This window comes from Tripterygium wilfordii, chromosome 20 (genome assembly GCF_013401445.1).
Source record: "Tripterygium wilfordii isolate XIE 37 chromosome 20, ASM1340144v1, whole genome shotgun sequence".
In the NCBI taxonomy this organism is placed as follows: Eukaryota; Viridiplantae; Streptophyta; class Magnoliopsida; order Celastrales; family Celastraceae; genus Tripterygium; species Tripterygium wilfordii.
This window is the reverse complement of record NC_052251.1, coordinates 1,957,617-2,029,705: the sequence shown is the minus strand read 5'-3', so window position 1 is coordinate 2,029,705 and position 72,089 is coordinate 1,957,617. Positions and strand designations below refer to the sequence as shown.

The following is a 72,089-nucleotide window of genomic DNA, read 5'->3' as shown; positions in this document are numbered from 1 at the left end:
AATAAAGAAAAGAGCACACTGAAAAATTTCTCATTCGCAGAGACAACTTGCACAAACCTCTCCAAATTCATCATAGAACAAAATAACAAATTGGTGAAACCAAGATATCATAAGCAAATAGCATTTCTCATAGGAAGAGACAAATAGCATAGTATAAATTTTTCTTATCATTTGTAAAGACTAACCATTTCGAAGCCAAAAAAAAGAGAGGCTTTGGTAAAAAAGCTGTTAAACACTTAGACCTGGTTGAAATGAACTGAATCAAAAATTTGATGTTATATATGTTCATAATCTATACAAATTCGTTAAAAAAAAAAAACAAAATCATACCATTTCCGAACAAGAAAAGAAGGCTTTTTTTGGCAAATGGATAAAACCCTGCCTGGAAAAAATGATCCTGATTACATATGGTAACACCGATTGAAGTCAAACAAATAAAATAAAAATTCTTCAGGGGAAAAAAACTCTTATCTGAAGCCATTTTCCCTTTACTCTCAGAAGAGAATAGATATAACTCAAATCATTAATCAGACACAAAAAACTTGAGAATCAGCAGAAACCCATCTTAGAGAAAAAGCAGAATCAAAAGCCCCCAATTGGAGAATTGATGTGCAGAATACCAGTTTACTAAGACAAATAAAAAACATACCAATAAAAAGGCATATAGATAATCTCATCTTTAATGCAGCTAACTCAGAATTAATCCAACTATCAAGAATGAAATTAAAGAAACCAAGTGTGAAAGAACCAAGTAAATCTTGTAACTCAATGCACCATCTTGCAGATCCAGGATTACACGAGTCAGAGGAGTTGGTTTGATAGGAAGAAACTACTAAACCAAAATCGCGCAACATATTTGATTATTAGATCAGAAACATTCAACTGATAACATATAGATGATATGATCTTAAGTGCAGGTAACCCATTCTAAGTTATTGGTCTTAGTACCAAACTAAAATTAGAGAAATTAAGTTAAAAAGCCTGCAGGACCACAAGATCAAAGTGGCACCATCTATATTCGATGAGGGACAGATTGAGGATTTTTAATTTGCATTTAGGATGGCAGAAATAAAGTTTGTAACAGCACTGGATTGTTTGCTTCAGAGGTGGTTTCTCAGAAGCAAATCAGTAAACATAACTGCAGAAAATCTAACTATATTAAAAAAATAGCAGATAAGTAATAATTCATCATTAATAGCTATTCTGGCATAAGTATTTGTCTTAGTAATCAAGACAATCAGAGAAATCAAGTATGAAAGAACCTGCTAGATCCCTTTATCACTACATCCTGCAGGACAATAAGAACACCAAAGAAGCACCATTTACATGTAATAAAAACAAAAAGGTTTTTTAAACTTGCATTTTAAGGATGGCAGAAAAAGAGTTCCTAATTGCACTACAGAAGAACCAAAGAAGCACATCCGATAATCAATGAAAATACCACAATGAGCAGTAAAAGCGATCAAAAACGGTTTTGTATTGCAAGGATGGCAGTAATTAGTCAATAGCTGCTTCTTTTTTTATAGTGTTGATTCAATATCATTTGTAGGTGGATTTCGTGAAATTGGTCTTCGTGCTCTATTGTAAGAATAGAAGCATGAAAAGTATATTTTATATATAGCAGTTCAACAGGATTAACACAAGGAATAGATAGAATAAAAAAGATAAATGAACGAACCAGAGAAGAGAAAAGAAATGAAAGAAGGTTGGGGCAATAGCTACCTTGTGCAACAACAAAAATTTGTTATCATGACTACTCACAGACGTTGGGCAATAGCTACCTTGTGCAATAAAATAAGATGACTACTCACAGCAGTTGTTTATTAGTTTTCAAAAGGTTCCTAACACTACAGAAGAACCAAAGAAGCACATCCGATAATCAATGAAAATACCACAATGAGCAGTAAAAGCAATCAAAAAAGGTTTTCTTAACGTTGTATTGCAAGGATGGCAGTAATTAGTCAATAGCTGCTTCTTTTTTTATAGTGTTGATTCAACATGATTTGTAGGTGGATTTCGTGAAATTGGTCTTCGTCGCTCTATTGTAAGAAAAGAAGCATGAAAAGTATATTTAATATCTAGCAGTTCAACAGGATTAACACAAGGAATAGATAGAATAAAAACATAAATGAAAGAACCAAAGAAGAGAAAAGAAATGAAAGAAGGTTGGGGCAGTAGCTACCTTGTGCAGCAACAAAAATTTGTTATGATGACTACTCACAGGGGTTGGGCAACAGCTACCTTGTGCAATAAAATAAGATGACTACTCACAGCAGTTGTTTATTAGATTTCAAAAGATATTTGCTTCACTGATATGATTTCGAACAAGAATTCTGACAGTTGTATTATAGGAAAATTCAAAAAAAATTCAACTGGATTAACATAACAATATGGAGACAGAATAAAAGACATAAAATGCAACAGGACAAATGAAAGAACTAGAAGGGAGTCGAGGAGGTACCTGTGCAAAAAAATTCAACTGGATTAACATACCAATATGGAGACAATAAGAGTCATAAATGCAACAGGAAAAAGCTTTACAATTCCATTTAAGCTGTACACAACCAACACACATACACAACCATTTAAGAAGAATTAGTTGAAAAAATCAATATATATACATAGAGAAAGAGAGTATTGACTTTACGAATCTGAAGAGGAATGCAGACCAGCACTTGTCCAGGGGATAGAGATTCTCCATTTTCTTCTGTCACCAGCTATTTGTAGTATGGTTGTATAGGTAGTTTAACTCATATTTTTTATGTGGTATTTATGCTTGTGGATTGTTATTGGTCGTTGAATCATTAGAATCCATATAGTTGATGCTACAATTGAATTTTTTTTTTGGATAAATCTACAATTGAATTTGGTTGATGTTGGGTGTTTTCTTGAGCTTCGTTGCTATTGGGTTGTCAATGAATTTTCAGTTGCGTTATAACTTTTAACTGACGTTTCTTGTGGTGTTGGCCAAAGTGTTAAGTTTGTTTCAAGGTTTTACTGTGTTTTTCATTATGTTTCGATGTGTCGCTATTATAATTTGTATGATTCCAGGTATAATTGCATCAAAATAGCCTTCATTGCTTGTATTGTAGGACAACAAGAAGTAAGATTGCATATATATATGTACCTTGCAAAGAAAAAACGAATGAATGAATAGAGGGAAAAAAAATTGAATGAATGAACGAGAAGAAGAGAGGGGAAAAAGGCAGGGGCAGTATGTACCTTGTGCCGTACAACATTTATGATGATGCACCTTTTTGTATATTAGTGCTTCACCGCCATAATTTCGGACAAGAATTCAGGTTACGTCATAGAAGACAAGGAAAATGCTTTGTCCCCCAATTTCATACCCCCATTTTAAACCCAGGCATGCTGTGTTCATTATCTATCGGTATCACATATCACATGGATTGGGTGTTAAAATGGGGGACGATATTGGGGGGGGGGGGGGGGGGGCCCGCTTCAATATCTATGAAAATTATCCATATAAAGTTCAACTGGATTGAAGTACCGATATGGATAGAAGAAAGGGAATGAATACAATAGAAGAACAGGAAAAACGAAAAAGGAGTCGCGAAATACGTACCTCAACAGCTTTTATCAGTCTTGCAAATAATATAATTGCTTCATTTTTCTAATTTCGGACAAGAAATATGACATATGAGACAATTCTCTATATAATAATGTAACTCGGATTAGCTCTTGCAGCTGTACAAACAAAAAGAAAATGGATAAAATTAATTAGAAAAAAGCCAAAGAAAGAGTGAGGGAAATATGTGTTCTCAGATTGTTTGTGCTTAGTACCAAAACTTTTGTATAATAATCTCTGTTTTTTAATTCAATGCTTTGAAAACAAAGGAGAGAAGAGTAAAAGAGATGTACCTGGTGCCATCAGAGTTATTATATGTTGATTACCAGAGGTTTAGCATATTAGTTTTAATTTTTAAAAAATCATGAAAGCTTCGTTATTACCACTGCTAGCATTGAATTTAGTGATCCCATGAAGAACAGAATCCACAATTTTATTTACAACATACAAGAAAATAAATATGTAAATACAAGTACCGAGGCTTTTCTACTACATATTCTCTCACAAGGTTAATTCTAATAATTCAAGTGAATTGGAATACCAAAATGAATGCAGTAGAAGAGAACAACAACACGAGTTAGGAAATATGTACCTGGCAGAGTGGTAGCACAGCGTGTATTAGTTTTGTAGAGAACCTATTTGCTTCATTACCCTTATTTCATTCAGACAAGAGAACTATGACATGTACACTAGGGGAAATTCTCAATATAACGATTCAACTTTGGTAAGCTCCAAACTGAAAAATGGATAAATAAGGTTTTTTTTTTGGAATGAATTTGTAAAAGAGAACGAGAAGTGTAGTATCGAAACTTGTTCCCGTACTCTGCCTCCAGTTCCATGGTACTGACACACACAAAATCATTTAAGAAGAATTAGTTGACAAAATCAATATATAGGCATAGAGAAAGAGAGTACTACTGACTTTACCGATCCCAAGAGGAATGCAGACCAGCACTTGTCCAGGGAAGAGAAATTCTCCATTTTCTTCTGTTACCAGCTCTTTGTAACTAGCATGGTTGTATAGGTAGTTCAACTCATAATTTTTTATGTGGTATATATGCCTGTGGATTCTTATTGGTTATTGGTTGTTGAAACATTTGAATCCAGAACAGTTGATGTTACAATTGAATTTGCTTAATGTTGGCAGCTTTATTGACCTTTGTTGCCGTTGAGTTGTCAATGAATTTTCAGTTGCGCTATAACTTTTATTTGATGTTTCTTGCAATGTTGTACATTGTGTTAAGTAAGTTTATAGGTTTCGTTATGTTTCGATGTGTCGCTATTATAATTTGATGTTTCTTGCGGTGTTGTCCAATGTGTTAAGTAAGTTTCTAAGTTTCGTTATGTTTCAATGTGTCGCTATTATAATTTGTATGATTCCAGGTATGGTTGCATCAAATTGGCCTTCATTGCTTGTATTGTAGGACAAGAAGTAGTAAGATATGCATATTATTCTATATGTACCTTGCATAGAAAAAAAAACGAATGAATTAATGAATGAAAAGAGGGATAAAATGGATGAATGAATAAGAAGAAGAGAAAGGGAAGAAAAAAGAAGAAGGTAGGGACAATATTTACCTTGTGCAGTACAAATTATGATGGCACCGAAAACTTTTTGTATATTTGTGCTTCACCGCCAAAATTTCGAACAAGAAGTCAGGTTACCTAATAGGAGACAAGGAAAATGCTTCATCCCCCAATTTCTTACCCCCATTTAAACCTCATATAGCTGGATAAAAGAAAAAAAAAATATGAATGAATTAGAAAAGAGTAAAGGAAAGAGAGAGAAAAATATGCACCTAGTGCACTCAGATTGTTTGTGCTTACCCCCATTTAAACCTCATCTAGCTGGATAAAAGAAAAAAAAATGAATGAATTAGAAAAGAGCAAAGGAAAGAGTGAGAAAAATATGTACCCAGACACCGGTGCACTCAGACTGTTTGTGCTTAGTACCAAAGGTTTTGTATAATAGTCCTTTTTTTTTTATTCAGTGCTCCAAAAAAAAGGGCAGGAGCAAAAGAAATACGTACCTGGTACTGTTACGGATGTCAGCTCAATCCGAAGGAAATCATGCGGAAGCTTTACAGAATTATTGTGAAGCTATGCGACTAGAAATTGATCCGTATGATCGAAGTTATATACTCTATAACATAGGACTTATTCACACAAGTAACGGAGAACATACGAAAGCAGAGTAGTTATGCTGATTACCAGAGGTTTAGCATATTAGTTTTCTTTTTCATATAGCTTCTTTATTACCACTTCTAACATTGAATTTGATGATCCCATGAAGAACTGAAGCCACAATCTTATTTCCAACATACAAGAAAGTAAAAGATTTAAATCCAGAGAATTATTTTATAAACTTCATCTTAAATCGTAACATTGCAGAGATACTCTGACATTTTGTTGCAACTACACAGATGAGAATACTCTGGCATTGCTTATAAGTCTCACGACCAACAAGTTTTATCTTATACTCTATGAACCAATTAAAGAAAGTCTTCATGTGGCATGAAACCAATAAAATCAATTTAATAATGACATATTCTCCCTTTACCAATGAAAAATTGTTAGAAGAGCAACTTTCGCAAGATCATCATACAAGTTTCAATCAATTCGGATAACTAAATGCAACTGATCCATAAAAGCAGGAAAAAAAGAGCAAACAATAGACAGAAAAGCAAAGTCAATTAACAAGAAGGGTTAGAATATTTTCATACTTCATCAAATTGGGAAAATGAGGTAGTTGAGGTGGCAGGAGTATGGATCATGTGACTGGCTTGCCGCTATGATCTGAAGAAGTGTATCTCTTAGAAACTGCAACCAAAATCCATACTCAAGTCCTACTTGAATATTAGTTTCGCAATATAACAATTTGCTCATTGCAATAATCTGTCTATTAAGGACAAGAGAAAAGGAAAGGAATGCGAGTAAGTGGAACAGATAGCATAAAAAGAAATAAATGAACGAACAAAGAAGGGAAAAGAAATGAAAAAAAAGATGAGGGAAATAGGTACCTTGTGCAAGAAGATATGTTATAAAGACTACTACCAACAACAGTTGTATATTAGAAAATTCAAAAAAATTCAACGGATTAACATACCAAAATGGATAGAATAAAAAGACATAAATGCAACATGACAAGTGAAAGAACTAGAAGGGAGTCGAGAAATATGTACGTGTGCACTTAATGAAGTCATATTTTCTATATAGAATACAACCGCAGCGGCGCCGCGTGTATAGTAGTTTTGCAAAGAATCATGACGTGGGTGCGATATCGGAAGATTCTCTGTATAGTAATTCAAAATTTCAAAGTAGATTAGCTCCTGGTATCCCTAGGTGCGAAAAGAAAATGGATAACAGAGAAAAAAAAATAATGAACCAGAAAATGAGCAAAGGAAAGAGCTGAGAGCTATAAATACCTGGTGATGTCAGAACTTCAATGCTGATACCACAACTTATATTTATTAGTTTTGCATATAACATCTATTTGATGAAGTGCTATGAATACAAAAGGGAAATAAAAACTAAAGGCAATATGTACCTTGTGCAGTCACATAAAAAAATCATAAGATAGAATATCTAATGAGGGAAAAGATAAGATGCTTTTAGCTCTAGCTACAACTAAAACAAACTCATGAGCATAAAATAGATAGGCAAAACATTACAGTCACCAGCAGAATCTTAAAACGGATTATGGAAAGTATGGATATGGCCAAAATTTATTAAAACATTATAATAATCCAACAGTTCATTACATGTAACATATAGTAATGTTCTAGCCAGTCGCCAGAGGCTGAGAAATTCTTTCTTTACTGACAAACAATCTCTAAAAAAACTTTTGCAGCTATGTAAAACAATTTATATGCAATAATCTTGTTATTCTACAACAGGTTCAAAGATCTCAACGCAAGACACCTCATTGATATTCCCCACAGTTCAGTTAAAACATTTCCCTCTAAACAGAATTTTTTACCAGTACATCTTTATAAGCGAACTATCAAATATATAGAGAATCAAAGTCATAACAAGAAAGACTTTGGCTTCATCAAAGAATAACGAGTTAAAGCATATCGTATAATTCAATTTGAAAAAATGAGTGAGACCAATCAGATCAAAATGCCCAAAGATGATGAGCGAAATCAAGAGCATCTGAGTTTGAAGATTTTCGTTGATGAGTGAAATCATGATCAAAGTTCGAAAATTTCCATACCATATCAAATTGGAATATGTGGGTAGTTGAGGTAGCAGGAAGAGGATCCCGAGCACGTGAGTGTGCAAAGAATTAACTCAAGTCCCACATGAATATTGGATTTGCAATATCTCAAGTTGCGCATTGCCACCAATGAACCAAACCTGAAGTCTTGTGATTTCATCTCATACGAAACAATATTGGCTGTATAGGTTAGTTTAGAAGCAAACCAATGAACCAAAACTGCATTACCGAATTTTCAGAAACACTAACCTCATCTTTAATGTGCAGCTAATGAGAAGTATTGGTCTTAGTACCGAGAAAATGTGAGGAGCCAAGTGCGAAAGAACTTGCTGAATGAAACCAGGTACAGAAAACTTCCCTAATTCCTTAGCACACCAACCACATCCTGCTGGAGAAGGATTAACCAAAGAGCTGCCAATAATGAAGTGTCAAGCCATTTAAATTAGAATATGATTAGCTGTAAATATAGATATGCATGTATAGCTCTTTCCTATTTTGTCAAGCCAATTAATTAGCATATAATCAACTGTAAATATGTATATCTTTCCTAATTAGATAGCTTAAATTAGACCAGCTAGCATTCCAATTCTTATATAATGAGAAGTGCTCTAATGAGGAAGACAGATTTCACATCTCCATTTTCTGATTTTGGCATCAAGGACGCCATGATGAGGAGAAGTCCAGCAAATCAGAAGGCTTGAATTTTGCACTGCAATGATAGCAGACAGAGATTTCGTAATCGCATTACATTAACATAGGTAAAACCTAAAGCTAAGCATACCAACCTTCTGCATTAGCAGACCTCCTATAATAGATAAAAGGGGCAAGATGAGGAGTAGTGATGCTATAGCACCAATGACTAAAGAAGGTTTTCTAGTCAACATTTGCATCATACGAGACAAAAGAGATCAAAATAAATCTCTTCATTTCTGACTGAGCAGAAAAAGGATTGTATGCAGCATACTGATAAATGATAATAGGTTACCATACTGATGGTCTGAGTCCCCTCCTCTTTTTGCCATAACTTCCGACATAAGGGAAGAATGGCTAAAGGAATTCCATGTAGATGTAGAAGAAAAAAATGCCATCACTTAAGGTGCTGGCTAATTTGAATGTTGTCCCCCCGATAAAATACTGACCTTTTGAAGAACTGTTGTACATCTTCTAGTGGTAAATAAAGTTGATAAATATCAGAATGATGACTTAGAATTGAGGTCCCTTCTGACCATTACTCAAATCATTCAAGAGCTTTCAGAACTCAGTGCTAACTGATTCCAAAAAGAATACTGATGAGGCCAATGATACAAGAACATTTATTGTTGGTCCTCGTCGAAGGAATAAAGAGTTACAAATATCCAAAGGTAAAAAATCGGTTCAAATTAAATAGACGAATTGTATAAGTAGAAGTTCTTCTTAGAACAATGAGTTCAAACCAAAACATCAACTTCAAATAGCAGATGAGAAATAGGAAAACAGCCTCGAGGCACTTGAAAATAAAGAAAAGAGCTCACTGAAAAATTTCTCATCCGCAGAGACAACTTGCACAAACCTCTCCAAATTCATCATAGAACAAAATAACAAATTAGTGAAACCAAGATATCACTTGCAAATAGCATTTCTCATAGGAAGAGACAAATAGCATAAGTATAAATTATTCTTATCATTTGTAAAGACTAACCATTTCGAAGCCAAAAAAAAGAGAGGCTTTGGTAAAAAAGATGTTAAACACTTAGACCTGGTTGAAATGAACTGAATCAAAAATTTGATATTATATATGTTCATAATCTATACAAATTCGTTAAAAAAAAAAACAAAATCATACCATTTCCGAACAAGAAAAGAAGGCCTTTTTATGACAAATGGATAAAACCCTGCCTGGAAAAAATGATCCTGATTACATATGGTAACACCGATTGAAGTCAAATAAATAAAATAAAAATTCTTCAGGGGAAAAAAACTCTTATCTGAAGCCATTTTCCCTTTACTCTCAGAAGAGAATAGATATAACTCAAATCATTAATCAGACACAAAAAACTTGAGAATCAGCAGAAACCCATCTTAGAGAAAAAGCAGAATCAAAAGCCCCCAATTGGACAATTGATGTGCAGAATACCAGTTTACTAAGACAAATAAAAAACATACCAATAAAAAGGCAAATAGATAATCTCATCTTTAATGCAGCTAACTCAGAATTAATCCAACTATCAAGAATGAAATTAAAGAAACCAAGTGTGAAAGAACCAAGTAAATCTTGTAACTCAATGCACCATCTTGCAGATCCAGGATTACACGAGTCAGAGGAGTTGGTTTGATAGGAAGAAACTACTAAACCAAAATCGCGCAACATATTTGATTATTAGATCAGAAACATTCAACTGATAACATATAGATGATATGATCTTAAGTGCAGCTAACCCATTCTAAGTTATTGGTCTTAGTACCAAACGAAAATTAGAGAAATTAAGTTAAAAAGCCTGCAGGACCACAAGACCAAAGTGGCACCATCTATATTCGATGAGGGACAGATTGAGGATTTTTAATTTGCATTTAGGATGGCAGAAATAAAGTTTGTAACAGCACTGGATTGTTTGCTTCAGAGGTGGTTTCTCAGAAGCAAATCAGTAAACATAACTGCAGAAAATCTAACTATATTAAAAAAATAGCAGATAAGTAATAATTCATCATTAATAGCTATTCTGGCATAAGTATTTGTCTTAGTAATCAAGACAATCAGAGAAATCAAGTATGAAAGAACCTGCTAGATCCCTTTATCACTACATCCTGCAGGACAATAAGAACACCAAAGAAGCACCATTTACATGTAATAACAACAAAAAGGTTTTTTAAACTTGCATTTTAAGGATGGCAGAAAAAGAGTTCCTAATTGCACTACAGAAGAACCAAAGAAGCACATCCGACAATCAATGAAAATACCACAATGAGCAGTAAAAGCGATCAAAAAAGGTTTTGTATTGCAAGGATGGCAGTAATTAGTCAATAGCTGCTTCTTTTTTTATAGTGTTGATTCAATATCATTTGTAGGTGGATTTTGTGAAATTGGTCTTCGTGCTCTATTGTAAGAAAAGAAGCATGAAAAGTATATTTTATATATAGCAGTTCAACAGGATTAACACAAGGAATAGATAGAATAAAAAAGATAAATGAACGAACCAAAGAAGAGAAAAGAAATGAAAGAAGGTTGGGGCAATATCTACCTTGTGCAACAACAAAAATTTGTTATGATGACCACTCACAGAGGTTGGGCAATAGCTACCTTGTGCAATAAAATAAGATGACTACTCACAGCAGTGTTTATTAGTTTTCAAAAGGTTCCTAACACTACAGAAGAATGAAAATACCACACTGAGCAGTAAAAGCAATCAAAAAAGGTTTTCTTAACGTTGTATTGCAAGGATGGCAGTAATTAGTCAATAGCTGCTTCTTTTTTTATAGTGTTGATTCAATATGATTTGTAGGTGGATTTCGTGAAATTGGTCTTCACCGCTCTATTGTAAGAAAAGAAGCATGAAAAGTATATTTAATATCTAGCAGTTCAACAGGATTAACACAAGGAATAGATAGAATAAAAAGATAAATGAACAAACCAAAGAAGAGAAAAGAAATGAAAGAAGGTTGAGGCAATAGCTACCTTGTGCAACAACAAAAATTTGTTATGATGACTACTCACAGGGGTTGGGCAACAGCTACCTTGTGCAATAAAATAAGATGACTACTCACAGCAGTTGTTTATTAGATTTCAAAAGATCTTTGCTTCACTGCTATGATTTCGAACAAGAATTCTGACAGTTATATTATAGGAAAATTCAAAAAAAAATCAACTGGAATAACATACCAATATGGAGACAGAATAAAAGACATAAATGCAACAGGACAAATGAAAGAACTAGAAGGGAGTCAAGGATGTACCTGTGCAAAAAAATTCAACTGGATTAACATACCAATATGAAGACAATAAGAGTCATAAATGCAACAGGACAAATGAAAGAACTAGAAGGGAGTCGAGGATGTGACTGTGCACTTGATGAAGTCATATTTGCTATGTAAAATACTACTGCAGCTTGTATTTTAATTCTGCAAAGAATCATGACATTTGTGTCCGCTATGGGACAATTGTCACAAAATTCCATGCATGGTAATTCAAAATTTGAAATTAGATTAGCTCCTGAAATCCCTAGCTGCAAAAAGAAAATGGATAAAACAGCAAAAAGAGAGAAGAATGAATCAGAAAATGAGCGAAGGAAAGAGTGAGGGCTGTAAGTACCTGGTGATGTCAGAACTTCAATGCTGATACCACAACTTATTTTTATTAGTTTTGCATATAACATCTATTTGATTAAGTGCTACTAATACAAAGGGGGAAGCAGTTCAACAGGATTAACACAAGGAATAGATAGAATAAAAAGATAAATGAACAAACCAAAGAAGAGAAAAGAAATGAAAGAAGGTTGAGGCAATAGCTACCTTGTGCAACAACAAAAATTTGTTATGATGACTACTCACAGGGGTTGGGCAACAGCTACCTTGTGCAATAAAATAAGATGACTACTCACAGCAGTTGTTTATTAGATTTCAAAAGATCTTTGCTTCACTGCTATGATTTCGAACAAGAATTCTGACAGTTATATTATAGGAAAATTCAAAAAAAAATCAACTGGAATAACATACCAATATGGAGACAGAATAAAAGACATAAATGCAACAGGACAAATGAAAGAACTAGAAGGGAGTCAAGGATGTACCTGTGCAAAAAAATTCAACTGGATTAACATACCAATATGAAGACAATAAGAGTCATAAATGCAACAGGACAAATGAAAGAACTAGAAGGGAGTCGAGGATGTGACTGTGCACTTGATGAAGTCATATTTGCTATGTAAAATACTACTGCAGCTTGTATTTTAATTCTGCAAAGAATCATGACATTTGTGTCCGCTATGGGACAATTGTCACAAAATTCCATGCATGGTACAATATGTACCTTGTGCAGTCACACAAAAAAATCATGATAGGGTATCTGATGTTTATCTCTAGCGACAACTACACCAAACTCATGAGCATAAAATAGATATGCAAAAAATTATAGTCAACTGCGGAGGTCTTAAAACGGATTATAGAAAGTATGGATATGGCAAAAATTCAATAAAAAAATTATAATAATCCAACAGTTCATTACATGTAACATATGGTAATGCACTTACCAGTGGGGCCATAGAGGCCGAGAAATTCTGCCTTTGCCGACAAACAATCTCTAAAAAACTTTTGCAGCTATTTATGTTATTCTACAACACTAGGTCCAAAGATCTCAACACAAGACACCTCATTAATATTCCCCACGGTTCAGTTAAAAAATTTCCATCTAAACACAATTTTCAACCATACACCTTTATAAGTGAACTATAAAATATATAGTAACAAGAAAGACTTTGGCTTCATCACAGACTAACGAAATAAAGCATATCATATGATTCAATTTGAAAAAATGAGTGAGACCAATCAAATCAAAATGGCCAAATATGATGAGCGAAATCAAGAGCATCTGAGTTTGAAGATTTTCATTGATGAGCGAATCATGATCAAAGTTCGAAAATTCTCATACCGTATCAAATTGGAATATATAGGTAGTTGAGATAGCAGGACGAGAATCCAGAGCATGTGAGTGTGCCACCATTAATGGAAAAAAGGTTATCTTACGATGCAAGAAGAATCAAAACCTCAAGTCCCACATGAATATTGGTTTTGCAATCTCTATAGTTACGCTTACGCATAGCCACCGATGAACCTTAGCTGCAGAAGTTAGAGTTTAGCAGTAAACCAATGAACCAAAACTGCATGATCCAATTTTCAGAAACACTAACCTCGACTTCAAATGCGCAGCCAATGAGAAGTATTGGGTCTAAGTACCAAGAAAATGTGAGGAACCAGGTGCCAAAGAGCTTGCCGAATGAAACCAGATATTAAAAGGTTGACAAATCCCTTAGCGAGCCAACCACATCCTGCTGGAAAAGGATTAACCAAAGAACTGCCAATCAAGTGTCAAGCCAGTTATTTAGGATATGATTAGCTGTAAATGTAGATATGCATGTATAGTTCTTTCCTATAATTAATCGGCATATAATCAACTGTAAATATTTATATCTTCCTAATTCGATAGCTTAAGTTAGGCCAGCTAGTATTCCTATCATCCTATGGACCTCCTGTAATCAAGCATTTGTAGAACCTATAATCAAGCATTTGTAGACCTTATATAATGCAAAGTGCTCTAATGAGCAAGAGAAATTTCACATCTCAATTTTCTGATTTTGGCATCAATGACACCATGATGACGAGCAGTCCAGAAAATCAGAAAGGCTTGAACTTTGCATTGCAATGATAGCAGACGGAGAGTTCGTAATCACATTAGATTAATGTATGTAAAATCTGAAGTTAAGTGCACTCTGCCAACCTTCTTCATTAGCAAACTCCCATAATAGATAAAAGAGAAAGATGAGACACAAAAGGGAGAAAAATAAACATCTCTTCATTTCTGAGTGACGGCAAAAAAAAAAGGATTGTATGCAGCATACTGATGAATGATAATAGCTTACCATACTGATGGTCTCAGTTTTCTGCTGTTTGTGACGTAACTTCCAACTAAGGGAAGGATGGCTAAAGGAATTCCAAGTAAACGTAGATTAAAAAAAAAATGGCATCTCTTAGAATGCTGGTTAATTTCAATTTGTCCCCCTGGAATAAGTCTAATATGAAATACTCCCCTTTTGAAGAACTGTTGTGCATCTTCTCGTAGCAGATAAGATTGATAAACATCAGAATGATGACTTAGAATTGAGGGGTCCCTTCTGACCACTACTACAACCATTCAAGAGCTTCAGAACTCACAGCTAACTGATTCCAAAAAGAACAATCATGATATCAATGATACAAAGTTGAACATTTATCGTTTGTCCAGATAGATCGTTGAAGGAGTAAAGAGTCATAAATCTTCAAATTAAATAGACAAATTACACAAGCAGAAGTTCCTTTTAGAACAATTAGTTCAACCAAAACATCAACTTCAAATAGTATCTGAGAAATAGGAAAACAGCCTCTAGGCACTTGAAAATTTTTCAAGAAAAAAGCTGGCTGAAACATTTCTTGTTCGCAGAGATGACTTGAACATCTGATTCATCAAAGAGCACAAGAACATGGTTATAATACAGCGACATAAAAGGAAATTATAGAAAATGCAGTGGTCTTTATTCTAAAAAACTTAAAGAAAACAGCAAGTATAATTTCCAGATCTGAGATAGAAAGACACCATAAGAGGGACCAAAGAATTGGCTCCATCAAATTTATAAACCTGTTTGATCATCATCATGATATCAGAGATATTACAAATCTGATTAAAATCTGTACTAAGACACCATTATCAGTTCCAACTTCCAAGAAAGGGAAATGGTTAGCAAAAAAGAAAAGGCTCACAACCTTGAAACTATCATCTAATCTCAATCACAAAATTAAATAGAGAAACAAAATTAAATTAAAACGTTAGATCCAATTGTACAGATTTGAATAAAAACTTTACCGTTACAAGTAAACTGTCATTCACCCTCCTGGCTCTTTTAGAGACCCACTTTCTTGTTCCTTACAACTCCAATATCCTCTCTAATCAAATAATCGAGGACTGACACGTAAATAGAGAAGGAGAGAGCATGACTAGAAAATGGTCATAAAATTAAATCAAAAAAATAGATCCAACGGTACATATTTGTATAAAAAACTAGACTATTGCAAGTGAGTGAACCGACAACATTCACCCTTCTGACTCTTTTAGTGACACACTTTCTTGTTGTTGCTTATGACTCCGATCTCTGCTCTCTAAAAGTGCACACAGTCTCACATGCAACATAAGAAGGCAAAAATTGATGAATATGGAGATTGTGAAAACCTAATATTCCGTACAAGCAATTCTACTTATAGAACTTTCACTTCAACTGTTGGAATGGAACATATTGACTGGCTCATCAATTGAAGTGTCAAAATCTATTCATAGGAAATTAAAAAGAAAGACGTGGGTGTAAGACCTCTGATATAAAGGCCACACGATTTGGTATCTCAAGTATGCAAGAACCTGCTGATTCCCTTGATCCCAGCATACTGCAGGACCAGGAGAACACCAAAGAAACACAATTTTCACTTAATCTCATAGTCCAGAAAACAAAAAAACTATTTTTTAACCTTGCATTGGATGGAAGGATGCAGAAAATGAGTTCCTAATTGCACTAAATGCTACAGGGAGAACCAAAGAAGCACCGTCAATATTCAATCAAGACCATAATAATGACTAATGAGCAAGAAATAAAGCAAATCAAAAAAGTTTTTCTCAACATGGCATTGCAAGAATGGCAGCAGTTACTCAAGCGCTCTTTTTTTAGTACTGATTCACTACTCAAGCGCTCTTTTTTTAGTACTGATTCACTATGACTTATGGGTGGATTCCATCAAATTGGGCAAGGAAAAGAAGTACAACAAGTATATTCTAAATGTAGTTCAACTGCATTAACATAAGGAATGATAGAAGAAAAAGAAAATTAAATGAATGAACCAGAAGAAGAGAAAGAAAGGAAAGAAAGGTAGGGGCAAATAGGTACCTTGAGCAGCAAACAGCAAGTATACTTTCCAGGACTTACATAGAGACAAACAATTAGAGAGAAGCAACAAAAAAACAGAAACACAAAGAGTTGGCTCCATCAAATTTATCAACCTGTTTGGTTGTCATGGTGATAGAGAGAAATCATTAGAGAGAAGCAACAAAAACCAGAAACACAAAGAGTTGGCTCCATCAAATTTATCAACATGTTTGGTTGTCACGGTGATAGAGAGAAAAACCATTAGAGAGAATCAACAAAAAACAAAAAATAGAAACACAAATTGTTGGCTCCATCAAAATTTATAAACCTGTTTGGTTGTCACTGTGAGGGAAGACATATGAAAAATCTTATTATAATCTATACGAAGATGAGCTAATTAATTATAAGACACTATTCTCAGTTCCAATTACAGTTTCCAGGCTAATCATTCAGAGAAGTTAAAAAAAATTTTAAAAAAAAAGTTCATAACCTTGAAGTTATCATCTAATCTCAAGCACAACTCATCAAGATCTAGCATATGTAGCTCCAAACCCCAATTAAAGCTAAGCAAAAATATGAAAGAAAATTGGTGGTTAGTAAACGCCAGTAAGTTAGTATTCGCAGAAAATAATTCACACACAAACACAAAGGAAGACTTGGAGAAAGAAAGCACTTACAGAGCAAGCCAACATTGTAGAACCCATCAATGCCCCCAAAAAGGGAGAAAACCCTATTGTATAAATCCAGCATTTCTCATAGGAAGAGACAAATTGCATAAGTATAAATTATTCTTATCATTTGTAAACACTAACCATTTCGAAGCCAAAATAAAAGAGAGAGGCTTTGGTAAAAAAGCTAAAAACACTTAAACCTGGTTGAAATGAACTGAATCAAGAAATTGATATTATATATGTTCATAATCTATACACATTCGTTCAAAAAAAAAACAAAATCATACCATTTCCCAACAAGAAAAGAAGGCCATTTTATGACTAATGGATAAACCCTGCCTTGAAAAAATGAGTATCACAATTTAATTCTTAAGAGAAAGACCATATTCACTCAAGGAAAAAAAAAAGTAAAAGAGAATCAATGTAAAGAATGAAATCTGCAACTGGAGAATCAATGTACAAAAACCTAATTTAGAACACAAACAGAAAGATAGACATAGCAATTCAAAAGGTAAGAAAAGGAACAAAAAATTGTAAGGGATTAAATCAAGCCGGAAACATGATCTTGATTACAAATGGTAATCCCGATTGAAGTCAAATAAATAAAATTTAAATTCTTAAGGGGGAAAAAAGCTCTTATCTGAAGCCATTTTTTCCCTTTACTCTCAGAAGAAAATAGATATAACTCAAATCATTAATCAGACACAAATAACTTGAGAATCAGCAGAAACCCATCTTAGAGAGAAAGCAGAATCAAAAGCCCCAATTGGAGAATTGATGTGCGGAATACCAGTTTACTAAGACAAATAAAAAACATACCAATAAAAAGGCATATAGATAATCTCATCTTTAATGCAGCTAACTCAAAATTAATCAACCTATCAAGAAGGAAATTAAAGAAACCAAGTATAAAAGAACCAAGTAAATCTCGTAACTCAACGCACCATCTTGCAAGTCCAGGATTACACAAGTCAGAGGAGTTGGTTTGATAGGATGAAACTACTGAACAAAAATCGCCCAACATAATTGATTATTAGATCTGAAATATTCAACTGATAACATATAGATGATATGATCTTAAGTGCTGGTAACTCATTCTAAGTTCTTGGTCTTAGTACCAAACAAAAATGAGAGAAATTAAGATAAAAAGCCTGGAGGACCACAAGACCAAAGAGGCAACATCTATATTCAATGAAGGACAGCTTGAGGATTTTTAATTTGCATTTAGGATGGCAGAAATAAAGTTTGTAACAGCACTGGATTGTTTGCTTCAGAGGTGGTTTCTCAGAAGCAAATCAATAAAACATAACTGCAGAAAATCTAACTATATTAAAAAATAGCAGATAAGTATAATTCATCAATAATAGCTATTCTGGTATAAGTATTTGACATAGTAATCAAGACAGTCAGAGAAATCAAGTATGAAAGAACCTGCAAGATCCCTTTATCACCACATCCTGCAGGACAATAAGAACCGAAGAAGCACATCCGATAATCAATGAAAATACCACAATGAGCAGTAAAGCAATCAAAAAAGGTTTTCTTAACGTTGTATTGCAAGGATGGCAGTAATTAGTCAAGAGCTGCTTCTTTTTTTATAGTGTTGATTCACTATGATTTGTGGGTGGATTTCGTGAAATTGGTCTTCATTGCTCTATTGTGAGAAAAGAAGCATGAAAAGTATATTTTATATATAGCAGTTCAACAGGATTAACACAGGGAATAGATAGAATAAAAAAGATACATGAACGAACCAAAGAAGAGAAAAGAAATGAAAGAAGGTTGGGGCAACAGATACCTTGTGCAACAACAAAAATTTGTTATGATGACTACTCACAGAGGTTGGGCAATGGCTACCTTGTGCAATATAAATAAGATGACTACTCACAGCAGTTGTTTATTAGTTTTCAAAAGATATTTGCTTCACTGCTATGATTTCGAACAAGAATTCTGACAGGTATATTATAGGAAAATTCAAAAAAATTCAACTGGATTAACATACCAATATGGAGAGAGAAAAAAAGACATAATGCAACAGTACAAATGAAAGAACTAGAAGGGTGTCGAGGATGTACCTGTACAAAAAAATTCAACTGGATTAACATACCAAAATGGAGACAATAAGAGTCATAAATGCAACAGGACAAACGCAACAACTAGAAGGGAGTCGAGGATGTACCTGTGCACTTGATGAAGTCATATTTGCTATGTAGAATACTACTTCAGCTTGTATTTTAATTCTGCAAAGAATCATGACATGTGTGTCCGCTATGGGACAATTGTCACAAAATTCCATGTACGGTAATTCAAATTTTGAAATTAGATTAGCTGCTGATATCCCTAGCTGCAAAAAGAAAATGGATAAACAGCAAAAAGAGAAAAGAATGAATCAGAAAATGAGCAAAGGAAAGAGTGAGGGCAGTACCTGGTGATGTCAGAACTTCAATGCTGATACGACAACTTATTTTTATTAGTTTTGCATATAACATCTATTTGATTAAGTGCTACGAATACAAAGGGGGGAAAAGTACTAAAGGCAATATGTACCTTGTGCAGTCACACAAAAAAAATCATGATAGGGTATGATGAGGAAAATGATAAGTTTCTTTTATCTCTAGCAACAACTATAACAAACTCATGAGCATAAAATAGATATGCAAAAAATTATAGTCAACTGCAGAGGTCTTCAAAGGGATTATAGAAAGTATGGATATGGCAAAATTTCAATAAAAAAATTATAATAATCCAACAGTTCATTACATGTAACATATAGTGATGCACTTGCCAGTGGGGCCATAGAGGCTGAGAAATTCTTCCTTTACCGACAAACAATCTCTAAAAAACTTTCGCAGCTATTTATGTAATATTCCCCAAAGTTCAGGTATTACCTCTGATATAAAGGCCACACAATTTGGTATCTCTAGTATGCAAGAACCTGCTGATTCCCTTGATCCCAGCATACTGCAGGACCAGGAGAACACCAAAGAAGCACAATTTGCTCTTAATCAAGAGACAATGAGTTGTCCAGTAAACAAAAAAACTATTTTTTAACCTTGCATTGGACGGAAGGATGCAGAAAAAGAGTTCCTAATTGCACTAATTGCTACAGGGAGAACCAAAGAAGCACCGTCAATATTCAATTAGGACCATAATAATGACTAATGAGCAAGAAATAAAGCAAATCAAAAAAGTTTTTCTCAACTTGGTATTGCAAGAATGGCGGTAGTTAGTCAAAGGCTCTTTTTTTTAGTACTGATTCAATATGACTTATGGGTGGATTCCATCAAATTGGGCAAGGACAAGAAGTACAATAAGTATATTCTAAATGTAGTTCAACTGGATCAACATAAGGAATGGTAGAAGAAACAAAAATTAAATGAATGAACCAGAAGAAGAGAAAGAAAGAAAGGAAAGAAAGGTAGGGGCAAATAGGTACCTTGAGCAGCAAACAGCAAGTATACTTTCCAGATTTTACATAGAGACAAACAATTAGAGAGAAGCAACAAAAAACAGAAACACAAAGAGTTGGCTCCATCAAATTTATCTACCTGTTTGGTTGTCAGGTGATAGAGAGAAATCATTAGAGAGAAGCAACAAAAACCAGAAACACAAAGAGTTGGCTCCATCAATTATCAACATGTTTGGTCGTCACGGTGATAGAGAGAAAAACCATTAGAGAGAAGCAACAAAAAACAAAAAATAGAAACACAAATTATTGGCTCCATCAAAATTTATAAACCTGTTTGGTTGTCACGGTGAGAGAAGACATATGACAAATCTGATTATAATCTATACGAAGATGAGCTAATTAATTATATGACACTATTCTCAGTTCCAATTACAGTTTCCATGCTAATCATTCAGAGGAGTTAAAAAAAAAATTTTTAAAAAGTTCATAACCTTGAAGTTATCATCTAATCTCAAGCACAACTCATATCAAGATCTAGCATATGTAGCTCCAAACCCCAATTAAAGCTAAGCAAAAATATGAAAGAAAATTGGTGGTTAGTAAACGCCAGTAAGTTAGTATTCGCAGAAAATAATTCACACACAAACACAAAGGAAGACTCGGAGAAAGAAAGCACTTACAGAGCAAGTCAACATTGTAGAACCCATCAACGCCCCCAAAAAGGGAGAAAACCCTAATGTATAAATCCAGCATTTCTCATAGGAAGAGACAAATTGCATAAGTATAAATTATTCTTATCATTTATAAAGACTAACCATTTCGAAGCCAAATAAAAATAGAGAGGCTTTGGTAAAAAAGCTGTTAAACACTTAAACCTGGTTGAAATTAACTGAATCAAGAAATTGATATTATATATGTTCATAATCTATACACATTCGTTCAAAAAAAACAAAATCATACCATTTCCCAACAAGAAAAGAAGGCCTTTTTATGACTAATGGATAAACCCTACCTTGAAAAATGAGTATCACAATTTAATTCTTAAGAGAAAGACCATATTCACTCAAGAAGAAAAAAAAGTAGAAGAGAATCAATGTAAAGAATGAAATCTGCAACTGGAGAATCAATGTACAAAAACCTAATTTAAAACACAAACAGAAAGATAGACATACCAATTCAAAAGGTAAGAAAAGGAACAAAAAATTGTAAGGGATTAAATCAAGCCGGAAACATGATCTTGATTACAAATGGTAATCCCGATTGAAGTCAAATAAATAAAATTTAAATTCGTAAGGGGGAACAAAGCTCTTATCTGAAGCCATTTTTTCCCTTTACTCTCAGAAGAAAATAGATATAACTCAAATCATTAATCAGACACAAATAACTTGAGAATCAGCAGAAACCCATCTTAGAGAGTGTTGAGTATCCCACATCGGTTGGAAAGAGGGCTGGTGTGTGGTTTAAATGAGGGTTTCCTCCTACCTCCTAAAAGGCCTTTTAAGGGGTTGGACAAGGGGCCCAATATGTTAACATGGTATCGGAGCCAGTCCAACGCGATGGGCTTTCACGTGGTGGGCTTCTCGGAGTTGGACCAACCCACACGTGAGGGGGGATGTTGAGTATCCCACATCGGTTGGAAAGAGGGCTGGTGTGTGGTTTAAATGAGGGTTTCCTCCTACCTCCTAATAGGCCTTTTAAGGGGTTGGACAAGGGGCCCAATATGTTAACAGAGAGAAAGCAGAATCAAAAGCCCCAATTGGAGAATTGATGTGCGGAATACCAGTTTACTAAGACAAATAAAAAACATACCAATAAAAAGGCAAATAGATAATCTCATCTTTAATGCAGCTAACTCAGAATTAATCCAACTATCAAGAAGGAAATTAAAGAAACCAAGTAAAAAAACCAAGTAAATCTCGTAACTCAATGCACCATCTTGCAGGTCCAGGATTAAACGAGTCAGAGGAATTGGTTTGATAGGATGAAACTACTGAACAAAAATCACCCAACATATTTGATTTTTAGATCTGAAACATTCAACTGATAACATATAGATGATATGATCTTAAGTGCAGCCACCCATTCTAAGTTCTTGGTCTTAGTACCAAACAAAAATGAGAGAAATTAAGTTAAAAAGCCTGGAGGACCACAAGACCAAAGAGGCAACATCTATATTCAATGAAGGACAGCTTGGGGATTTTTAATTTGCATTTAGGATGGCAGAAATAAAGCTTGTAACAGCACTGGATTGTTTGCTTCAGAGGTGGTTTCTCAGAAGCAAATCAATAAAACATGACTGCAGAAAATCTAACTATATTAAAAAATAGCAGATAAGTATAATTCATCATTAATAGCTATTCTGGTATAAGTATTTGACATAGCAATCAAGACAATCAGAGAAATCAAGTATGAAAGAACCTGCAAGATCCCTTTATCACCACATCCTGCAGGACAATAAGAACCGAAGAAGCACATCCGATAATCAATGAAAATACCACAATGAGCAGTAAAGCAATCAAAAAGGGTTTTCTTAACGTTGTATTGCAAGGATGGCAGTAATTAGTCAAGAGCTGCGTCTTTTTTTATAGTGTTGATTCACTATGATTTGTGGGTGGATTTCGTGAAATTGGTCTTCATTGCTCTATTGTAAGAAAAGAAGCATGAAAAGTAAGAAAAGAAGCATGAAAAGTATATTTTATATATAGCAGTTCAACAGGATTAACACAAGAAATAGATAGAATAAAAAAGATAAATGAACGAACCAAAGAAGAGAAAAGAAATGAAAGAAGGTTGGGGCAACAGATACCTTGTGCAACAACAAAAATTTGTTATGATGACTACTCACAGAGGTTGGGCAATGGCTACCTTGTGCAATATAAATAAGATGACTACCCACAGCAGTTGTTTATTAGTTTTCAAAAGATATTTGCTTGACTGCTATGATTTTGAACAAGAATTCTGACAGGTATATTATAGGAAAATTCAAAAAAATTCAACTGGATTAACATAACAATATGGAGAGAGAGAAAAGACATAAATGCAACAGGACAAATGAAAGAACTAGAAGGGAGTCAAGGATGTACCTGTGCAAAAAAATTCAACTGGATTAACATACCAATATGGAGACAATAAGAGTCATAAATGCAACAGGACAAATGAAAGAATTCGAAGGGAGTCGAGGATGTACCTGTGCACTTGATGAAGTCATATTTGCTATGTAGAATACTACTGCAGCTTGTATTTTAATTCTGCAAAGAATCATGACATGTGTGTCCACTATGGGACAATTGTCACAAAATTCCATGTACGGTAATTCAAAATTTGAAATTAGATTAGCTCCTGATATCCCTAGCTGCAAAAAGAAAATGGATAAACAGCAAAAAGAGAAAAGAATGAATCAGAAAATGAGCAAAGGAAAGAGTGAGGGCAGTACCTGGTGATGTCAGAACTTCAATGCTGATACGACAACTTACTTTTATTAGTTTTGCATATAACATCTATTTGATTAAGTGCTACGAATACAAAGGGGGGAAAAGTACTAAAGGCAATATGTACCTTGTGCAGTCACACAAAAAAAATCATGATAGGGTATCTGATGAGGAAAATGATAAGTTTCTTTTATCTCGAGCAACAACTATAACAAACTCATGAGCATAAAATAGATATGCAAAAAATTATAGTCAACTGCAGAGGTCTTCAAAGGGATTATAGAAAGTATGGATATGGCAAAATTTCAATAAAAAAATTATAATAATCCAACAGTTCATTACATGTAACATATAGTGATGCACTTGCCAGTGGGGCCGTAGAGGCTGAGAAATTCTTCCTTTACCGACAAACAATCTCTAAAAAGCTTTTGCAGCTATTTACGTAATATTCCCCAAGGTTCAGTTAAAAAATTTCCATCTAAACACAATTTTCAACCATACACCTTTATAAGTGAACTATAAAATATATAGTAACAAGAAAGACTTTGGCTTCATCGCAGAATAACGAGATAAAGCATGTCATATGATTCAATTTGAAAAAATAAGTGAGACCAATCAAATCAAAATGGCCAAATATGATGAGCGAAATCAAGAGCATCTGAGTTTGAAGATTTTCATTGATGAGCGAATCATGATCAAAGTTCGAAAATTCTCATACCATATCAAATTGGAATATATAGGTAGTTGAGATAGGAGGAGGAGAATCCAGAGCATGTGAGTGTCCACCATGAATGGAAAAAAAGGTTGTCTTACGATGCAAAAGGTCCCCCATGAATATTGGTTTTGCAATCTCTCTAGTTACGCTTACGCATAGCCACTGATGAACCAAACCTGAAGTCTTGTGATGAATCTCATTCAAAACAATATTGGCTGCAGAAGTTAGTTTAGCAGTAAACCAATGAACCAAAACTGCATGATCCAATTTTCAGAAACACTAACCTCGACTTCAAATGCGCAGCCAATGAGAAGTATTGGGTCTTAGTACCGAGAAAATGTGAGGAGGAACCAGGTGCCAAAGAACTTGCCGAATGAAACCAGATATCAAAAAGTTGCCAAATCCCTTAGCGAGCCAACCACATCCTGCTGGAAAAGGATTAACCAAAGAACTGCCAATCAAGTGTCAAGCCAGTTATTTAGGATATGATTAGCTGTAAATGTAGATATGCATGTATAATTCTTTCCTATAATTAATTGGCATATAATCAACTGTAAATATTTATATCTTACTAATTCGATAGCTTAAATTAGGCCAGCTAGTATTCCTATCATCCTATGGACCTCCTGTAATCAAGCATTTGTAGAACCTATTAATCAAGCATTTGTAGACCTTATATAATGCGAAGTGCTCTAATGAGCAAGAGAAATTTCACATCTCAATTTTCTGATTTTAGCATCAATGACACCATGATGACGAACAGTCCAGAAAATCAGAAAATAGCAGACGGAGAGTTCGTAATCACATTAGATTAATGTAGGTAAAATCTAAAGTTAAGCGCAATCTGCCAACCTTCTTCATTAGCAGACTCCCATGATAGATAAAAGAGAGATGAGACTCAAAAGGGAGAAAAATAAACATCTCTTCATTTCTGAGTGACAGCAGAAAAAAGGATTGTATGCAGCATACTGATGAATGATAATAGCTTACCATACTAATGGTCGCAGTTTTCTCCTCTTTGTGACATAACTTCCAACTAAGGGAAGGATGGCTAAAGGAATTCCAAGTAAATGTAGATTAAAAAAAAAATGGCATCACTTAGAATGCTGGTTAATTTGAATTTGTCCCCCTGGAATAAGTCTAATATGAAATACTCACCTTTTGAAGAACTGTTGTGCATCTTCTAGTAGCAGATAAGATTGATAAACTTCAGAATGATGACTTAGAATTAAGGGGTCCCTTCTGACCACTACTAAAACCATTCAAGAGCTTTCAGAACTCACAACTTACTGATTCCAAAAAGAACAATCATGATATCAATGATACAAAGTTGAACATTTACTGTTGGTCCAGATAGATTGTTGAAGGAGTAAAGAGTCATAAATCTTCAAATTAAATAGACAAATTGCATAAGCAGTTGTTCTTTTTAGAACAATTAGTTCAAACCAAAACATCAACTTCAAATAGTATATGAGAAATAGGAAAACAGCCTCTAGGCGCTTGAAAATTTTTCAAGAAAACTGGCTGAAACATTTGTCGTTCGCAGAGACGACTTGAACATCTGATCCATCAAAGAGCACAGGAACATGGTTATAATACAGCGACATAAAAGGAAATTATAGAAAATGCAGTGGTCTTTATTCTAAAAAAATTAAAGTAAACAGCAAGTATAATTTCCAGATCTGAGATAGAAAGACACCATAAGAGGGAAGCAAAAAAAAAAAAAACAGAGGCCCAAAGAATTGGCTCCATCAAATTTATAAACCTGTTTGATCATCATCATGATATCAGGGATATTACAAATCTGATTATAATCTGTACAAAGACACTATTATCAGTTCCAAGAAAGGGGAATGGTTAGCAAAAAAGAAAAGGCTCACAACCTTGAAACTATCATCTAATCTCAATCACAAAATTAAATAGAGAAACAAAAATAAATTAAAACTTTAGATCCAATTGTACAGATTTGAATAAAAACTTTACCATTGCAAGTAAACTGTCATTCACCCTCCCGGCTCTTTTAGAGACCCACTTTCTTGTTCCTTACAACTCCAATATCCTCTCTAATCAAATAATCGAGGACTGACACCTAATAGAGAGGGAGAGAGCATGACTAGAAAATGGTCACAAAATTAAATCAAAAAAATGGATCCAACGGTACATATTTGTATAAAAAACTAGACTATTGCAAGTGAGTGAACCGGCAACGTTCACCCTTCTGACTCTTTTAGTGACACACTTTCTTGTTGTTGCTTATGACTCCGATCTCTGCTCTCTAAAAGTGCACACACAGTCTCACATGCAACATAAGAAGGCAAAAATTGATGAATATAGAGATTGTGAAAAACTACTATTCCGTACAAGCAATTCTACTTATAGAACTGTCACTTCAACTGTTGGAATGGAACATATTGACTGGCTCATCAATTGAAGTGTCAAAATCTATTCATAGGAAATTAAAAAGAAAGACTTAGGTATTACCTCTGATATAAAGGCCACACGATTTGGTATCTCAAGTATGCAAGAACCTGCTGATTCCCTTGATCCCAGCATACTGCAGGACCAGGAGAACACCAAAGAAGCACAATTTGCACTTAATCAAGAGACAATGAGTTGTCCAGTAAACAAAAAAACTATTTTTTAACCTTGCATTGGACGGAAGGATGCAGAAAAAGAGTTCCTAATTGCACGGATTGCTACAGGGAGAACCAAAGAAGCACCGTCAATATTCAATTAGGACCATAATAATGACTAATGAGCAAGAAATAAAGCAAATCAAAAAAGTTTTTCTCAACTTGGTATTGCAAGAATGGCGGTAGTTAGTCAAGGGTTCTTTTTTTTAGTACTAATTCACTATGACTTATGGGTGGATTCCATCAAATTGGGCAAGGACAAGAAGTACAATAAGTATATTCTAAATGTAGTTCAACTGGATTAACATAAGGAATGATAGAAGAGAAAAAAAATTAAATGAATGAACCAGAAGAAGAGAAAGAAAGGAAAGAAAGGTAGGGGCAAATAGGTACCTTGAGCAGCAAACAGCAAGTATACTTTCCAGAACTTACATAGAGACAAACAATTAGAGAGAAGCAACAAAAAACAGAAACACAAAGAGTTGGCTCCGTCAAATTTATCAACCTGTTTGGTTGTCACGCTGATAGAGAGAAATCATTAGAGAGAAGCAACAAAAACCAGAAACACAAAGAGTTGGCTCCATCAAATTTATCAACATGTTTGGTTGTCACGGTGATAGAGAGAAAAACCATTAGAGAGAAGCAACAAAAAACAAAAAATAGAAACACAAATTGTTGGCTCCATCAAAATTTATAAACCTGTTTGGTTGTCACGGTGAGAGAAGACATATGACAAATCTGATTATAATCTATACGAAGATGAGCTAATTAATTATATGACACTATTCACAGTTCCAATTACAGTTTCCATGCTAATCATTCAGAGAAGTTAAAAAAAATGTTAAAAAAAAGTTCATAACCTTGAAGTTATCATCTAATCTCAAGCACAACTCATATCAAGATCTAGCATATGTAGCTCCAAACCCCAATTAAAGCTAAGCAAAGAAATGAAAGAAAATTGGTGGTTAGTAAACGCCAGTGAGTTAGTATTCGCAAGAAAATAATTCACACACAAACACAAAGGAAGACTCGGAGAAAGAAAGCACTTACAGAGCAAGCCAACATTTTAGAACCCATCAACGCCCCCAAAAAGGGAGAAAACCCTATTGTATAAATCCAGTTTTCGAATTGGAACCGTAAACCAACACCCAATACGCTAAAAACCCAAAATAAAACCAGAAATGATGGAACCCAGTACTGATTTTTTGACAGTTCATGATTTGTTGCAGGTTGAAGCAAATGAAGTAGAAGAAGAAGAAAAAAGAATTGGAGATCAAGGAAGAGAGAGAGGCGAATGAAATTAGACATCTCATTCACTTAAGCCACAACGGCACAATTTGTAGAACATATATGGGACTCTTTAACACTTACAACGGTCAAGAGAGACCAAGAAATGCAAAGGAAATTTATTCCAATTCGTAGAACTGAACATATATAGAACTCTTTTAACACTTACAACGGTCAAGAGAGAGACCAAGAAGAAATAAAAGCAAAGGAAATTTGAATAATAATACATGTAAAATAAGGCCAGAGATATGGGCCCAAATAGCTTAAAACAAGACAAATGAGCCCAATAATAAACAAAAGACCAGCCCACCATCGTAGATTTTTGTCTTCTGACATTCGAAACTCAATTCAGAGAAGAGGAATTAGGTGAAGCAACCATGAAAACTGAAGAACGAAGAACACCTGGAACATCCCACTCCCCATTCTATCAATTACCATTCGTCAGAATTTCTTTAAGAGAGCGAAAAATTATGAGAGCTAGTGTGGGAGAGAAACAAAATGGATGATGTGAAAAATCAAAAAATTAACCGTTGGGTTTTGATTGCGACAAATTTAACGGGTATTAAATGAAATCTTCCCAAATCACGAACGGGTATTAGATGATATCTTTCGAAATCATGAGTAGAATTAGAATTAGTGATTCAAAAGATAGAAGAAAAAAAAAGTGGGAAAACTTTAGTCACACCCCACTTTTTACTAAAGACACCGACACCCCAATTTGAGTTGACCATCCCTTATAAAACTCAATTGAAGGGGTGTCTTTAGTAAAAAGTGGGGTGTGACTAAAGTTTTCCTAAAAAGTGACCGTTGCCTTAATTCCAGCCCAGTCCGTCAACGAGTTGGGTCACATGATACACGTCACACGTGAAGGGCTTTACAAAACATCTGTGAAAGACACGTCAACGCACGGGTCAGTCATCGACTATATATGCGAAGCTTTGCTGGCACAAAAGTGGGGAAAAGGACCACAACTTAGAAAAGACACTCGCACCATTCACCCCATTTGTCTCATTTATTTAGCTTCACGCCCTCTCTGCAAGTCTCTGTCGCCATTACCATTACATTACATCCACCGCAATTACATGCAGGCTATGGGAATTGAATATGGGTTGGTGAGGATTTGAGATGAGTAGATATTGGTCATAAATGTTAACAACCTCTCCATAAACACAATCAAGATGCATATATCGTCATAAATTTGATTCTCCTATTTCGGCTGCTTTCACAGGCTTAGAGAAGAATTGAGAAACATTTCCACTTGTGTTTTATACTGTGATTTTGATAGGGATGATTTTCAGACTTTTAATCATATATATATATATACACACTTAGAATTTAACTAAGATAACTATTATTGTTAAGATGAAATGAATTGAGTGAAATAAAAGTGTTCTATAAGTTAAAATCCGACACCTCTTAATTATAGAGTGCCATTTTAAAGATAAAATCATATAGGCCTTAAAATTCAAAGCGGACAAAACCTCTAGAAGTTGTTTGAGTTAGATTTTCTTACACGGTATACTCAACTACGAGTCTACGATATCGGGTTCACTTACTTTTTCGATTTGGATCCCCTTACGAGCCCCTGGAATGTACTTATGGATGGACTATCCAAATTAAAATATTACAAGGACCCATGACATCTGATCAAAAGTATAGCCTACTTCACCGAATCATGAATCGAGCCAGAAACTATTAATAAGCTATCGCACACACCAATACATTAAATAGATTATTAGCAGTCCCATATATCTTAAATGGTCTATGGAAACAAATCCCCTGCCGGGTTCACATCTGACTCACTGTGACTGGACAGAGAAGACGAGCTGGAGATTTACCATCTACATTTCTGCAAAGCATTTACTGGAGATGGACTGCAATTAATGCATAAGGATTCTGGTAGACACTAAAAGATTTAAATGGATGACCAACTGAAATCTGTAATTACTTAATCGAAGGGTTTGAATGGGACAGGTCATGTTAGTGAATATGAAAGATCAACCATTCAATTTAATATACTTTGCTAGTGTTTGGTACCACATTTTATGATTTCAAAGCAGATTTGTGGAGGACATCTTGCCTCCAACCAGCAACAATAGGCTGGCACTCGAAACAATTGGGGGTCCTTGATAAACAAGTCTGCTCTGCCACTTCCCACATGAAATTGGAGATTGTCCCATTCCGTAATAAATAAAAGTGGACCGTAATTAGGAGTTGGGAGGAGCTATAATTCTTTTAGCTAGAGTTGGTTACAATTCTCTCTCAAAATCATGTTAAGTCATGGTCTTTTTAAAATTTAATATTAGGATTTAGGAAATCAACTGGGTGATTGTCTAGTTGGTGAATCTCTCTAAATCAAACTGTATGGATTCAAGAGGTCTTAAGTTTGATTCCCACTGGAAGTAATATTTTTGTGGCCATGTGCTCGGTTTTGGCCCAACTTATCTTGTCGTCAGGTGAAAAATTCATATCGCTTGTCCAAAGAACAAGCTTGAGTTTAAGTTCATTTCAAATGTTCAAAGAACAAACTTGTACTGGGTTGCTCTGGGTTACCAAAATGGTTTAAGATTTATGCTTTTTTTTTTCAAAATTTATCATATTCTAATATTATGAACATCAAAATACTCAATAACGCAGGTAGGAGTGAATTATGACGAAGTTTAGCTAAACGAATTGTAGCATCAACCATAATTAGTTTAATAATTTAGAAACCCTCAGGTGTAGTGAACTTGAGTTGAGCTGCCGGTGTGAACATTAAAAGCTTTTCCTAACTAAAATACCATGCAGTACTAACCCCTCTGTCAAAAACTTGACCAGTCCCACATCTATCCTCTGGTTCACGGCCATGATTACAAGACGACGATGAAGCAGCAGCCTAGACAATGAAAGACAACGAAAATAGATTACACTACAAAACACACACGCATATAGGCAGCTATCCTTCTATGTGGTAAAACCCTCAACACAACCAAAATTTGCTCACAAGGGCAAGCCAAGAATGAAGCTCTGAAACAAGCATGAAGTCTCCTTCGTCCTCCTCCAGATCTCCTTCTTCACTCCATCTCTCATCCTCTCTCTTCACCCCGGTAAGTACCACCCACCTTGTTTGTTTCCCGAGGAAAAAAATATATGGGTTCTTCATTTTTTATTTTTCTGTTCTCTTTTGGGCTGTAGATTCAGGAATGTGAAGGAGAGGAAGACGAGCTTAGTGAAACGAAATCGCAATCCAGACCAAGTACTTGTTGTATCGAAAAATCTCCGAGTCTAGGGCACAATATTCCAACACCGTTTCATGAAAAGGAAGGAAAATCCAAGAAAAGACACGAAGAAGAAGATGGGTCGGTCTCCTGCAACAAATGCCGGCCACACTCACGAGAGAAGATTTCAGTGGTTCCGTTGGATAACAACGGCATAAACAAACACTCATTCCCAATCGTTAGTCCCAACACAATTTTCAAGTCCATATTCTCGTCTCTGACAAGAAAAAGCCCCAAATCGACTGATTCAAGGGAAGAGCAATGGAAGATTGCGGTGGCAGAGCTTTCACATAAGCTGATTCAAGCAACAAGAAAGAGAGACGAGGCGGTTCTCGAAGCTTCCAGATTAAAATACTCCGTGACTGAATTAGAGAAGAAATTGAACAAACTTGAAGTCTATTGCTACAGTTTGAAGTCCGGACTCGATGAATGTACTGGAACTTCACCGCATCAGGTTCGGATGGTTAAGGATATTTATCAACGCCGTGTGATTGGTGATAAAGCAATAGAACAGTTTCTGGTCTCTGTCTCCGACGCTAGGTCCTGTGTTCGCTTGTTAAGTCGGTCGCTAACCTTGCAAGCGAGGCATGTAGGAACCAAAGTTTATGAAAAACTATCTGTTCTTCTACAACCTTATGGAATCAAGATTTCTATCTCCAAGAATCCCAGGAGTGTTCTGTTCTATCTAGAGGCTCTGTTGAACAAATGTTTCTTTGAAGAGTTCGAGTCAATCGGGTACCAAAAGAACTCAACAAATCAAATTCTGAACCCAATGGACCGATGTGAAGCGAATTACAATTCGTTCAATGGGTTGAAACGGTTGACATGGGAGGAGGTGTTGAGCAAGGGAACAAGACATTTCGGTGAGGAATTTAGCAGGTTTTGTGACAGGAAAATGAGTGAGATAGTGGCAATGTTGGAGTGGAACAGGGCGTGGCCAGAGCCATTGTTGCAGGCCTTCTTTGGTGCCTCAAAAAGTGTGTGGTTGGTGCACCTTTTGGCTAACTCAGTGCACCCAAGCTTGCCAATCTTTAGGGTGGATAAAGGTATCAGCTTTGATTCGGGTTACATGGAGGACATGGGTGGAGACCGAGCAAGGAAGTTGGTTCCGACTGCGGTTCGAATCATGGTTGCACCTGGGTTCTATGTCTATGGCAATGTGGTCAAGTGCAAGGTGCTTTGCAGGTACCGTAACAACATAAACGATAATGATATTAGCAACAGTAATGATCAGGGTTTGACCCCATCACCTTAATTAAATAGGGTTTAATTCTTTTAAAAAAAGCTATAAGATTTGGATAAAGCCTGTATTTTTAACACTTTGTGCTTTGACTATTATGCGCTATGGTGTTCATTAAGTATTGTGATGGAAAAGCTAAGGAATGTTGGGATTGATGGGTTTTCATGGAAGATAAATAATTGGAATTATCTTGTTTGTTTTGTATTGTTCTTCATCTTTATCTTTTTCTGTCATTGGTATCCTTGGAGATTGGGCTTTTGTGGGCCGAAAGTTGTCCCATATTTGCTCCAGAAAACGCAAAGAAGGGCGAAACAGAAGGCACACGTGAGATGGCTTTCACTGTGACTCATATGTGGATTTTCTACATCTATGGTGATAAATAACCCTGTATTGTTTTTTTTGTCCATGCTCCAAAAACAGAGCTGCAATGTCTCCCTTTCTTTTCTTTTCTTTTCCTTTTTATTTTGTTTTGTTTGGTTTTAGTTGTTTGGTTTCAGGTGGAGAAAGTTCTAAATAATTTGAAGCCTGAACTCCAAATAATTTGATGTTCGCATATCAATGGTTTAGTTCTTCTACCAACCATATTTTGATACATAATACAATCGAGTTTGAGTTTTTGTTTTTACTGACGTTTTCTTAAAAATTGATTACATAAATAACATGGTTTTTTAATTACAATTTGACATAATGCGCTACTAGTAATAACTCAAATCGTAAGTGAGTCGTTGGTTTAACGACAATCACATTACATATAAATGATCACCCACCATTATGTCGTGGGATCAAATCCTATCCCCTCCCCAAATCCTTGTTTCAAAAAAAAGAGTAATAACTCAAATCATAAGATACATACTAATTTGTGCTACTGTGAATAACAAGCAATATTTGCAATTGAATTGAATTGTGCTACTACCAGTAGTGCAGATATTTGCAATTAAATTGAATTGTGCTACTACCAGTAGCGCAAACCTATCTGTATGTTGCGGGATATTTGTAATTGAATTGAATTGTGCTACTATCAGAAGCACAAACCTATATTTGCAATTGAATTGAATTGTGCTACTAACGCAAATAAACCTTGAACGTAATTTGCACTACAAGCAATAATGCATATAGTATTTAAGGCATATTTGCACTATTTCTAATAGCACATTGTGTCAATTTAGTAATAAAAAAAACATATTGTTAGCCTAATAATTTTTTTTTTAAAATGTTAGTAGGCAACAAAACTCAACACAATCCATGATTTGTAGTTTTCGAAGTTCAAATGGACAAGGAAACTGACAAAGGAGTCAGCAGTTGAGAAAATTCGTGCCACAAATAGTTTAGTGAATGAGAAATTTCGTTCTTCTGTTTTTTGCCATGCTCATTCACCAATGTGTCCCGTTGAAGACAATACCAGTTATTCCTATTTTAGTTGAATATTCCAAATAGTCACCTTCCAACTCTTGGCAAATCCTTGCCTGTGTGGTCAATTCACACTCTCAAATGCGGTCCCGGCTTCTCTGAATCTTTGCCATGTCGACCTTTATCAACAGCTCTGAAATGTAAGTTTTGGCGTTGAGTTTGGTATGATCTGTGCTTGTATTTCTGCCCAATGCTCATGCTTATGTTATCCAAATTGAAGCCTAGTGGGATCTGCATTCATCTTCTCCATAAAAAGAGGTCCAAACATGCAGTACCCAATAGAAATGGGTTTCTGGCCCACATAGCATAGAGATGCTTTGTATCTCCATAAAAAGAGCCTTTATGACTATAAAAGGCATTAATAATTGTCAACGAAGAAGTGAAATTTTAGAGCTTTTTTTTAAAAAAATAATAATAACGAAGTCCGTGAAAACAAAAAAAAAAAGGGTTAACATGGAGAGATTTATTTGTCTACACATATCGCCCATCCTCCGAGACAGCATGCCTCATGGGTGGCAAAACTCTATCTAATCCAGATGATCGAATTTATTCAACTCATATTAATTCAAGTTTGAAAATAAGTTATATGTTCGAAATTCGATCCAGACACAAAATTTTTGTATGATTTAAAATCGAGTATGAGTCCAAGCATATAAATTTTGTTTGGTTTACTTATTCGAACCCTAACCTAGATTACGTTATTGTTTGATTTACTTGTCTAAATATAAACCAATCGTGGTTTGGTTTGATCAATTAAATATGTCCGAAATCCAATCCGATTTAAGGTCTGAACATGTAAATATTTCGTAAACACTTGATGTTATCCGATCCGAAACCGATTATGTGCCACCCCTACTTGCCATCATTGTTCATCCAAACAAATTAAAAATTGCACCAACCTTGGCTTATATCTAGACACCACTAATTTGAACTTTTCGTTATCATAATTCAAATTCAGTCATACCAACTTAGGGCCAGTTTTGTTGGGATTTTCAGTTTTTTTTTTATAAAAAATATTGCTGTTTTTCAAAATGTGACCATAATAAACCAAGTGACATTTGTGCTGCGATCCTCTGCCGAATCAAATCGGAACAGAAATATAATTCCAATTTAAAAAATAACAAAAAGTATTCAAGGAAAGGAACGAACGAACGAAAGTGCATAATAGTAACTATACCATACCAGGGCAGACGCGGTCGACGATGACCAAGAGAGGCCCAATCTCCCAAGACTCCGGTCCTCGCTTAAATTTCTTTTTTCTTCTTTTTTTTTTCACTCGAAATTTGATTTTTTCCGGCCAATCATAGTCAACACGTAGAAAACACAAATTCTTCTTCTTATTATTATTATTTCTATAAACCAATTCATCATCTTCATAATCAAGTAATTTGATTGCCCCTTCCAAAGTTCCAATAGAGGAAAGAATTGCCTCTCTCTCTCCGGCACCGGTTCGTCTTTTTGATCTTCTCTTTTTCTTCCTTTACTTTCCTCTTCAGGCGGTTCTCTTCTGTGATCGGTCTCGTATACTCGTATTTGGATCCGTCGATCTGATATCTTGTAGAGGGATTATTCGCCAAGATTCACCATGTCCTCTGATTCTGACTCGTCGTCGTACGGTGGCGACTACAAGAATTTCAGGCAAATCAGCCGTGAAAGTGAGTCGATTCTTTCTCTCTATCCGTCTTTTTTTTTTCGCTGGAAATTAATTACGATTTTCTGTTGTGTTTTTGTTTCGCGTTTCAATTTTCAAACCCGCGACTCGTATTATATTTTATTTCAGTCAGTCGGAACTTTATAACTAAAGCTTTCAAATGTACTTGTGTGAAGTTGTGCGTTAGTTTTGGAGACTAGAGATGAAGTGATTGTTTGTCCTGAAGATCAGGAAATTGTGTAATGCCGGATAGTATTTGAAGAAAACTGAGGTCATCTCAATGTGCAAGAAACTGATTACTAATTTTTATCAGTCCATTCAGGGCGCTTTCAATGTGGCTTTTCTTTTGCTGAAGTAGAGCTGGTTGTTCGAGTGTTCTATTAAGGCCATCATTGCATGGGGTGGTCAATCATGATAAATTTATACACTCTTTTTTTTTCCTCATTGATGGCTATTTACTTGGAATGCCTTACGAATTTTTGTAAATTAGGTTCTAATAGTGTCAACTTCAACTAGTACGAGTGATATAATGATTTTGAGAATTTGACGAAGCTGGTGGCTCTCTGTGAATATTATGGTACCCTACCGATGAGCTTTGTTGGGAATTAAGGAAAACATGAAAATGCAGTTGTTGAATTAATGTTTATTGTACCACCGAATTTTCTCTCTTTCCCATTTATCTTTTTAGGTGATTTGACCAGTGACTGTGATTTTCCTGTTTGGGTTAGAGAAGCCATGAATAAGTAGATTGATCACAAGATGATAAATATATGCTTTGAGTATCTTGGTATAACTGTATTAGCCAATTGTTTGCCATTAGTGAGTAACAACCATATATAGCTACAAACTACCGATGTACCATTCGAAAGATGCAGACTGCTGCCATAAAATTATCTACATGTTGACATATGCTCACGTTGTGGACTTAACCAATCGTTATTCGTTAGTTTTGTCATGAAGTTATGAGTTATGCCATTGGTGAAGATGTATAGGCAGTTGCTGAAAAGACTAGACTAATTCCATCAAGTCTTGGCTTTAGACCTGTTTTTACCTTGAAGATATTTTTGTTTTGGCATACGCTTAACAGCGAATCTATTCATTTCTTTTATATTTGTTTTGGGGAAGTGATTAAATACATCTACCTTTGTCATGCAGCCTGTGAAATGGGAACTTCCCTTACATAGTTGATTAATTTGATCCTAAATCAGTGGAGTTCCCATCTTCAGTATTACATGAAGTTTTTGTTGAATCTAGAAATGTGGCCTGTCCTTGGTAATCTTTGGTTGTTTTGGGAGTCACTTAAAAGTGTAGTCTATAGTTCATTTTGTCTGATATTTTATGGAGTTGTTGGAGATGTGGTCTATATTGCCTAGGGAATAGGGATATTGTGCGGTTCTCTTTCTCTCATATCCAGAACATTCTGACTACTGAATGGGGTTCTATATGTTGAACTATTACATGTTGGAAAAGGAAGAGGATAGAAACATGAAGAATTGATCTGTAGTGATTGATTTTACTGTTGGTCTGTCTGCAAAGTTCAAAGTCTCAAACACTTTGACAAATTGTTGCTCTTTGCAGACGAGAACTGTTGGGTGTATTCTTGGAGAACCATAGGTGGTGATTGCTTGTATTGGTAGAACGCCAGGATAATGATTTTGGTCTTATGGTTATAAGAAATCTTATGCATTGATGATGTTTATGACGGTTTGTTGTAGCGTACTAGACTATCCTCATTGGTATACTAGGATCTGAATGTGTGGATGGGGTTTGGACTGAACATGAAGATGTTTCTGCAGCTGTTAACTTCTCTGCCATTTTTTTTCCGGTTACTTGAGTAGTTTTGGTGTTCCAACACAAATTCATTGTTTAACATGTGAGGTGTGGTTGCTTTAGTGGTCTCCACTTTCTGATATGTGTGTTATATACTTGCTGTAAAATATAGAGTAATTCTGCTGTTCTCTTCCATTTTTTTGTTTTCCAGTTAGTTGCTGTTCTCTTCCATTGTTGTTCTCTCCTTTTAGAGAGTAGCTGCTTGCCTATCTCTCTCCCTCTATTTTTTTTTAATGGTTTGGCATAGGTTTGGTGTTGTATAAGATGATAATCAGTTTTTTCCTTGTCCTAGCTGAAAAATGGACATTGTTTAAAATCATCATTTATTGCTTTTTAGAGCAGTGTAAAATTATGAACTTCGGGGAATAAAAACCCAGAAATTCATGCTGGAATTTTTACCTTGAAATTGAATCATTATCATTCTCTGGTGTTATGTCAAGCACCCGTTTAAAAAAATTTGCGGCCAAAAAAAACCTGTGTCCATTCACCGGCTTTCATGCTTTAACCTTTTTGTATGAGCAAACATTTTGGGACATCTAAAAATTGCTTTCTGGACCAAATAACATGAGAAGATATGATGATTGTAATGATGCAGAGTTGCAGACCTGGATCGTGGTCAAAGATATCAAAAATTCAAGAAATTAAATTAACTAGATGTAAGAATGTACTTAGTTCAGTTGTGTCCTCTATCACTGCCTGGTGAAGTTCAGATGGTTTTTGGTTATCTAGCAATACATCTTTCCTTTTTCCTTGTTTTCCCAGTTCCCCACAAGAAAAAAAGAAGAAGAAATAATGGTGGAGGTGTTTTCTTATCCATTTATTACTCATTTATATCTTAGGGGCATGTAAAATTATGATGTTATCTTATATTGGTTAATTATTACTCTTTCTTTGTTTTATGTAATAAAAAGCTAGGCATGGCCAGCCATGTTCTTTATCAGTTTCTGTCTAATTGGTCTGATTTATTTTTCTATGTAATATGGATGGAACTTCAGGATTATTGCACGAAATGCTTCGATCTGCCAAAACCGGAGACTCAAAGTCAACCTGGAAGGTATTTAGTGGCAGTTGTTGAAGCTCAATTGCTTTTTAAATTTGCTATTTTTCTTGAATTTATGATTAAAATTATTTATATAAACTTGGAATTGGAAACAAGAAAGATAGGGTTTTGAATAAATAAGAATCATATTCAGTTTGTCCTGGATGCATAGTAATTTTTGCCAGAAAAAAGAAGTAAATTTCTGGAAATTATGCCTGAAATTCCTTGGCGTAATGATTGCACCTTACAATCTCAAGCTTATTATTCTGATGAAGTTTACTTACTTATTCATTCATAATGCACTAGGTTTTGTTTGTATCTCTTGATATCTTATTTATTCCCATCCTTCAAAGTTTTTCCTGTGATTTTAATCCTGTATGTATTGATTTGCACATCAGAAATGAACAAGGTTGAAAGGATTGACCTAGCATAATGACTAGCAAAGATTAACAATTAAACAAGTAATTAATTGGACAACTTCTAAAAATCAAAATTTCAAAGTACACTGTCCAAAATACTTTTATCTTTTTGAAAATTAGGAAAAGTTAAAAGAAAGTGTGAGAAACAATAAATTTAACTTAAATAAATATAGTACTACCGCTATTGAATGGTCCCCATAAGTTCTGACTAAGAGAAGTTAATTTTAGACCATGAAACATATTCTATGCACTAAGAGGAAAAAGTTGGAACCTTATCATTTTTAGGTTATGATGCTTAAAAAATTCTTGACTTATGAATTTCTTACTGATTTGGAAATTTTGAACATTTGTTATAACTTATACCTAATTGACTACTCATATATTCCTTTTGGAAGAACACAAAATAAGACTTATTCACTTAAATATTGTTGTAAATGAATTTGTAACTGGCTTGTTTATATATAGAAGTCTCAGTTTGCTCCCTGTGTAGTGCATAATAAAGCTAGTATATACTTTTAATTATGTTATTTGTAATTTTCCATTTAGGTATAATATCTGTTAATGCTTCGCTTGGTTACTTTAGTTATTTTGATATTGTCTCTAATTTTGCGGGTCTTTGAATTTCTTACGCATAGGTACTCATCATGGACAAACTCACTGTTAAGATAATGTCTTACTCGTGCAAGATGGCTGACATCACGCAGGAAGGAGTTTCATGTAAGAATTAAATTTACATTTTATGGAACTTAGGGTATTTTTTTTTCCTTTCTAAAATCAGTTTTCAGGAATAGTTTTCGAGGGTGATATTTACAAATAGTTTTGAGCGAAAGAAAAATAGATATTTGTTTTTGTTGTCTAAGAATAATTGAGGTTTTTTTCTGTGTTTCCTACAAAGAAAAATATACAAAATATACAAAAAGTGTTTCTTTTTCTTTGTATTTTGGGTTTCTGAACATGTGGCCTTGTGGTAGACGTTCAAGGGTGCAATTTAGATGCCACATGTTCAATTCTTGGTAACAGCCTTCCGACATATTATGTGTGGGTAAGGCTGCGTACATCCTGTCTGTCCCTGAGACCCTTGTGCACGGTAGTTGTTTAACCTTTAAATTTTTGGTTTTCTGAAAGCAACAAAAAAGTTTTTAGGGGAAAATTTATTAGTACTTATAACCAAACATGTTTTAGGAGGTAATTGATTAGTACTTATAACCAAACATGTTTTTATGTTTTCTTGTTTCCACAATACTAAAATTAAGTCTATAAAACACATGCAAAACTTACCCTGAGGGCTTGTTTGGAGGCTTTGTTGTAATTTTCCTGGTGCTTTTGGGAACATAATTTATACATTTTTTCCCTGTGATTAAACTTTTTTGTCGCTTTCTTGCTTATTTTCTAGAGCATGTTGTTGCAATGGCATTTGGTTTCCTTGAAAATAGGCTGTTTTAAGAACAACTTTGTGTTTCCAGTACCATATAACTGTTCATTAAATTTTAGATAAGTAGGTTTGAGTATTTGAGAATTTTCCGTTTTGGAGTTTACCCATGATGTGCCTTATTAGCAGAATAGAGTTTGCAGGCATGAGATTGGTGGTGAGTTTGATGGTCGCCATTATATATCATCATTCACAGAAACAGATTTTAAATGGCCACAGATTTAGTTGGTGTATGAAATTCTTTGACAGTTTACTTGTGTGAGTATTGGATTCCCAAAGTGGTGTTCAAATGGCTTTGATTTTGAGTTGTCCATTTGGTCCTTGTGGCGTCTTGTTATAAAGCAATTGTGCCTTTTTGTTGCCTTGCCATGGAAAGTTGGTGCTGTTGGTCTATTTCTGTATAATGATAGTTGTACCCTGGGTTCTGCTTGTAAGACAATTGTCCTGTATTTGAGAATGTCATAAAATACCGAGGTATATTGCTCGGCGGTCTTGTCTAACTCTGCTTTAGTGGTAATGAGGCAGTTATAGGTGAGCATCATTGAGGGTGTAGGTGTACATTTAAGCAAATATTTATTTCAGTCAGCAAAGTAAGTCCTAGTCTAGGACTCTAGATGAAGACAAATCTTTATTACTGTAAAGAACAATTTTTGTAGTTGTCAACTACGTGAACTTGTATCTATTTTTAGCGTCACCAGTTCTGTGGTATCATCACTATCAATATCACCATGGTCGCCATGTATCCATCAAGTGCGATGCAGGGATCATATCCATTTTTAAAGTTTAAAGTTAGAGAGTGATTTTTAAAAATTAGGGAAAACATTAAGAAACAGAGTTGCCTCCAGCCAAATTTAGGTATAACCTATATCAAATAAAAGATTTTGGTGTTTGGGACTTCAAAAACCAAATGTTCTTTATAGGTGAAAATTTTGTTCTGTATGCCTTTTGAATACCAAAATGGAGAAAGAATCGTCTATTGTGTGTGGTGTTTTAGAAAAAACTCAAAAAATTTCATTCCAATTCTTGTTCCTATACATAAACTTCCTGATGGGAAATTTGTTTGGGTTATTACTTATTAGCAGTCTGGGTTTTGGTTTTGTTGATGTGACAATGGAAAAGCTTTGGTATAGCATATTTAGTTTTAAATTTGACTTTTTGGTTCTGTATTTTTATTTTATTTTATTTTGTTTGGGTTATTACTTATTTAGCAGTCTGGGTTTTGGTTTTGTTGATGTGACAATGGAAAAGCTTTGGTATAGCATATTTTAGTTTTAAATTTGACTTTTTGGTTCTGTATCTTTATTTATTTATTTATTATTCTGCAGTGGTAGAAGATATATACAGACGAAGGCAGCCATTGCCCTCTATGGATGCTATATACTTCATTCAACCATCGAAAGAGAAGTACTATATTTCCTTATTTTGACTCTTATTTTACTAGTGCTTCTAAGTACAGAATATAAGAGAGAGAGAGAACTATCTTTTGTTTTCTTTCGCAGTGTTTTCATTTTAATGTTAGTTTTATACATTGCTTGTTTTATTTTAATAATGAGTTTTTTTTTGCAGTGTTATCATGTTCATGTCGGACATGGCTGGAAAGTCACATTTATATAAGAAGTACGTGATAGATTCTTTAAACTTTAGTTGTTACCTCCTAGTGGTTCTGATTTATTTAATCATTGGTTGTGTGAAGGGCATTTGTTTTCTTTAGTTCACCGATTTCAAGGGAGTTGGTTGCTCATATCAGGAAGGATGCAAGTGTTTTACCTCGGATAGGTGCATTGAGAGAGGTTACAGATTTTTCTTCTTCTTTCTTTTATCTTGTTTAGAACAAAATTGCTTTTTTCTACAAGTTGTTTTCTATCTCCATGATTTGCGAGAATTTTTTTAATTGGTAATAATTTTTTTCTTCTTTGGCTCTGCAGATGAATTTAGAGTATTTTGCTATAGACAGCCAGGTATTTGATTCTGCTTAGCTAGTTCTTTGTTGCATACATATTACTTATGATCGGAGTTCATAAAATTTATTTTGAGATCTGTGATTAATCATGTTATAATTAATTTTTTTACACAAGTAATTTATACTTGGGAAATTCGTACGCAAAAGTAGGGTGAGCATTATGTATTCAGTGCAGAAGCGAATGAACCACATTCTTTTTGGTCCTAATCTAAGAGTACCGAGCCGAAATGAAATCAATGTAAAGAACCGAGCCACACCAAACCGAAACATTTTGGTTCCGTTTTCAATTTGTGCCATATCATGCGCAGTATTTCCAAATTTTCTTACCTTTTTGTTGTGGGCCTACAACTTTAATGCTTAGTGTTGGTGAGTTAGTGACTTGGTGATGGGCTAGGCTCTAAAATAGTTATGAGCCTAGCTAGGCTCTAAAATAGTTATGAGCCTATGTATTATTCTATGAAAAATTGCTAGCTCATATTATAATTATTAAAGCTATATATATACGTATTATTTATTTAAATTTATACATAAAAAAGAAACCAAACTGTATACGGAATTTTTTTTTATTTAAAAACCATACCAAACCAAAAATATATAAAGACTGAACCATATTAAATAGGTTCAGTTCGGTTTTTTGGTTCCTGTTCAATTTTGCTCACCCCTACCTCTTACCCTGGCATCCTAATTGTTCTGATGTTTTCATTCCATTTTCCTATATTTTAATGTTTCCCCTATCATCTACTGCTTTTATTTTTGATGTATCATTGTTTTCATTGTTTCTGTCAACTTTGATTTCCTCCATACAGGGTTTTGTTACTGATAATGATAGGGCTTTAGAAGAGCTTTTTGGGGATGAGGAGAATCCTCGGAAAGGCGCTGCATGCTTGAATGTGATGGCTACACGCATTGCTACAGTTTTTGCTTCATTAAGGGTATACCATTTTTTTGACAATTAATTTAATATATTTTATAATATCTGAGGAATTTCTATCTTTTAACTTTTAGGAATTTCCTTCTGTTCGCTACCGGGCTGCCAAGTCTCTTGATCCTACCACGATGACAACTTTCCGTGATCTGATTCCTACTAAGCTTGCTGCTGGAGTTTGGAACTGTTTGATGCAATATAAGAAAATTCCTGATTTCCCTCAGACAGAAACATGTGATCTGCTCATCCTTGACAGATCCGTTGATCAGGTCTGGGAAATAAAAATGTTGGCTATAAATGTTTGATATGTTTACCGCACAACTTGTTGTTTCTCATGTTTGTGATCGGCCTGCTTGTTTTGCATTTCTAGATTGCTCCAATTATTCATGAGTGGACATATGATGCCATGTGTCGTGATTTACTGAACATGGAAGGAAATAAATATGTGCATGAGGTAAGGACAACTAGTGGAAGTTTTTTTTGTGCTCTACTGTTGAATTATTTCCGTTCTAAATATGTTAGAGGAATTGTGGTCTTTAGGTTCCTGGTAAAGCAGGTGGACCCCCTGAGAAAAAAGAAGTTCTTTTGGAGGAACATGATCCAATTTGGCTTGAGCTTCGACATGCTCATATAGCATATGTATGTTTGCTGTCCGCTCTTAAATACGTCGTCAAACACATGCATACATTTTGTTATATATGTTATGGACAAAGTGTCTGCTATTTAATCCATGGCTACCTCATCAGGCTAGTGAACGATTGCATGAGAAGATGACCACCTTCATTACGAAGAACAAAGCTGCCCAAATACAGCATGGCCCAAGGTTTGAATTTGTGCTTCTTGTCATGGAACATTAGAAGATATCAACGCTGTAGTTTTTAATAATGAATGATTATCATATGCTCTAATTGATGGAAATCTTTTAAAGCTGATTATATGACTTAAATTAGTTATTTCCTAAACCCTAAATCCTAAATTTTACTTGGAAAACCTTCGACCCTAATTACAGGTAAAATTTAGTGTTTAGGATTTAGCAATACCAAGTTTAAATCATTGATCAGAGTCAAGAGTTCATGGTTTGGGTTTTTGCTTTTAAATTTTAGGGTTAATGGTCTATGGCATAGGTCTGGGGTTTAAGGTAGGATTTAGGGCAGTACCCAAGTTCGATGCCCCACTCCCACTTACCTACCAAAAAAAAGGTTTGAGGTAGGATTTAGGGTTTTTAGTGAGAGATTTTGGGTTTTGGGACGAGGGTTCAGGGTTTACTGTTTACCCTATGCGCTTGAGCCTAAACCCTAAATTCTACCCTAGCTCATAGGTTTACAATCAAAACCCTGAACTATGGGCCCTTATCCCTAATTCCTAGATCCTAAATCTTTACTCTAGGCCCTAAACACTACATTGTACTTGTAAAACCCTAAACCTTTGCATCCTGGACCCTAAACCATATTCCTACATCCTAAATTTTAGTATTTACATGAAAAAGACTAGACCCTAGACTCCAAACCCTAAAGACCAAGTTCTTCCACAAACTTGAAATCCATATACTTTAGAACTTAAACACTAAATTCTACTCTAAACTTTCTACCCTAGACTCTAAACCTTTTTCTCCACCTTTTTGTCCAATTTGAAAGAGGATTAAATTTTACAGTTGGGAGCTAGATTCGCTCGTTTAGCCTTAATAGTTTCAATGCATGAGAAATTGTATATCACAAAGAATAAAATATAAAGAAGCAAGAAAGGGTGGTTTAACATAATAATTATTTCCAAATTTAGATATTCTGAATGAGCCAAGCCAAATTGGGTTCTCTGTTAGGTTCTGGCTTGCCAATGGAAAAATTGATGGAGCTTCTCTTCGAGCTTTAATAATCTCTTAAAATGCCTTTCAAGTTTGAAGCTCTTGTTTATTTACAAGGACCTCAAACTCATTCACAGGCTCTTTAACAAGTTTGTCCCTGATATTGGTTATGATTGAGCTTGTGTACACGCTCATTCACTTTTTTTGTTTTTTGAGCCCATCCAAATTAAGTTTATGAACTCTAAAATGAGTTTGCTTCCCCCTCCAACAGAAGAAAGAGAACTTAAAAGATTATTTCATTATATAGCTTAGTTTTCATGGGTATAAATGAGCATGTTCATTGTCATGGCACAATACTGTTCATGAACACGTAGTCTAGTGTATTTAAATTTAATGCATAATAATCGTGCTTGTTCATAAAGACGTGTACTAGCTCCATGATGGAGTATTCAAGCTTGTTGATAAACATTGTACAAGTCTCTTCAGGAACAACTAGATGAGCTTATACACGAATGGTAAAAGTGTTGAGCTCAAATTTGTTTAAGCTCTGCTCATGAATAATTAGATGATGTGAATTGTCTCAACCCAAAAAGTTAACTTATTGGGTTGAATGGAAAATTAACTAATCTTAACATGGTATTGGAGCGGGAGGTCTTAGGTTCAAACCTTAGTTTCGGCAATTTAAACTCCCATTAGTTGTTGTCCCAAGTATGGGCCTTTGTGTGTGTTTGTTTGTGACTTTGTGTCCCAAGTGAGGGCCTTGTTTGAGAGTAACCCTAGTGTTGGGCCTCGTTTGTTGTGCACGTGTTGGACCGTCGAATCGTCCAGCCCACATGTGAGGGGGAGTGTTAGAATATATATAAATGATGTGAAATGTCCTAACTCAACAAGTTAATTTATTGGGTTGAATGACAAAGTAACTAATCTTAACAACCTTATTGTTGAGCATAAATGAGCCCTGATCGAGTTCATTCACAGGTTGTATACCGGAATCATCCGCTTATTTTCCGCCCTCATGTCCTATGATCTTGGTTGTCAAAAACATAAAATAAAAATAAAAATAATTAGTTATGATATAGGACTACTTTTTCTTGTATTTAATTAGCTTTTCTACTTTACATTTTTCATTTGTTGGGATGAAGAATGACTAATTTTTGGTGGAGAGAACATTGCTACAGAAATATTCTGCTGACTGACAGTCAAAGAAAAATGCAAAATGGGTGCAAGTTTGTTGTCAGTATTAATTTGTGTCCATGTTAGCAATATTTTAAGGGCACAGCTCTTGTTCCTCACTCTTTAGGGTGTGGTGAAACTTGCACTTCATTAATATTTCAAATTTTCAAAATAAATCCTAGGACTTCGGTTGGTGGGAACCTCACACCCTTTTATCACTTTTGTGTATGCATTTAGTTGTTTCACGGCTTCCTTCGGGCTGTTATGGATTTCTTATTATACGTAGTACATGGGGGCAAACTAGTAGAATTAGGATTATTAAGAGAATTTGCTAGCATGTGATGTGCTTTCTATTGTGTGAAGTGTGATTCAATTTTCCTTTGGTTTGGTGCCGAGGAATCGTAGGTGTGATGCTTAGGCTCTTTATCTTTTCTTTACTTCTCTAATCTCTCTGCAATTTCAGATTTGTTTCTACTGTTTTAAAGCCCTAATTGCAAGTTGTTTCAAGCCCGAATCATCCAAAACCTGTGATTTAACCCTGATTGTCTAAAATCCCTCACAAGAACTCTTAAATACGAGGTTAGCGAAAGCTGTTGTACGTCAGTAGTATTTTTTTCCTAATGATTGACGCAGAGAACTTCAATTTCTAGTATTTGTTTCTGTTGATAGCACAGACCTTCTACCATCAGATTCTCTTGTTATTTCTATCCAATGCTGGACTTGATTTTAACACAATTGGAATTTAATACTCATGCTCATTTCTTTACCTCTAATGTCGTAACTCTCCCATTGTATAGAGATGGTGGTCAACTTTCTACGCGAGAGCTGCAGAAGATGGTTCAAGCATTACCACAGTACAGTGAACAAATTGATAAACTATCCCTCCATGTAGAGGTTGGTCTATTATTCATCATTGAAGCCTGTATCTCAAACAATGCCGTGATCTATTATTCATCCTTTTTTATATTTTTTTTATTATGCAAGATGACCTGATCCATTCCCCTCCCTCTCCTAGAGGGGAAAGAAAAGAGAAAAAGGAAAAAACAAGCACGGTTTCAATTAGTTTGACCTAGTTCTGTAACATGCTGAAGAACTGTGGCATACATGTTCCAATTTTATTTTATTTTTTGGGTGGGAACTTGCCTCATGGACCTTGTTCACCTTCCCAATTGATCCTCTGCTTATGCTGTGGATGTGTTTTCTCATCTTTACCTCTGTTAATGATACATCCGATTCTTGATCTTCCTGCCTCCTTTAGATTTAAGCTACTTCGTTACCTATGCTCACTATTATGTAATTGGCCTTATGCTTGGTTGTATATTTAGATCTTCTGACAAATACAATGCTCTCTAAATGCTCTTTTTCATATGTAGATGCTGCTTTACTCTAAGCTAGCTGCTCCAGTTGCTCACTTGATATGTTGTGCTTAAGACATGATCCAATGTACCATTTGGTCACTTTTTGTTTATCATATTAACTTGAAATGGAGCTCTAGATATTGTCCAATTATGTTGTGATACAGATTAGATCTTGTGGATGCAGATTGCTGGAAAGATCAATACAATTATCAAGGACTTGGGGCTTCGAGAAATCGGGCAAATTGAGCAGGACCTGGTTTTTGGAGATGCAGGAATGAAGGACGTTATTAAATTTTTTACCTCAAAAGAAGTAAGACCCTTCAGTACTTTAGATGGGTGTATCACAAATTCTCTGTATTTTTTTTTATAGTTAAGAGTACCTTCCCTTTGCAGGATGTGACCCGTGAAAATAAGTTGCGCCTATTGATGATACTTGCAGCAATTTACCCTGAGAAGTTTGAGGGTGAAAAGGGTCTCAACTTGATGAAGGTTGGGCTCCATCTTTTTTCACCTTCTTATTGGCAATATCTTGTCCTTTAGTGCTGTTAATCACAGATTATATGGTTAATATTGCAATTCTAGCTTTGGTATTTCAATAAAAAAGGGTATGCATGCCAGTTTTTAACGTACTTTATTTGAACTCCTTCCAGTTAGCGAAACTACCACCTGATGACATGAATGCAGTAAATAATATGAGGTTGCTTGGACCAGCACCAGATACCAAAAAAAGTTCCACTGGAGCTTTCTCTCTGAAGTTTGATATTCATAAAGTAAGCATTTTTGTGTTGAAACGATGCTCTGATTCATGAATTCATATTTCTAACAACTCTCTCTCTCTCTCTCTCTCCATTTAACCTCCAGAAAAAGCGTGCAACTAGGAAAGAACGTACTGGTGAAGAAGAAACATGGCAATTATCACGTTTTTATCCTATTATAGAGGTACTTCTAAAGTTAGTGCCGTTTCTAATGGAATGAAATCTGCTATGTTGATTCGACTCTTAAGTGGAACTGTTTGTATTACATTTGCTGTTGAAAAAATTTGAAGCTGTTGTTAGTATGTGCTTGTGTGTTGGCATGTGTGTGCATCTGTCTCGAAGTTGCTACATTTTATTCTGACACACAGTTTAGATGCACCATATATGTGCCTCTATTCTAATAACGCTTGTCTTTCCATCTAAATAGCTTTTGGTTAATGTAGATTTGCTTCCATCTCCAAAAACCTTTCTTTGGCTTTTCAATTATATATTGATAAGGTGGAAAGTTTGACTCTTGGTTCAGCTAAGTTAGCAGGGATGGCTGTCTGCTTTGTAACTTCTATTGCAATTGGTACTCTTTAACATTTTTTCCGGTTATGAATAATATTATTTAATTAGTGGCAAATCTGGGCCAGTCATTTGAATAATTAAATGAGAAATGATTGAATGAAAAATCCACACACCTCTGTAAAGATTTACCACAAGGTGCTTCTTTTAAGTTTTTAACTCTCCGGTCCCATATATGTTCTCTGTATGTGAAATTTAGTTGTAATAATTGTAGGAACAGCAAGGAAAGCTGGAATGTTACAGTTGCCACTTGACAAATCGTTTCAAAAGTATGGAAGTCTTCTAATTTAATTGTTACCGTGTTAAAGGTAGCTGACAACATGGTACAAAAGATTTAACTATGGTTAGCTGGTAAAGGAAGATTGTGTCGAGTCAATTTTGTGGATTTTCGATAAAACTTGCCAATTTTGTGGATTTTCGATAAAACTTGCCGCAGAGGTTTGGCATGACTATTAAGTTTTGTGACTCTGATGCATGTTGTGATTTGATAGAAATTTAACTAATTGTTTGCTACTTTATTAGTCTCGACACGCCAATTATATTCAAACCTAGTATTTCTCATGTTTCAGGACCTCATTGAAAAACTAAGCAAGAGAGAGTTATCAAAGGAGGATTATCCATGCATGAATGACCCCAGTCCAACTTTTCATGGAACATCGCAACCTGCATCAGTACATCAAGCACCAGTGGCTCAGTCAATGAGATCAAGACGGACACCAACATGGGCTCGACCTCGAAACTCTGATGATGGTTATTCAAGGTATTTATCACTCTTGCGTTGCATGGTCACATCGGTTTTAGTAATCCACTTTGTGTTATAACCATTAACTCTGAATGGTTTAAGTAATCCACTTTGTCTTATGACCATTAACTCTGTCCAGTCCTCAGTTAATACAGTGCCCTTGCTGCATGGTTAACATAGTTTACTCCTATCAAGTGGCTATCTTATCACATGGATTGTCAGAATTCCAGACTGATGCATCTATACTTTTGTTGTCTTTTTTCTGCTTCCCTACAGTGATTCGATACTAAGACACGCATCTAGTGATTTCAAGAAGATGGGTAAACGTATTTTTGTGTTCATTGTTGGTGGAGCCACTAGATCTGAGGTATGAAAATTTATATGTAGGTTGTGATGCTTGCCTTCCGTGGCCGTTTGTGGATCTTACTAACCTTGCTCGCTTTTTTCTTTCCATTTCAGCTTAGGGTTTGTCACAAGCTTACGTCTAAGCTTAATAGGGAAGTAATTCTAGGCTCATCCAGTCTGGATGATCCTCCGCAATTCATTACGGTAATAAGGCTTCTCCACAACTTTTCATCAAATCTTGCTTTCTAACATCCAAAAGCCTTGACTATTTTCTTGATTAAAATGCAGAAATTGAAGCTATTGACAGCAAATGAACTCTCATTGGATGATCTCGAGATCTAGAAGTGTTGGGATTGGCAGGGAAATTCTCACTCTTTCAGTCTTCCTCTCCTATTTGTATTCATAGATAAAGTACATCCATTTTTTGAATGTGTAGATGTGCCAACTAATATTTCTTGGTGGTCACCATCTGGCCGAGTCCATCTGAGCATTTTTGCTTAATTCAGGCCGTTGCTTTTCTGTTTGCATTGTAATACTGGATCCACTGAGCAATTCATGCTGTGTATAATATTACTTGAATAGAACAGAAATAAGTGGAATTTTTTTTTATTTTTTTATTTTCGAAGTCTGGGTCCTGCCATGCTTCTGCCTCATTTGGACAGAGGTAATTGGATAAGGGCTCCTAATACCTCAAGTTGAAGGCTGGGAACTGCCTCACTGGGGTAATGGTAATGTTTTTAATTTGTATCAATGTGTTTACCTTCCCGGAGATATTATGACAAAGAAGGCCTTACCGAAGCATGCTGCTCTGGTTTGTTTTCTGTCCTTAAGAAATAAACAAATGGAGAAGACGAAATATAATTTTCTGGCGATGGTGGGAGTTCTCTTATGTCAAAAGGATTTCTTGCTTTCTAAGAAACCGAGCGAGAAGGGAACGGCTTGTTTCAATAGGGGGGGGAGTAGGCCAATGATTTTGGAATTTCTGGCCAGTCAGGAACTAAACCTTAAAACATCTTGGAATCTCTTTACATACATAACACCATATCAGGTAAAGATAATTGAACGAGTCAATTGCCAAATTTGATTAGCTACAATCGCTGCGTCATACATCGCAGACAAATTTGAGGGTTTTTGTTTCTATCTTTCAAGACTATGATTAATTGAGTCATTAAAGAAATTAGTACTCTGGTATTTCAGTCTAGTTGATTAATTAAGAAATTAGTACTCTGGTATTTTAGTTAGTACTTTGATTATAATTCTTTTTTTTCCCCTTGCTTTCAAGAAGTCAAACTCTACTAGTTCTTCTTCGGAAGGAAACCAAATACATCTCCAACATAACTACTGATTACTGAACTGATTATATATATATATACACACAACATTCTCCGCTAAATAAACAAGTAAGAATAACTTTTGAAGAAGTAATCAACAAGAGAAGATGTTTGAGATAAAATTAGTACAAGGATGGTTGTTGAAGAGAGCTGTGGAAGCAATCAAAGATCTAGTAACTTATGCGGAGCTTATGTGTTCCTCCACGGATTTTTCCCTAAACGCAGTCGACTCAAACTATTCAGCTTTCGTATCGCTTCTTCTTGGATCGAATTCATTCGAGGACTACAATTGCGAAAAGAGTGTATGCCTTGGTGTAAACATGAACAACTTATCCAGAGTGTTGAAATTTGCTGGTAACGACGACATTGTCATTGTTGAAGGTGATGATGATATGGACGATATGTGCTTGGTATTCCAGAGCCCTGGTGGTGATAAGACTACTAGCATCAATATGCACTTGATGGACATTCATGGTCACAGCTATGCAATCCCCGATTATGATTACGATGTCGTTATTCGAATGTCTTCCTCTGTTTTCGCAAGTATATGCAGAAATTTAGCCGAAATCAATGACACAGGTAGCTTCTTTGTCACGATAATTTGTGTTTCACTTGGTATTAGAATCCATAAATCTTGTAAAACTACGGATTTATATGGCCATTATGGATTGGGGTTGGGAGGGGCTCCAATTCTTAGCTACACTCCCAAAAACAATGTTAGTTTCTTTCTTTTTTTTTGACAATGGAATATTCGAATTTAAGTTTCAAGAATTAGTGTTTAGGGATTAGGGTTTTAGATTTAAGTTACTTGCTAAAAAAAATTTAGTGTTTAGGGTTTTTGATTTAAGGCTTAAGAATACTTACCAAAAAAAAGTTTAGGGTTTAGAAACTAGGGTTTAAGTTAGTTACCAAAAAAAAGCTTAGGGATTAGAGTTTTGGATTTAGGTAGCTTACAAATTTTTTTTTAGGATTTAGAGTTTAGGATTTTGGATTTACGGTTTAGGATTTAGAGTTTAGGGTTTAGGTTACTTACCAAAAGCAGTTTAGCGTTTAGGGTACTTACCGAAAAAGTTTAGGATTTAGGGTTTAAGTTACTTAATAGAAAAACCTTTGGGGTTTAGAGTTTAGGGTTTATGTTACTTACCAAAAACAGTTTAGGGTTTGGGGTTTGTATTTAGGTTTTAGGGTTAGGTTACCTAAAAAAAAGTTTAGGGTTTAGGGTGTAGGGTGTAGGTAACTTACCAGTTACCAAACAAATTTAGGGTTTAAGGTTTTGGATTTAGGTTGCTTACCAAAAAAAATTTAGGGTTTAGAGTTTATGGTTTTGGATTTAGGGTTTAGGTTAATTACCAAAAAAATTTAGGGTTTTGGGTTAGGGTTTAATGTTTAGGGTTTTGAATTTAAATTTTGGATTTAGGGTTTAGGTTACTTACCAAAAAAAGTTTAGAGTTATGAATTTAGAGTTTAAGGTTTAGGTTATTTACAAAAAAAAAAAGTTTAGGGTTTAAAATTTAGATTACTTAAAAAAAAGGTTCAGGGTTTTGGATATAGGGTTTAGGTTAGTTGCCAAAAAAAGTCTAGGGTTTAGGGTTTAAGGTTTAGGTTAGAAAAAACAATTAGGGTTTAGAATTTAGGTTACAAAAAAAAAAAAGGTTAGGGTTACTTATAAAAAAAAATAGGGTTTAGAGTTTATGGTGTTTTATTTAGGTTTTTTGGTTTAGTGTTTAGGTTACTTACCAAAAAAAAAGTGTATGGTTTAGTATTTATGATTTATGATTTAATTTCTTTTTTCAAAATCTACTATATTCTAACATCATATGAATATCAAATCACTCAGAATACATTTTAAACCATGATTTAGCATTGTTTTAGTAGAGAATTGTAGATAAGAAACGGATCCCCTATCCCGATTGATTGAGACAAAAGTTTTTATATATGGTATTTGCTTTCTTCTTGCAGTTTTGATTTCTGTGACAAAGGAGGGTGCCATGTTTTCTACAAGCGGAGAGACTGTCAAAGATGCCAAGGTTCTTTGCAGGCAGAATGTACGTTGTGTTTGTCTTGTCTGAAAATTCGAACTACATCATTGAACTATATATATAGCGATATATATAAAATACCTTGTCTTTCTTTGTTCATGTATTTATCTATAATGGTGATTTTTTGGCAGGGAGAAGAGGACACCACAACAATAAAGATGAAAACTCAAGTGTCAATGGCATTTAGTTTGAGGTACCTGAATTCTTTCACAAAAGCAACACCCTTATCAAGCATAGTTACAATCAATATGTCAACAGGGATGCCTGACCGACACCAAAGTGTGTGTGTGTACTTACCCCAAGTGTAGGGTATCGTCAAGTAATAAACCGGTGAGTCCGGTATCGATCCACGAGGAAGCAATGCAAATTTGAAGTGAATGATATGCAAATGACTAGCTAACACTAATAAACACAATGAATATCAAATAAAAGCAAGTAAAAGAAATGGGCCGAATGACTCGGTAGCATGAGCGATTTTGTAATCAAAGTAAGCACAAATTGGATTTAAAACAATTAATTAAAAACCTAGTCTCTAATCCGTCCCGGTGGCTACTCGGTTCTTATACTCAAGGTATCATTGCAAACACACACAACCATACACAATGCATTGTGTGATACTATCAATCATGCATATGCAAAGAGAATTGGGTTATAAGACTTCAATTCATACATGTAGGCCATCGGGTCTCTTAATCTACGATGAACGCAAAGGGATAAGCACCTAATATTATGAATTAATATTCCCCCTTGGGGCTTGGCTTGGCTAACACCCTAGTTTCACACTCAAAGATCAATTAACCATAACTCTCCCATGCACATTCCTAATTTAACCCAAAACCCCATCATCAATACACATAATTAATAGTTATGCAATGAAAAACTCAATTAATTAAGGAAATCATGCAATGGGTTTAACAATTCTCAATCGAACACATTAGATGCAATCCCTAGACTAGACAATCCAAGAATACAAGCAAATATGTCATTCCCATAGATCCAATCACACAACTATCACGAAATTAAAAGAGAGAAATCGAAGCTACGATTCTTTGAGCATACCTTAAGTAATCGAAACCGAGCACCCACCGTTTGGGACTAGAAACTAGAAAGAGAACTACCCACTCATGATTGTTGCAATAAACATCCAATCTATTGTCATCTAAATCAGAGTTTATACAAAATCAAGAGAAAGCACCAAAAACAACAAAGAAAACTTAGAGAGAGAAACTAGATCTACACTACTCCTATGGTGGCTTCCTCTTAGAGAAGTCAATGAATAATCATTAAATCTCAACCTTGCAATATGTAGCCGTTGCACTTGCATTATTTTCCAAGTGTAGCTTTGCAAGATTTGAGTTGTCATGTGCACTTGCAGCCATCTTTGACCATTTGATTAAACTTGCACCAAATCTTGACCTTGGTATCTCCAACAATTTTGTCATCTTTGACCATTTGATCAAACTTGCACCAAATCTTGGCATTGGTATCTCCAACAATTTCCTTTTAAATGTGTAGCAACTTGCAGCCATCTTTGACTCCAAAAATCAAGTAAGATCTTCTTTTAAGTCAAAAATTGCAAGCAAGAATGTTGTCTTATGCACAACCATTGGATTCACCTTTAAATGATCATCTTAACCCTTCAAGTCTTGTTGTAATCTAATCCATTCATAATTCAAAACAATTCAATCTCGGCCATAGATTAGTGTACCGTTGGAGCTTGTAGTCTTCAAGAATATCTTCATAATCTAAGTCCCGACACCTCACAGCAAAAAGTGCCCAAAAAGTGCTCCAACTTGCCCGAACAAGGTCCGATTCCTACAAAACCAAGGGGAAACATTTGTAAGTGTAAAATTAAGCTAAAATGCAATCAAATACATTAACTAAGTGCTAGAACATCCTAATTAAAGGACATTAGAACCTCAAAATAGAGGTCCAATCACACCCCCCAACTTAGACGTTGCTAGTCCCTAGCAATGCAACCACTACCTAAAACTAAAATTTGCTAAATAAAATCCTAACTCACTGACGTAGGCATCACGGTTGCATTTAGCGCATGCAACAAGCCTTTAAACCCCTAGGTCACCCTAGTGGACGAGTTGTAGTCTCGTGAGGGCTTATCAGAGCGATACCCACAAACACTTGCCAAGGGACCACTATTACTTTGAAAGCACCATAAATGATTCTTAAATTCTCACATGCAAGAAATAGAGCTAATCTCCCAATTCTCCTGCTTAGTCAAAAACATGCAAAATCTTTGGAAAATCAATCTCAATCCCCTTAAAAATGACCAAGAACATTTTATACTATGAAAAATATATGTGCAATCAAGCAAGGCAACTCAACACATTCACACAAGTAAAACCTTGTTATAGAACCTTTTGGTGTTCATAAATCCCCAATCCCGAATGTACACAAAAACATAAAAGCATTGTGCTAAGTGAATGACTTACACAATTGGATTAAATGTATGTGTTTATGAAAGATAATTTTGGATGGGCATAGCTTTGAGAAAGAAATCACCTACAAGAGCAACTAATGCATTCACCTACTCACTTGCTTACCTTGGATCAAATTCATCAAAAGGTTAACTGGGTTGTAATGTGGTCATGGGACAAGGTAGGAAGAATTTGGATCTAGGTAACAAGTTGCAAGGTTAAGTTCAAACATGTGAGCTAAATTCTCATTTTGTCACCCATTCCATTGTACCACAAATTCAAACACTTCTCATCCTTTACACACAAAGGATTAACTTTATTGCATACACCTTCTTTTTCTCTTTTTTTTTTTTTTGATGTTTTTCTTCTCTTTTCTATGCATTTTTTTTTCCTTTCCTTTTCTTTTCTTTTGTTTTTTTTTTGTTTTTTTTTTTTTGAATATAACATCATTTATACAACAACCCTCATAATTTTTTTTTTTTTATAATAAGGAGGGGTAATATCACTACCGATTTATTTTTCAAGCTCCTACTCAACCTTGCAACCAAAGGTGGGAAATATTTGGGAAAATAGCTCACACAAGGCTTGTAAGTGAAATCAAGAGGCTTAAAGAAATTTAGGGCTTATAATCACTCACAAATGAATAGGCTAAGCTCAAATCTCTCAACCTAGTGAATCTTTCAATCCTAAGTTCACAAGCAAGTAGCAAATACAAAAATCACACTTCTCAGTAATCAAATATAATATTTGCAAAGCTATTGAAGAACACGCTCATAGGATGTCAAATGAATATCAATGAAGAGCATCACCCAAAACCCAATGTATATCAATGAAGAATGGTTCAAAAGAATGAGAAGGGTAAAAAGGTAATTTTTCAGACAAAAGGATCCAAAAACACAGTCATACAAATGCTTTAATACCAAGATGTCTGCTCAACTACACAATTTTGATATCAAACTAGGTCTCAATCATTCCAAGAGAAATTGATCATAGTCATCCCACTCAATCACATGCATCGATTTAGCAAAAGAAACCAAGGAACCTACTCTACACTTGCACGTGTGAACAAGAATAAGAAATTAACAATCAAATTGGTAGTGAATCCCAAAAGCATCTACCATTCCCTTCCTAAAGTCCATCTAGCATGTATGAACAACAAAGCACAACACAATAGGATAGAGGGTAGGAAATCATACCATACTCTTCAAAAGTGATCGGAATCATGAGAAACGAAGCATATCCTGAAAAAGTTAATACCAACCACACTATCCAAGCATGACACAACAAGAAAAAAATTTTTTTTTTTTTTTTTTTTTTCAAATTTTTGATATTCACAAAAGCACACCAAAATAAAGCAAGTTTCACAATGAATTCACAATTCCCTCACCCCCCAACTTAAATGAGATATTGTCCCCAATGTCAAGAATGAAAAACAAGGCAAGAACAAATTGTGAAATGCATTGGAACATACAAAAACACACCAAAATTAAAGGGTAAGAAAATCAAAACATAACACACAACCATGTCACAATTCTCACCCCCCAACTTGAATAAGTGCACAAGGAGCAAAAATTGTGAAATGGATTTTGAGTATACGAGACACACAAAAATAAAAGTGATCTCTAAACCAATCCTAAACATATATGTACAAAAGTGGATCGACCATAACACAAGAGAGGGATGGGATCCTTGAGATCCCAAGAACATCCTCAAAATCACTACTCCCACTTTGAGGAACATGACGAACCACACATGATTCGGTCCCCTTTTCCCCAAACTCACCTAAAAAGAATTGTAATCGTGGTTTGGGATGCCACACTTTTCTAATTTTGGTAAATATTTTATGTGTGACATGATGTTTAGAGGATTCTTTAAATCCACTTGCAAAAGGTAACGTTGTCAATTCTTGAGGATGCACTTGGTATGCACCGACTTTGATTGGGAAAGCCTCTAATGCTCCTAAATGAAGGGGCAAATGTTCTACACTATAAATAGTCAAGAACTTCAAAACTTTTTTCATAATATCTCCCTCAATCAAAAGTCGACTACCTTTCTTAATCAAAACTAGCACACCCTCAAATGAATTCTTTGCAAGTGTCATCTCTAATTTATCCTCAACATGAGAGTGAATATAAAGCTTAGTGATGTACTCAATTGCCCTCCCACGGTCTAACTCATTCCCTTTTGGTCTCTCTTTGTTCTCCTCTTTCTCTTCATTTCTCTTCTCTTCGCTCTTTTCCTCAACCTTTTCAACTTGATAATTGTCCTTGTCTCGACATGATCTATCTCCAACTATAACATTTTTCACCTCACCACCCACTTCTTCCACTAATTTCTCATCCTCACTTACCTTAGGAGTCATGGTATTGTCAATTACTATCCCACTCCTTGAGGTAATGATGGGTTGTTCTTGTTCTTGCACATTCAACCCCTCACTTGAAGTTTCGAATTGAAATTCTAATGTTTGAGTGATCTTTGTCAATTGGCTTCTTAAATCTTCCAAGGCTCTATTGGTTTGCTCACGAAATTCAAATCTCCTTTGATTAACCTCCAATTGAGCTTCCATGAATATTTGAAGCGTATCCTCAAGTGATCTCTCTTGGGGTGGGGTGCATGGTTGGTAAGATGGTGGAGCTATACATTGGTGTGAAGATTGTGCTTGCCTAAAGGGTTGGTACTCATATGCATGAATGTAGTCAAAAGGAGGAGGTGCATGTAAATTTTGTCCGAATGGAGCATATTGTGGCACTTGTGGCATTTGATAATACATAGTTGGGTAGACATTTTGTGGGGCAAATTGCGCCGCATTGTCTTGTTGAAGTGGTTGAGGTGCATTTTGCAAAGCATGCTCAACTTGAACATTTTGCAAATTTTGGGCATTGCCAATTTGGACATCTTGCCCTTGCACCGGATTCATCAACTCATCAATATTCACATGTTGCAAAAGACGACGCAATGCATCAAGATTCATATCACCCCCACGTACACTCCCCGCATCACTCACATTTATATCACCACCTATCCCATCTCTATTAGACCCATGCCCACTAACATTATCTCTAGGTTGAGACATGATGGCAAAGAACAATAGCAAGTAACACACAAAAGTAGCAATCAACCACGTCAAGTAACACAAGATTTTTTTTTTTATTATTTTTTATTATTTTTTTTTTCAATTAATGAACAACCAAGAACAATATTAAGCAAGAACAAGAGCAAGGATAGGAATAGAGCAACAATCAACCTTAGGAACAATAACACACCAAGATGTAGTAAGTAGTGATAAAAATAAAAATGCACAAAGCTCTCTCCAACAACGTATCACTACCAAGCAGCAAACAAGGTGGCATCCATCGCCCATAGGAATCTAAGTTAGCCCCATCCGCCAAGTTCTCCTCAAAAAAATTTTTTTTTTTTTTTTTTTTTCAGCAACTACACTAAATCGACTACACTACAAAGCAAGTAAAAGGGAGGAACGAAGTTACCCTTGAAGCGTGACCGTGCTCCTTCCTTATTTGATGGTGTTTAATAGCATAAAGCTAGCATCTACAAGCCACCCAACTCCGTCTTTGACACTCGCTTCCCCGGCAACGGCGCCAAAAACTTGACCGACACCAAAGTGTGTGTGTGTACTTACCCCAAGTGTAGGGTATCGTCAAGTAATAAACCGGTGAGTCCGGTATCGATCCACGAGGAAGCAATGCAAATTTGAAGTGAATGATATGCAAATGACTAGCTAACACTAATAAACACAATGAATATCAAATAAAAGCAAGTAAAAGAAATGGGCCGAATGACTCGGTAGCATGAGCGATTTTGTAATCAAAGTAAGCACAAATTGGATTTAAAACAATTAATTAAAAACCTAGTCTCTAATCCGTCCCGGTGGCTACTCGGTTCTTATACTCAAGGTATCATTGCAAACACACACAACCATACACAATGCATTGTGTGATACTATCAATCATGCATATGCAAAGAGAATTGGGTTATAAGACTTCAATTCATACATGTAGGCCATCGGGTCTCTTAATCTACGATGAACGCAAAGGGATAAGCACCTAATATTATGAATTAATATTCCCCCTTGGGGCTTGGCTTGGCTAACACCCTAGTTTCACACTCAAAGATCAATTAACCATAACTCTCCCATGCACATTCCTAATTTAACCCAAAACCCCATCATCAATACACATAATTAATAGTTATGTAATGAAAAACTCAATTAATTAAGGAAATCATGCAATGGGTTTAACAATTCTCAATCGAACACATTAGATGCAATCCCTAGACTAGACAATCCAAGAATACAAGCAAATATGTCATTCCCATAGATCCAATCACACAACTATCACGAAATTAAAAGAGAGAAATCGAAGCTACGATTCTTTGAGCATACCTTAAGTAATCGAAACCGAGCACCCACCGTTTGGGACTAGAAACTAGAAAGAGAACTACCCACTCATGATTGTTGCAATAAACATCCAATCTATTGTCATCTAAATCAGAGTTTATACAAAATCAAGAGAAAGCACCAAAAACAACAAAGAAAACTTAGAGAGAGAAACTAGATCTACACTACTCCTATGGTGGCTTCCTCTTAGAGAAGTCAATGAATAATCATTAAATCTCAACCTTGCAATATGTAGCCGTTGCACTTGCATTATTTTCCAAGTGTAGCTTTGCAAGATTTGAGTTGTCATGTGCACTTGCAGCCATCTTTGACCATTTGATTAAACTTGCACCAAATCTTGACCTTGGTATCTCCAACAATTTTGTCATCTTTGACCATTTGATCAAACTTGCACCAAATCTTGGCATTGGTATCTCCAACAATTTCCTTTTAAATGTGTAGCAACTTGCAGCCATCTTTGACTCCAAAAATCAAGTAAGATCTTCTTTTAAGTCAAAAATTGCAAGCAAGAATGTTGTCTTATGCACAACCATTGGATTCACCTTTAAATGATCATCTTAACCCTTCAAGTCTTGTTGTAATCTAATCCATTCATAATTCAAAACAATTCAATCTCGGCCATAGATTAGTGTACCGTTGGAGCTTGTAGTCTTCAAGAATATCTTCATAATCTAAGTCCCGACACCTCACAGCAAAAAGTGCCCAAAAAGTGCTCCAACTTGCCCGAACAAGGTCCGATTCCTACAAAACCAAGGGGAAACATTTGTAAGTGTAAAATTAAGCTAAAATGCAATCAAATACATTAACTAAGTGCTAGAACATCCTAATTAAAGGACATTAGAACCTCAAAATAGAGGTCCAATCAATGCCTCTCATGCTTGAGTATAAGATTGCTAACATGGGTCATTTGCGATTTCACTTGGTTTGCAAGGCTTGATGGGAAAAACTTCTGCTTTTAGTTCACCCATTTTTCTTCAATTATTATTTTTTTTTTTTTAGTTGTGTAGGATTCAAATTCTAATTATGATAACTGAATTTCACTGCTTTATTATGATACTTTCATGGTCATTCTAAGGTAATTTTTTTTTCCTTCTGATAATCCCAATGTGACAATTGTATGTTGTTTTTTGAACCTAATGTACATAGGTCAGAATTAACCTTACAAAGAGAGAATATGAAAGAGAACTGATAATATCAAAGGAAAATCAAGGAGATAAATGAAAGGGTATTATATTACTCAAGCATAAACTTCAATGAGTGCGGGCTGGTATATAAATAAAGCCACAAAAATGGAAGACCATGAACTCCTCAAATATTAGAAAAGGAACTACCAAGCCATGACTATGCCATGCCGATGAAAGGAAGTCACTGGATTCTCAAAAGGCAGCGTTTGTTGTGAATATCACCAGCCTTGCTCCCATCATGAAAAACAACCTGCGAGGCTCTCATCGATGATCTTTACAATCAATTCAAATCGTCCAGCATACTAACTGCACACTTCTTTTGATTTTCTATCCAGTGAATTCTCTGCTTTTCTCTTTTTCGTTTCCCCAACCAACCTCTTGACGTAGGCAATATAGCCTTCAACGTCAAATTTCCTCTTGCAACCTGCATAGTTCATGTATCGTATTTTCCCAAAGATTGGACGCTCGCGCCAACCCTGAAATGACATTGAAAATTGACTTAAGTAGCAGTGGCAGCGATGTAGGAGAAAGAAAGGATCACCTAGTAGACAACAGATTTTAAAATTAAAAAATACCCGATTTGTCATATTTTGAGGATTATACAGTTTACAATCATGGTTTGTTATTTTACAAATATCTAGAAACTTTCTTTGTAGTACGGACAGAAAGAATATTTTATTACACTGTTATAGTAACTTTTTGACATAACATGTAATGGTATCAAAATACACAATTTTAAGACAAACTTAACCACAATTGTCTTTGTATATATGTACTGATTAAGTAAAACTAATTCTCATTTAAAATATGAGGAAATCACTGAATAAAGGAACAATCTTATGAGCGCCAAACAAGAATAATCGTAGACCTATGCTAAAGTTGCTTCACAGCAACTTAGGAGTCGCAAACCAAAAAAAAGGGGAGAGAAATAAAGATGAGGAACCCAAACCTGGTCATGAACACCACAAATTGACCACATGCAGCCAACATATCCGCTGGGGTCCCTCCCATCTATTTCATACTGCATGCAGTGTTTCATGCCAACAAAGGAAGAGGTTCAGTTGAGAAGTTCACAAGAAAAACTAATGAAACATCAATTGTACCTTGTCATTAAGATAAATGGATATTGCAATGGCTTCCTCAGGTCCTCTCGTCCACTCCAGGATCTTTTTGGCCCAATACATTCTGTTCATGATTTCCTATTTCTTAGCAAAGATCCATATTGATAAACTATTTCATAGACGCAACCACACATGTGAAGGACGGAAAAAGCATGAAAATCATTTTTAACGTGAGTTTAAGGCTTTAAGCTTTACAATTCAAGCGGAGATCCATAGAGTTCCCATAGGCAGAGAAACGAAGTACAGCTACATCACACTATGTTGGCATCAATATCCACTTCTCTTGAGCCTTTAGGTCGATACAAGGTGCAAGATAAATTAATAATCGATACAAGCATGGTTTTTCTAGCACCATAAGCATGAACATCATTTTTTAATACTCAATACAAGGTGCCCTTGTAAATTGTAAATTTTAGCACTTGCTGTCCAAGATAAAACAGAAAGAAAGTAGGAGGCCTTATAGGGTGCCAAGGAGAAAAGAAGTAAATTCAAAAGGAAGATACTTGCCGCATATAGCCATGCATCTTCCCATAGTAAACCATCTCCAGCTGTGAAGCATTCCAGAGCTGAAAATCAACAGAAAGTTTGAGATGTTATTAAGAAAGTCATAAGCAGAAAAAAAAAATCAACAAAAAAATAAGAGAGAGCATACAGGGTCAGCTGTTTGTGCCTTCTCCAATTGCTCCGTCCTATGGCACAGTGATGGAGTGGAAAAGCATTACAAATATAACCTAGCATAATGTATAAATTTCAAAGCATGAACTGACACAAAGAAAAACCATTAATCTCACGTGTACATATGTTCTCGCGTGTCAGAAGCATGGTCCATCAAGGTTTTACGCGCCCATTCCCATGCCCCCTGTAATGAATCATAATGAGGCTGGTAGAAGCAAAAGTTATCAGCAAGTTCTCTCCGCACGATCAACTCCTCCAAAAAAGTATCAGCTGCCTTGAGAGGTGCACACACAAAAAGTGTAGCCAGATATCAGATAAGCAAACCAACAAACTGGAAGCAAGTATATAATGATTTAGTGTGACCAAGAACTTCAACCAATAAGGTAGGCCTGGGTCAAAAAGGAAATTCTACTTCAAGTAGCAAGCTGATTCTGCTTCTCCGCCGCTTGCAGTCATATACAAGAGTAATATTTTAAAAAATGATTCCAATATCACAAACCTGAGGAAAAAGTTTACGGACACTACGAGCCTCCAAGGCACACCGTTGTGCTGATATCTGCCCAAAATGCAGATAGGGAGAGAGCCCAGAGAGACCTTTTGGTTTTAAGGGATTATTCCGATCTGTAGAATAATTCCTCAGCCTTTTGGTCAGGAACCCATCTTTACTTCCCTTGAGCACTTCCATCGCTGCATTTTCCCCTGGTTGACACCACTGAATCTCTGGAACCTCCGCACCCTTGCTGCCATGAAAATTTTCAATATTAGTAATGTAATAACATTCATCTCACTTAACTCTATCCGAACATCCGAACATCAAACCTCAAAATGTCGGAAATAAGACAATCCCAATCAATTGTCTGAGAAAAGGCAGCCCATTTTCTACTTGGTGGTTGCAATGTGGGGAAATCAATGAGGTACTCAGGCAACAACTTGTTAATTTTTCCCCTTAGTGTCCTAGCACTGTACTCCAATTTCTCTGAAGCCACCCAAAGAGGTACTATATTATGGGCATCAAGTTCATGTATGGCCACCGAATCACTTACCCGCCTGCAAATTTCATCTTTACATCTCCTCACTTGCCGTAGAGGTGAAAAATCAGTAAGCAAAAGTGAAGCCCCGCATTCTGTCAAAAATTTTGGTATGGTCTCTTCAGCGTCTCCCTAAATGATTCACCCAAAATAATGTTAGAGTTCAAAAACATAATGCTTAATCTCATTGCCAAAGGTAGAGTAATACCGAGGAAATAAAATAATCAAACCCTTGGCTTCCTCAATTAATACGTCCCACAAAGCATATATTCAGATATTAATCTAAACTGAACTCAAATTCTCAACTTCATTTATGCTTTCAATAGATCAAAACTTCATCGGAATTCAGTAAGCACTATCCGAACAAATTACATGTAATAATTGACCATATTAGAGAATATATTGAGCACCTCCAAAATCTAATGTATGAACATAATGTACATAAATTGTTCTTCTGCCTCAGAATTTCTCATTCTAAACCTAAAATATCCTCGACATTAAAAAGCACTAAATGACAAAATATAGGACAATAAATTGTATATCTATAAATGCACAGTTCAACTTGCCTGAAACAAGAAAAACGGGATTTGAAGTGTCTCTTCGATTCCCTTATGAAGCTGACGCAACCCCCTTAACATAAACCCTAATTGCCTCGTTTTGGCCCCCAAGAACCGATCAAAGAGGTTGAATACTACGGCGACAGGCACATCTGCCTTATTCGCTTGATCAACGGCGTGGATCAAAGCCCAGTTGTCTGCAATTCGTTGATCCCTGAACATCCAGTAGACAACAGGACCCACCACTTTACTGGATCCCTCTTTAAGTACCCGGATTCGACCCGGTTGAACAGATGCTGGAGCAGAGAACAATGATGCCATGGCAAGTGCTTGCTACCTTGCGCTGGATCAGATGCTAATGTGCGCCAGAATCGAGAGGTTAAGCCGTTAAGAGAGAGAGAGAGTGCGCCAAGGTTTTGAGAGAGAAAGTACGGTGGAGAAAATGGAGGGAACAAATAAATTGTGGTTTTGAAACGATGTACGTGGCATGCTAATATTCTGACACGCGTACATCAATCGTCATACAGTTCTTAATGGGCTTGAAAATTGGTCATTAACATTGTCCGTCAATTCGGCCTCAATAGCAATATTTGCCCGGGTCTTGTTGGGCTTGTTCTTCTTAAGTGGAGAAATACCCGGTCTAGCATGTATTAGTTTTCTATTGGGCCTCGGTCTATATTGGGCTCGGCCTTGGAAAGTGATGAAAAAAGCCCGGCATAGCATGGGGTATTGGTTAGGGCTTTGCTTGTGCATGGTATAGTAGTATAAATTGTTTCTTAGAACTATTACAAAAAGTCGCTATATGTAAACAATGGCCTAAAATATAAGCCCTAACCACACTAAGAATTGAAGGAACAGCAAATATTTTAACCTCACCCTCAAAAAAATGTGTTGGTTTTACATAAATTACTGGTATTATCCTAATTGATGATAATGATCGATGATGTCCAAAACTTGTTCGGTCTTACTGATGTATCAGGTGGTCGAACTATTTGTCAGGAGATGTTCTTTGCTTGCTAACATATCAAATGGGACCTTGTCCGATTACCTCTACAATGTGTCGATTTGGCGTCTTGGTGCCACGTGTCGTTATTCTGGTGGAGGGTATTTTTTGGTATCAGATATCAATGGTTGATGATGAAATCTCTACGTCAACTTCAGTTTGTATTTACAAATTGATCACTTTCAAGCCTTTCACGTTTTAAATGTTATTTCACATTGCTTGTGTAGTGAGCTTCCAACTTTATTACAAACCAAAATATGGTAATTATAAGTTGCATATACATGGCAAAGTGCAGTGTATGATGTATACCCTACTAGTATATAATGATGATGCCCTAATCAGTAGAAGAATTAATGTCATGTGGTTCACCAATCACCACCAGTGCAAATAAATAATATTTGTTTCATTTTTAAATCCCCCCACTTGAAACACACTATCACATGCTCCAAATATTTATGAAAAAAATAAATTAATTGACTAATTATGGCTGGTGAAAAGGCTTTAAAAAAGGGAAAGAAAAAGAAAAGGTTGATCAATATAACGCAATATCTTTTGTATTAAGCAATCCAATAAGCTAAGAGATACATACCCACTAAATCTTGCGTTGGAGATTCTATACAGTAATGACCTTTCTGTGTAGCTGGAGACTCACTAAGGGAATTGACAATTGTGACCTTGTAAAAAATAAGTAGATTACTAGATTTTTGTAATATAAAGGGTGATTTTTGAACTTCACTTACCTTAATTAAGTTGATTAAGATAGTAATTGGATTAAATGAAGGAGTAGAGATTAAATAATTATTTTCACAGTTATAAATATAGTTAATTAATTATACACCTAATAAGAATACAAACTCAACTCGGAGCACTATTGACAACTAAAAGGGTGGAAAAAAAAGGTAATCAAATTTAGTATTGATATGGATTCCAGCAGCTGATATCCCAATTATTCCAGCTGTTAAGTTGTATTCACGGGAATTCATGGTGGGACATGTAAAGCTTACGAATTCACTTGAATCATGTGCGTCCAACTCAGCAGCTGAGATAACTGGGATACCAACTATTAGGATGTTTATGATATTCGAATCAAATTATGTTATACCTGTTATTTGCCCAACAACACTAACAAAAGTAATCCCATCCTTTTCAACATCCCCATTAAAAATAAAATTATGAACACTTTTATTATTATTTTAAATGGTTACACGCCATTTGTTTTAAATCCAATTAATTAACCACAGCGGTCGGCTTGATAATTAAATAAATAATTATATATATATATATATATATATATGCCGACTGCCATACAATCATATAATTATAGACCATGAGAGGAAAATTAAGAAAGTTAACTAGAGGAATATATTAATAAGTGATTAATATAACCATAAGAGAAATAGTAGCAATGATTAATTCACTTGGTTGTTTAATAGTGAAAGCTAAGTTTTAACAGAACCTTAATTATTTATAACTATATTATGTGTGTGTGTGTGTCCATGTGTATTGAGATTATTCATTTTCTTTAATATTGGTAGGTGATTTGTGATAATTGCATTAGCGATTGCGTAATTAGGCCACTACTTGATGTTATTGCTTTACGAGATTTGAATACATAAACAACATTATTACACCCAAAACATTGACATATTTGTTTAAACTTATTTGCTACTTAGGGCCCATGAGATTCACTTGTTGTTTACTAATTATTAACAACTTGTTGTTTACATTTTCAATTTTGACCTTTTTTTTTTCGCATAAAATTGTGAAAAAATATGATATTATAGTTGCACATTTTTTCCTCTTCGTAGGTGATTAACCAGGTGGTCCAAATAAATAAGGACGAATTATTTTTCTCGATTTTAAGTTTGACCAAATAAACAATTCATAATTTATTAAGTATCATAAACCACAGCCCATTCACATTAACAATATTGTTCGATTTGGGTTTATCACCGATTCAATGTGGATACATTAGGCCCACATGGCTATATTTTTCTGGATGATCGCATAGGGTACTTAATTAAGCAAAGAAAAAGGTCTTATTGTATTAGAGATGCTTGGGTTTTTCCTTATAAAACACATCGCTAAGTAATGTGGGATTACAAGTCTTGACACTCCTCCGCACTTGTGAACTGGGTATGTCAGGCTCAACAAGTGGACAGGTGGAGGCTTGTCCAACTATATCGAGACATTTTTCAGATACAATATTAGAAATCTTAACCCACTCACATCAACAATATTGTTCATTTTGAGTTTACTAGTTCATTTGGATACATTGGATCCACACGATTTTTTGTTTCTTACGACACTTAAGCCTAGAAAATGCGTATTTGTTGTATAAAGATGTTTTGGATTTTTTTTATAAACTATATCGCTTGGTACTGTCCATGTGATGTGAGATTATAAGTTTTACAATTGTTTAGGACCTGATGACAGGGGAACCGATGACCAAAGCTTTGGTGAACGGTAGCCTTAACTATAACGGTCCTAAGGTAGTAAAATTCTTTGTCGAGTAAGTTTTAACTTGCACGAAAGGCGTAACGATCAAGGTATTATCTCAGAGAGAGGCTCAGTGAAATATACATGTTTGTAAAGATGCGAACCATTAGTACCTGGACAGAAATACCTTATGAAGCTTCACCGCAAAATTTAAAAGAAAGAAAAACGTGGAATTACCTCGCGTCAAAAAAATTTTTAAAGAAAAAAATTAACAAAACCTATCAATCTCCATATCTTGGTTTCTTTTTCTTTTTTTGTAAAATTAATTTATAAAAAATATTTTCAATTATTCAGGTTCGTTTTGACTATTATGCCCCGGAACAATTGATACCCCAATAATCCATGGTATCATCGAAAACAACGTCACACACAGAATTAAAACGTCACCTGTACGGACGTTGACTAAAAGTCCATAACGAGTTGACCGTTTGACCAAATATCTTATCTTATTTATTAAATGTTGGGACTTGGGGGGCTTTTGGGTTGGTCCCTTCACGTGATATGGGCTTTCTTTGTTTAAGTGCACCGGACGCTACCCCAATCGGACAAAGAGATTAGGATCAACCCCGTCTAATATTTTTTGGACGGCTGTGATGTTGTTTATACGGCGTATATAGTAGGTCTGGCCCACTAGATAATGCAAATATGGTATGAGCGTGACACGTGCGTGATTGCCAAATAATATGATAGTGGTACAATAGTAACAAAACTAGGCTCCTAAACAACATGGATTTGTCGATATTTAGAGTTTGTTTGGATTGATAGATTGGGAGGAATAAAAACAATGGAAACGAGATTTTCTTCCAATATGTTTGTTTTGATAATTTTTTGAAAAATAAAGTAATGAATTTAAAGAGAATTGGGACAGATTTCATCAAAATTCTGTCAAAATATTTTCTTCCCAAAATGGAGCCATTTGAAGTGAAGGGAAATGAGGGTTAAGTTATCTACAAGTAAAAAATATATTTTATCTTTATACAAAATATTTTAACATAAAAATAAGTATAAATTAGTAAATCAAATTAATGTTTTTTCTTTTATGATGACCATACAAACAAGAGAAATAACAAATCCCTTCATTTGTTTTTTATCTATCCAAACATATGAGAGGAAAAAGTATTTTTACCTTTCATTCTCTCCCATTCCCTTCCCTTCCCTCAAATCTTTCAAGCCAAACACACTCTTACTGTTGTATTTTATTTTTTTCACATGTTAAATTCACTTGTAATTCATCTTATAGTAAATAATAAATAAATAAACTGAAGTTGGTGGAAGAACTATATTTGTAAGATTTAAAAAAAAATTAAAACGAGAACGATAAAATACAAATTTATCATTTAGACATTTGATATAACTCTAAACTCGGGCCATTAGGCTTGAGCATACAAAAATTTCCTACTTGACGACTGTGTAATTTGGTTTCAACTTCACCACGTAGGCACAAGGATATGACTCCTAGTATAAATCAAACTTAAAACTTGTTGAATCCATCCTATTTGACTCTAGAAATATTCACCATTAGGCTATCACTCGTGCTTAATCTACTTTTAACACATTATACGTGAAAACGTAATCGATATATATGAGTGTATATAAACGAGTAAGCCAGTAGTCGGTTTCTTTTAGAGAATCAAAACAAATTTTCTTTTTTTCTTTTTAAAAAACCCACAATTTTTTTGACGTGGACGTCGTTGCGAATAAGTTTTTGGATTGTTTGGAGCGTCGAAAAGTTTAAGAAACGAAGTTCGGTTTAGCAGTTTAAAGGTAAATAAAAGTGGCCCTAACTTTTGATCCGCTTGGAGTTATGAGGCCCATAATATCTTTTTAAGGACTGAATTGAAATCCAGCTAGGGCAGTCTGGGTGAAACCCAATTGAAGAGTTCTAATCAAGGCCAGAAAGTGACGTTTTCCCTGTTTACGGAGGAGTTTTAGTTTCTTTTGAATTTCTTTATTTGTTTCCTAGTAGTATTCGGTTTTCTAGACTTATTAGGATTTCTTATTCATATATATATATATGTCGTTAGGAGGGTTTTGTAGATAGTTTTTACTTTATCTTTAATAAGAACCTTGATTCTTTTCCAAAACTCTTTGAGTTTTCAACTTCCGGTTGCGTCATTTTTTTGAACATGAATTTGATGGTTGGTTGCTTGGTTTGATATAATTTGAACGGGGATGGCTGAAAATTCTCTTATCCTGTCTTTATTTGCAAATGATTATAATTAACTAAGTGACTAACACTAACACTCACACTCTCATATGTAACATGTAATAAAAGATTGCTTATTGGTAATTGCCCCAATAATAAAAGATTGCTTACAACTCTCGAATGTAATAAAAACCCCCATTTTTTTGGGTGTCCCATACTTTCATTCCAAACTCAAACGCATTAATAAATATGGACTGTTATAGGTTACACATTCGCATGATTTTTCTTATAAATAGTCTATACTATTCAGGACCATAAAATGTATTTATTGTGTGAGGGTGTTTGGGCATTCAATTAGAATATGCAGTCTGATGTGAGATAATAAGTGTTGAGAAGTAATTTCTGAAATCAGAAATTTCTGAAAGTAACTTTTTTAAAGTCAAAACTATTTAATTAATTTGTCTCTTACACAAATTGATGTGAGATAATAAGCGTTGACGAGTAATGGCTTCAAAATCAGAAATTTCTGAAAGTAACTTTTTTAAAGTCAAAACTATTTAATTAATTTGTCTCTTGCACAATATTTTTTGCAACAAAATTCTAGAATTAAATGATGAAAATAAGGTACAATCTTCGGCTTGCGTTTGTTTCTACACATATGTCTTCATAGATAATTATTTGAAAAGAAAAAAAAGGGATTGAATCTTAATGGAAGTGATTATTATATGTGGACCATACTACATATATATATATATATTATTGAATATAATTTGTACTAGCTCTAATCCTGATCACTTTATAGAGTGGGGAAGTCAAAATAAATATGAATCATTGGGGTAATATTTGGTGATGAATATGATTACTTTAGTAATTAATCAAGTATTGTCTGGCATTTCACCAAAATGTAGAGGAGACAAGAACACTAAAGATAATTTTGATGGGTTCATTCATGTAACATCTTATTCTATTTTTCTTCTCTCCTTCCTCGTGTGTCTTTTTGCCATTGTCAAAGTTAATTACATTCAAAATTTACATCATTATACATATGTTTGTCTGGTTAATAATAATGATAAGGGTTGTTTCGCATTCAATTCTTGTTTTTAATACAAAAATAGAAAATTCAACTAAATGTCTAAATCACCCGCTTCGATTTAATTTCTTGAGTTTCTATGTTATGGAAAAAA

At 35.1% G+C, this 72,089-nt stretch overlaps 4 protein-coding genes and 1 long non-coding RNA gene across 5 annotated transcripts; 3 read left to right on the top strand and 2 right to left on the bottom strand.

The window, feature by feature from the left end:
* Positions 1-3,464: 3,464 nt before the first annotated feature.
* LOC119986780 lies at positions 3,465-9,864 on the bottom strand. Its single transcript, XR_005465341.1, has 3 exons — positions 5,389-9,864; positions 5,168-5,254; positions 3,465-5,053 (listed from the first exon to the last, which is right to left on the bottom strand). It is a non-coding gene; the product is annotated as an uncharacterized LOC119986780 (long non-coding RNA).
* A 21,456-nt stretch (positions 9,865-31,320) lies between these two features.
* On the top strand, positions 31,321-33,281 carry LOC119986756 (IRK-interacting protein-like). The gene is made up of 2 exons (XM_038831435.1): positions 31,321-31,664; positions 31,753-33,281. The coding sequence occupies exons 1-2, from the start codon at positions 31,596-31,598 to the stop codon at positions 33,088-33,090; spliced, it is 1,407 nt and encodes a 468-aa protein (XP_038687363.1). The 5' UTR covers positions 31,321-31,595; the 3' UTR covers positions 33,091-33,281.
* A 2,389-nt stretch (positions 33,282-35,670) lies between these two features.
* On the top strand, positions 35,671-51,090 carry LOC119987128 (SNARE-interacting protein KEULE). Its single transcript, XM_038831919.1, has 21 exons — positions 35,671-36,137; positions 38,959-39,017; positions 40,057-40,138; positions 42,176-42,254; positions 42,417-42,467; positions 42,544-42,640; positions 42,776-42,808; positions 43,617-43,742; positions 43,816-44,004; positions 44,106-44,189; positions 44,276-44,374; positions 44,482-44,558; positions 47,504-47,600; positions 48,249-48,374; positions 48,458-48,553; positions 48,715-48,834; positions 48,926-49,003; positions 49,956-50,146; positions 50,405-50,495; positions 50,588-50,677; positions 50,762-51,090. Exons 1-21 carry the CDS (start codon positions 36,068-36,070, stop codon positions 50,813-50,815), a joined length of 1,989 nt encoding a protein of 662 aa, XP_038687847.1. The 5' UTR covers positions 35,671-36,067; the 3' UTR covers positions 50,816-51,090.
* An 821-nt stretch (positions 51,091-51,911) lies between these two features.
* Positions 51,912-61,913, top strand: LOC119987537 (proliferating cell nuclear antigen-like). Its single transcript, XM_038832469.1, has 4 exons — positions 51,912-52,383; positions 53,764-53,849; positions 53,975-54,124; positions 61,839-61,913. Exons 1-4 carry the CDS (start codon positions 51,912-51,914, stop codon positions 61,911-61,913), a joined length of 783 nt encoding a protein of 260 aa, XP_038688397.1.
* Positions 61,907-65,691, bottom strand: LOC119986666 (deoxyribodipyrimidine photo-lyase). Its single transcript, XM_038831314.1, has 9 exons — positions 65,267-65,691; positions 64,492-64,832; positions 64,172-64,412; positions 63,789-63,946; positions 63,650-63,686; positions 63,505-63,563; positions 62,980-63,061; positions 62,826-62,897; positions 61,907-62,352 (listed from the first exon to the last, which is right to left on the bottom strand). The coding sequence occupies exons 1-9, from the start codon at positions 65,576-65,578 to the stop codon at positions 62,179-62,181; spliced, it is 1,476 nt and encodes a 491-aa protein (XP_038687242.1). The 5' UTR covers positions 65,579-65,691; the 3' UTR covers positions 61,907-62,178.
* Between the last annotated feature and the right edge of the window lie 6,398 nt (positions 65,692-72,089).

Bases quoted from the DNA above. Each gene is read 5' to 3' on its own strand.
- LOC119987537 (XM_038832469.1), top strand. From the start codon at position 51,912: ATGTTTGAGATAAAATTAGTACAAGGATGGTTGTTGAAGAGAGCTGTG. The intron at 53,850-53,974 runs GTACGTTGTGTT...ATTTTTTGGCAG, and splicing joins AGGTTCTTTGCAGGCAGAAT to GGAGAAGAGGACACCACAAC. The intron at 54,125-61,838 runs GTGTGTGTGTAC...TAATGTACATAG, and splicing joins TGCCTGACCGACACCAAAGT to GTCAGAATTAACCTTACAAA.
- LOC119986666 (XM_038831314.1), bottom strand. From the start codon at position 65,578: ATGGCATCATTGTTCTCTGCTCCAGCATCTGTTCAACCGGGTCGAATC. The intron at 64,833-65,266 runs GCAAGTTGAACT...TGAATCATTTAG, and splicing joins TCCCGTTTTTCTTGTTTCAG to GGAGACGCTGAAGAGACCAT. The intron at 62,898-62,979 runs GTACAATTGATG...CACTGCATGCAG, and splicing joins CCATTTATCTTAATGACAAG to TATGAAATAGATGGGAGGGA.
- LOC119986756 (XM_038831435.1), top strand. From the start codon at position 31,596: ATGAAGTCTCCTTCGTCCTCCTCCAGATCTCCTTCTTCACTCCATCTC. The intron at 31,665-31,752 runs GTAAGTACCACC...TTTGGGCTGTAG, and splicing joins CATCCTCTCTCTTCACCCCG to ATTCAGGAATGTGAAGGAGA.
- LOC119987128 (XM_038831919.1), top strand. From the start codon at position 36,068: ATGTCCTCTGATTCTGACTCGTCGTCGTACGGTGGCGACTACAAGAAT. The intron at 40,139-42,175 runs GTAAGAATTAAA...ATTATTCTGCAG, and splicing joins CACGCAGGAAGGAGTTTCAT to TGGTAGAAGATATATACAGA. The intron at 50,678-50,761 runs GTAATAAGGCTT...ATTAAAATGCAG, and splicing joins ATCCTCCGCAATTCATTACG to AAATTGAAGCTATTGACAGC.